Source organism: Phocoena sinus, chromosome 3, assembly GCF_008692025.1.
Source record: "Phocoena sinus isolate mPhoSin1 chromosome 3, mPhoSin1.pri, whole genome shotgun sequence".
Classification (NCBI taxonomy): Eukaryota; Metazoa; Chordata; class Mammalia; order Artiodactyla; family Phocoenidae; genus Phocoena; species Phocoena sinus.
In genome coordinates this window covers 998,792-1,059,739 of record NC_045765.1, presented here as the reverse complement: position 1 = coordinate 1,059,739, position 60,948 = coordinate 998,792, and the positions used below count along the sequence as shown (strand labels likewise).

General features: G+C 59.6%; 3 protein-coding genes across 7 annotated transcripts; all 3 read right to left on the bottom strand.

Annotated features, from left to right (window-relative positions):
• Positions 1-806: 806 nt before the first annotated feature.
• On the bottom strand, positions 807-29,141 carry APC2 (APC regulator of WNT signaling pathway 2). The gene is given in 16 exon segments (XM_032626185.1): positions 807-6,614; positions 12,449-12,663; positions 13,200-13,316; positions 13,459-13,536; positions 13,917-14,056; positions 18,304-18,402; positions 18,918-19,308; positions 19,843-19,941; positions 20,147-20,224; positions 20,885-20,959; positions 20,961-21,002; positions 21,149-21,257; positions 22,132-22,312; positions 22,442-22,532; positions 22,678-22,836; positions 29,066-29,141. Coding segments are annotated over 16 exon segments (6,831 nt in total). The 5' UTR covers positions 29,120-29,141; the 3' UTR covers positions 807-1,711.
• Positions 29,142-33,752: 4,611 nt separating this feature from the next.
• Positions 33,753-35,561, bottom strand: RPS15 (ribosomal protein S15). 2 transcript variants are annotated; one of them, XM_032625388.1, is made up of 4 exons: positions 35,493-35,561; positions 35,021-35,106; positions 33,995-34,229; positions 33,753-33,911 (listed from the first exon to the last, which is right to left on the bottom strand). In XM_032625388.1, exons 1-4 carry the CDS (start codon positions 35,493-35,495, stop codon positions 33,798-33,800), a joined length of 438 nt encoding a protein of 145 aa, XP_032481279.1. In that variant the 5' UTR covers positions 35,496-35,561; the 3' UTR covers positions 33,753-33,797. The 2 variants fall into 2 exon arrangements, with proteins under 2 accessions (XP_032481279.1, XP_032481278.1); XM_032625387.1 differs by having other exon boundaries at positions 35,021-35,497.
• A 3,011-nt stretch (positions 35,562-38,572) lies between these two features.
• Positions 38,573-59,337, bottom strand: DAZAP1 (DAZ associated protein 1). Of its 4 annotated transcripts, none has more exons than XM_032625383.1 (12): positions 59,061-59,323; positions 51,990-52,030; positions 51,340-51,506; positions 51,001-51,066; positions 49,429-49,536; positions 48,555-48,603; positions 45,479-45,561; positions 43,000-43,153; positions 42,039-42,068; positions 41,799-41,939; positions 40,848-41,024; positions 38,573-39,470 (listed from the first exon to the last, which is right to left on the bottom strand). In XM_032625383.1, exons 1-12 carry the CDS (start codon positions 59,087-59,089, stop codon positions 39,298-39,300), a joined length of 1,218 nt encoding a protein of 405 aa, XP_032481274.1. In that variant the 5' UTR covers positions 59,090-59,323; the 3' UTR covers positions 38,573-39,297. The 4 variants fall into 4 exon arrangements, with proteins under 4 accessions (XP_032481274.1, XP_032481276.1, XP_032481273.1 ...); XM_032625385.1 differs by lacking the exon at positions 59,061-59,323 and adding an exon at positions 52,406-55,965 and having other exon boundaries at positions 49,429-49,539; XM_032625382.1 differs by having other exon boundaries at positions 38,577-39,470; positions 49,429-49,539; positions 59,061-59,322.
• Between the last annotated feature and the right edge of the window lie 1,611 nt (positions 59,338-60,948).

Genomic DNA, 60,948 nt, shown 5'->3' with positions numbered 1-60,948 from the left:
ACGGCCCACGTGGGGAGACAGGCACACAGCGGCCAGAGCGCCGCCCGGGTCTCCCAGTGCGGGGGGCTCCCACCCCGGCCCTCACGGCTAGGCGAGCTGGGGTGGGTCCCCCTTTTCCAGGGGAGGCTGGCCCATGGTGGTGGTGGGCAGCATCCTTCAGCCCCCATATCTGAGAAGGCGCTCGGAAGACCCCCCAGTCCCGCCCTTCTGGCTACTGACGGGGACTGGGGGCGGCTGGTATCTGAGACGCATCTGATCGTGATCCTCCTGGGGGCCGGGTCCCTGGCACCCTGCTCAGCCCCCAGCCTCCTTCGCTGCTGCCGGCTGGCCCTCCACAGGAGGGGCACGTGGTGCAGCCCTTCTCGCGTGCTGCATTCAGGCCCTCAGGCAGAGTCCTGGCGCCTGTCCTGCAGGATGGTGTGTCGGGTGTGAGGGAGAGGTTGCAGTCTGTGTGTCTCAGCAGCGGCACGGTGTCCAAGGGAGGGGAGGGACAGTCGGTGGTGTCCGGGGTGGAGATGGGGCCCCTCCAGCACCTCCTCTTGACTCAGCCCTGCTCCCCCTCCTCCCAGAGAAGGGATGGATGCCGGCACAGGGTCCCCGGCCCCAGGAGCAGCTCTGCAGGGCGACTGTGACTTTAGATCCGCGGGGCGACTGAGAGCAGCCCCGCCCAGAGCTGGGTTCTGCAGGGAGGCGGTGGGCGGCTCTTCGTGCAGGTATGCCAGGGCTCCCCCCTCTGCCTCCTCTGGGACCAGCTCCCTCCAGCACCTGTGGGCTCCAGGGCCCCCGCTCCGAGTCCCACAGCTGTGCTGGACCTCAGGGAGGAGGCCGTGCCCGCACGGAGCCCACAGATCCAGGGCTTCCCGCGTCGCAAAGGAGGTTGAGATCGAAAAGGGCAAGGCCGGGGGCCGGTTGGGCGCCTCCCGGGACATCCTCAGAATGCAGTCCAGGCCCGGCGGCTGGGCGGTCAGCCGGGCCCCGGCCTCCCCTCGGTGCCCCGCCCGCCTCGGCCAGAGCCCTCGCTGCACGCCTGCCTCTCCATGTTCCTTACGAGGATTGCGGGGGTGCTGCGTCCAGACCACCCCCGGCCAGTCCCGGGGTGCTCCAGGCTCCCTACACTCGCCGTCTCGGGTGGGGCTGCCTTTCTGTGGGGCTCAACCACGCCCCTCCCCCGTGCCCCGCGCTGAGGCTGAACAGGCAGGCCAACCGGCTAAACCCTCGTGAACAAATTACTCAGCCTTGCCCGTAATTACAGGCTTCCTGCTCTGCCACGGTTGCCTGCCAATGCCCCCAGCTGGCAGGCTCCGGTCCCCCACGTCGGCGGGCGGGCACTGTCACCTCCCTGCGGCTCCCCGGAGGGGAGGGGAGGGGGTGTGGTGCTGATGCTGGGCCCGGTGGGGTCAGGAGCCCAGGAGGGCACTGCTGAGGACAGCCCCTGCCAGGAGGGTGGTCTCCGCGTGGGGTCTAGGCTGGCACGGCGCCCTCGTAGGCGCCCCCTGGCGGGGACGCAAGGTCCACCCTGCAGCTCACTTTCCTTGCAGAGCCCCCTGGGCACGGAAGCAAGCGCCTACGCAGTGAGGGTGGGGCCCGTACAGGCAGGGCTTAGGCTCAGAGGGCGGGGGCCCGGGTGGGCAGGCGGGTGCTGGGACCACCCTTGGGGCAGCCAGACGGCCCTGGGCCGGGAGAGGACGTTCTGGAAGGCCAGCCCCGGCCCCTATCCCAGGAGGCCGGTAGGGGCGGGGGCGGGGGCTTTCTCCACGGCAGAGTCAGTGGTGGCTACCACCATGGGGCTGGGCACGTAGTTGAAGGGGGGGACGCGGGCGGAGCGGCTGGGGGAACCGTGTCGGCTGGCGGGGACGAAGGGGCCGGGGGCGGGCGCCTTGGCGGGACCCGGCCCGTCCACGTCGCTGCCGAGGAGGAGGGAGGGGGCGCCGCCAGTCGTGGCCTGTGGGGTCACCCAGCTCTCCAGGCTCGGGGACGTGCTCGAGTTGGTCTTGGTAGCCGCGAAGTCCTCGGTCTGGACCACGGCGTCGCTGGTCTTGCGCTGCGGAGGGCCTGTGGGGCCGTCCTCCGGTGAGGAGCCCAGCAGGGGCAGGGCGCGGGGGGGCAGCGTGCTCCGCAGGATGTGCGGAACGTCCTCGTCCCGGATGCGACGCCACGTGGTGCCCGGCGCGGCCTCCCCGGTGCTGCTGCGGGGCGCGTTGTCTGCCACAGGCACGGGGGCGTCGGGCCCGCGGGCCACACTGATGTGAGGCAGGGAGGCGTAGCGCTTGACCGTATCGGGCCGGGCGGCTGGCGTGCGGACGGGCAGGCGAGACGGGCTCTCAGAGCTGGTGCGCCGGGGCGGCCGCTCGCCCAGGCCGGGCCGGGCCGTGGGGGGCCGCTGGGGGGCGGGAGCCTGCCGGGGGGCCGCCCGCAGCTCATCACAGCGCGAGGAGCATAGGAAGACGGCGGGTAGCGCGGGCCGGCCGCGGCGGGGCAGGCCTGCCTGGGCAGCCGGGGTGGCGGCCTCGGCGGCGGACAGTTCGGTGCGTCGGCGGCGCAGCAGGCCCGGCGACTCCTTGATGAAGGTCAGCTGCCTCCGGAAACCGGAGCGGTCGGAGGCCTCGCTGCCGCTGGAGCGGGCGGAGGCCACGCTGCCGCTGGAGCGGGCGGAGGCCACACGCACGAGCCCTGGGCGGCCCCCTCGGGCCCTTGGACCTGGTTCCGGGGCTGCCTTGGCCAGGGGTGGCGGCCCCCGCCTGGTGGGTCTCTGCATGAAGGGGATCCGCACGGGCGACTTCTGTGTCTTGTGCTGCTTGGCCAGCAGGGCCCGGGCGGGAGTCTTGGTTGCGGGGGAGGCCCCGGGGCCGGGCAGGGTTCCTGCGGCCTGGGTGGCCGGGGGTGACCGCCTCGGCAGAGGCTGTGAGGCCGGGGAGGTCTGGGAGGAGCTCGACGAGGGGGTCTTGGCGAGGCGGGCAGGCGGCGTGGCACTCCTCTGAGGGGGGCTCAGCGCCGCCAGCTCCGAGATCTTGCCGGGTCGGTGCAGGCTTCGAGACCGCTGCTGCCCGGGGCCAGGGATTTTGGCGGGGGCTGCTGGCTGCACTGGATTTGGGACTCCCGTCTTTCTCGGCACATTGCGGGGCCCAGGGGCACCTTTGGACTGGGCCCGGGTGGCTGGGCTGGGCATGTAGATCACCGTACGTCCCCGGAGCACGGCTGGCACCCCGGACGCGGCCTTCTGAGTGCCACGTGGCTTCTCCAGGCCGCTGCTGCGCTGGGCCAGAGCCCTGTCCCGTTTCTCTGGCCGCATGGCACTGCCCGCCTGACCCTCTGCCCTTGGCCTTCGACCCTTCCTGTGCAGGGGAAGCTGCAGGGTGGAGCCCACCGACCGCCCTGAGGCAAAGGACAGAACGGAGTCGGACTCAGAGGAGGCCTCGTGGGTGGCTGCCGCCGCTGCCTGGTGTAGCCACGTGACGATGGAGTTGGCCCCCTCCTGGATGGCGCGCCACTCGACGCTGTCCAGGTCTGAGGCATGGTCCGAGCCCGCTGCCTCCTCACTGTGCTCCCGGGGTCCCTCTGCTGGCCTCTTCTCCTGCTGCACCGCTCTGGACTGGCGGCACCCTGGGCCAGACACCTGGGGCCGGCGCCTGGGCACGGCTGAGCCAGTGCAGCGCCGGAGCAGCTCTGCCTCGGCCCGCGGGCGGGGGGCGCTGTCCCGCCTGCCCCCGGGGCCTGGGTCCTTGGTGACCCCTGGCTCACGGGCTCGGGGCCGGCTGGCCACGTGCTCAAAGGGCTCAGGCTCGCTCAGGGAGCTGGCGGAGGAGCTCAGGGAGTAGCATGGTGGCGTCTCATCAGCGATGAGGCTGGGCTGAGCCCGGGCGAGCGGCGCGACCTTGGGCGCAGCAGCCTTGGGCGGCGCGACCTTGGGCACGGCCTGCACCTCCTTCCTGCCACCAGCCGGGTACTCCCTCTTTACCGCGCGGGGGATCGCAGATGCCCGCCGTGGGGGTGCCACCGCTGCTGCCGCGGACGGCTCTTCGTCTGAGTCGTTGCCGTAGAAGCAGTACACGGCCTCCTCGGTGGGCGTCGTGAGGCACAGAGACTGCAGGGCCCCGTCCCCACGTGCCTGGCCTGGGCGGGAGCTGTCCCTGTCCCTGCAGGCGCTAGGGGGCCGGCAGAGGGGCAGCTCCAGCCCTGCGCGGCTCCTGCCAGCCCCCCGGGGCTGCTCTGTGCTCCGGCCCGTGCCCCCCGCCCTGTGCCGGTGCCCAGTGGGCTGCCTGGTGGGGGCAGCACGGCCCGCAGCCTTCTGCCCCTGCGCAGGCCCGCCATCCCCGGGGGGTCCCTGCAGTGTCTCCTCGCTGAGGGAGGTGGCGCTGGAGAAGGTGACCGGCGTGCCCTCGGCCGAGTCGGTGCAGGACTCATCCTCCCGTGCCGGGGCGGGCACCAGCATGTAGACGGGCACGGGCAGGGTGCGGTGGCCAGGCACCAGCGCCGAGGCCACTTTGCGGAGCCGGGCGGGCACGGCCCCACCCAGGCACTCGCGCAGTAGCTCCAGGTCCCGGTCGGTGGATGTTGGCCCTTCGAGGCGGCCGCTGGCCTCGTCCCGCCGGCGGTGCCCGGGGCCCACGCCTCCCGCACTGCTGCGCTCAGGGCAGGCCGGGGGCAGCAGCCGCAGCTCCACGTCCTTCTGCACATAGAGCTCATGCAGGGCCAGCGCGCTCAGGCTGGAAGCACACGAGAAGTTCTCGTCGGGCTTCTCCACGGTGAAGCGCACGCTGCCCGCGTCCAGCTCAGACGGCAGCCGGCAGCGCTCCCGGCAGTCGGCGATGTCCAGGAAGCGCTTCACGTAGCTCTCCCACTGCAGGCTAAACTGGGTGACCTCACGCTCGCCCGGCGGCACGGGAGCCGGCGGGGGCGTCTTGCTGCGGCTCGGTGGCATGGTCTGCCCGGGGCTGTCGGGCAGCTCGCTGGGGCTGACTGTGCCGCTGCCCAGCCCGCTGCACGGATCGCTGGCGACGGAGCTGGCGATGGATGGGCTCTCGAAGCTGCCCAGCGAGCTGACCGAGCTGCAGCGGCTCAGCACCAGCGGCGTCTCCTGTACGCAGTTCTCAGACGAGCTGGATGGCGTGGCGTCCTCCACCCCCAGGCCCCGGCCCCGCTGAGGCACCGGGATGGCCATGGGCAGGGAGGCGGCGCCCGGCCCCTGCCAGGCCCCGTCCAGCCCGGTCTCGCTGGGGCCGGCCTCCTCCAGCCCCTCCAGGGACGAGTCGCTGTCGTCCAGGTCCCCGGCCTCACTGGGCCCTGGGCGGCCGGCCGAGGACAGTGAGGACAGGGAGCTGCAGCGGGATAGGCAGAGGGGCGCCTTCTCCACCTCCAGCTTCTCGGGCACCTTGCTCAGGTCCTCTGCGGGCAGCCAGGCCTGTTTCCGGGCCCTGGGGGCCAGGGACCCCGTGCCCGCTCTGGCGGTGCCCTCAAGCAGCGGCACATGCTGGTAGGTGGGTGACAGCTTGATGGTGCACACGCGGGCATCTGTGGCCGTGGTGTCCCGGGCCTTGGGCTCAACCTGGCCGCTGGGCAGGTTGAGGTCAAGCCAGCTGGGCCGCGCCTGGCCACACAGGGGTCCCTCGCAATGCTCAGCCAGCGCGGCCAGCGAGCAGGGCTGCGAGTGCTCGCGGGGACAGTGCCCGTCGCTGGTGCTGCCGCTGTTAAGACTGTCGTTGGAGAGGCTGGCATGGGCCGCCTTGAGCCGCAACAGCGGGTGAGCCCGGCTGCCGGCCTCTCGCCGCCCCGCCTCGGGCCCCCGGCAAGGGGAGCAGGAGTGCGCGCGGCCCTCCCGTGGGGCCTCCTGCCCGGGATCCCCAGAGCTGAGGCTGAAGCTGTCGTCAGACGAGGTGTGCAGGGCCGAGATGTCCTCCACGAGCCGGTCGATGCGCGCCACTGCCAGTGCCAGCTTGGCCTTGGCCCTGGCTGCCACAGCTGCCTCCCCGCCGGCCTCCTTCTCGGACTCCAGGCCGCCCCGGCGGGCGGGCGGGGCGCGGGCCAGCGCCTGGCCCTGCAGGAAGGGGCTGCCCAGGAAGAGGGGCAGCACGGCGGGGCTGGCGGGCTCGGCAGTGGCGGCAGTGGCTGTGGCCAGGGAGGGTGCGTCGTCATCATCGAAGCAGCCCGAGTCGGAAGCGTAGTCCTGGGCTAGGCCGTCCAGGTGGCGCAGGGGCGGCAGCGGCTTCTTGGAGGCGGCCTCGGCCTCGGGCAGGCCCTGCTTCTCCAGGTGGTCGAGCGCCTGCGCCAGGTGCCGCGCGTCCAGCGCAGCCTCCAGCGCCCGCTGCTTGCGCACGTACAGGCTGGGCGCACAGGCGCTGGGGGAGACGGCGGTGGCCGCCGCCTGGTACTTGGCGGGCCGGTGGGCCAGCAGGTTGCGCAGGGCGGCGGCGCTGCCCATGGCGATCATCTTGTGCTTGGAGTGCACCAGGTTGCGCAGCATGCCCACAGCACCCAGGTCCCACAGCAGCTCCTGGTCCCCGGCGCTGCGGGCCGACAGGTTCCAGAGCGTGCCACATGCGTTGCTCACGATGGTCAGGCTGTGCGACGTCAGGTGCTGCAGCAACGTCTGCAGGCAGTTGTGGTCCCGCAGCACCTGCCTGCGGGGGCCGGAGGGGTGAGGAGGGGCGGGAGGGGTGCGTCAGACCCCCGCCCAGCCCGGACCCCAGCCCACCGGACACCCGCCCGCCGGCAGGACCGTGGCCACGTGGGGCAAGTCAAAACGGAAGGTGCCCAGGTAACATTGCATTTCAAAGGAAGGGATACATTTTTAGTAAAAGCATATCCCAAACATTGAATGCGCTGTACTTGTGTGAAAGCTTTCATTTATTAATCTCAACAAACTATTTATGAAACAATACTAATGTGTTAACAATACTTATTATTTACTTTTTCTTTTTTTTTTTTTTTTCTGCTACGCGGCCTTCTCATTGCTGTGGCCTCTCCCGTTGCGGAGCACAGGCTCTGGACACGCAGGCTTAGCAGCCATGGCTCACGGCCGGACCGGGGCACGAACCTGTGTCCCCTGCATCGGCAGGCGGACTCTCAACCAGTGCGACACCTGGGAAGCGCCTATTACTTATTATTTAAAATGAAATTTCATTAAAACCATCTCATTTTATTTCTTTAATTTTTATTTTACATTGGAGTACAGCTGATTTACAGTGTTGTGTTACTTTCAGGTGTACAGCTGAGTGATTCAGTTATACATGTACATATATCCGTTCTTTTTCAGATTTTTTTCCCATTTAGGTAATTACAGACTATTGATTGGAGTCCCCTGTGCTACACAGTAGGTCCTGTTGATTTCCTATTTTATGTATAGTAGTGTATAGTATAACTCGTTTTAGGGCACCTAAATCTTGTGATATTTGGGATATACTAAAGACAGACTTCTGTTTGCTTTTAAAAATACTAAGCATTGTTTCTTAATTATTGTCATTACTAGTAAATAAATGTTTTAATTTACATGGTAAGATCTTTAGCACAAGTATCTCCCATGCAACATTCGGGAATATACTAAAGATGGTGTTTTTAAAAGAAAACAAAAATCTAAGTATTGTTTGTTAATTATTAGCATAATTAGTAAATTAATGTTTTAATTGACAAAGTCTTTAGCACAAGCATATCCCATGCAGTATTTAGGATATGCTTTTTCAAAGTTACGTGTTTTCATTCATCTGACGCATTATTTATAAGTAGTATTAACAAATAATTTTATTTATTTTCATAAAGAACACATTTTTACTATTATTTAGAAAATAACGGGGTTTCTGTTTTTTTTGTTTTGCAGTACGCGGGCCTCTCACTGTTGTGGCCTCTCCTGTTGCGGAGCACAGGCTCCGGACACACAGGTTCAGCGGCCATGGCTCATGGGCCCAGCCACTCCGCGGCATGTGGGATCTTCCCGGACCGCGGCACAAACCCGTGTCCCCTGCATCGGCAGGCGGACTCTCAACCAGTGCGCCACCAGGGAAGCCCCTATTACTTATTATTTAAAATGAAATTTCATTTAAACCATCTCATTTTATTTCTTTACTTTTTATTTTACATTGGAGTACAGCTGATTTACAGTGTTGTGTTACTTTCAGGTGTACAGCTGAGTGATTCAGTTATACATGTACATGTATCTGTTCTTTTCAGATTCTTTTCCCATTTAGGATATTACAGACTTGATTGGAGTTCCCTGTGCTACACAGTAGGTCCTGTTGATTTCCTATTTTATGTACAGTAGTGTATAGTATAACTTTTAGGGCATCTAAATCTTGTGATATTTGGAATATACTAAAGACAGATCTGTTTGCTTTTAAAAATACTAAGTATTGTTTCTTAATTATTGGCATTACTAGTAAATAAATGTTTTATTTCACTTGGTAAGATCTTTAGCACAAGTATCTCCCATGCAACATTCGGGAATATACTAAAGATAGTGTTTTTAAAAGAAAGCAAAAATCTAAGTATTGTTTGTTAATTATTAGCATAATTAGTAAATTAATGTTTTATTTAATTGATAAACTCTTTAGCACAAGCATACCCCATGCAGTGTTTAGGATATGCTTTTTCAAAGTTATATGTGTTTTCATACATCTGAAGCATTATTTATTAGTAGTATTAACAAATTATTTATTTTAATAAAGAACACATTTTTACTATTATTTAGAAAATAATGCTTTTTTCTTTGTTTGTTTTTGTTTTTGCAGTACCCGGGCCTCTCACTGTTGTGCCCTCTCCTGTTACGGAGCACAGGCTCCGGACACACAAGTTCAGCAGCCATGGCTCACGGGTCCAGCCGCTCCGTGGCATGTGGGATCTTCCCGGACCGCGGCACGAACCCGTGTCCCCTGCATCGGCAGGCGGACTCTCAACCAGTGCGCCACCAGGGAAGCCCCTATTACTTATTATTTAAAATGAAATTTCATTTAAACCATCTCATTTTATTTCTTTACTTTTTATTTTACATTGGAGTACAGCTGATTTACAGTGTTGTGTTACTTTCAGGTGTACAGCTGAGTGATTCAGTTATACATGTACATATATCTGTTCTTTTCAGATTCTTTTCCCATTTAGGATATTACAGACTTGATTGGAGTTCCCTGTGCTACACAGTAGGTCCTGTTGATTTCCTATTTTATGTATAGTAGTGTATAGTATAACTCATTTTAGGGCATCTAAATCTTGTGATATTTGGGATATACTAAAGACAGGTTTCTGTTTGCTTTTAAAAATGCTAAGTATTGTTTCTTAATTATTGGCATCACTAGTAAATAAATGTTTTATTTACTTGGTAAGATCTTTAGCACAAGTATCTCCCATGCAACATTCCGGAATGTACTAAAGATAGTGTTTTTAAAAGAAAACAAAAATCTAAGTATTGTATTTTAATTATTACCATAATTAGTAAATCTGTTTTATTTTAATTGATGAAGTCTTTAGCACGGGCACATCCCATGCAGTGTTTAGGATATGCTTTTTCAAAGTTATGTGTGTTTTCATACCTGAAGCATTACTTATTAGTAGTATTAACAAATTATTTATTTAAACAAAGAACACATTTTTACGATTACTTAGAAAATAACGGGTTTTTTTGTTTTTTGTGGTACGTGGGCCTCTCACTGTTGCGGCCTCTCCCGTTGCGGAGCACAGGCTCCAGACGCGCAGGCTCAGCGGCCATGGCTCACGGGCCCAGCCACTCCGCGGCATGTGGGAATCTTCCCGGACCGGGACACAAACCCGTCTCCCCTGCATCGTCAGGCGGACTCTCAACCACTGCGCCAACAGGGAAGCTCCTATTACTTATTATTTAAAATGAAATTTCATTAAAACCATCTCATTTTATTTCTTTAATATTTATTTCACATTGGAGTACAGCTGATTTACAGAGTTGTGTTACTTTCAGGTGTACAGCTAAGTGATTCAGTTATACATGTACATATATCCTTTCTTTTTCAGATTCTTTTCCCATTTAGGTTATAACAGACTATTGATTGGAGTTCCCTGTGCTACAGAGTAGGTCCTGTTGATTTCCTATTTTATGTATAGTAGTGTATAGCATAACTCATTTTAGGGCATCTAAATCTTGTGATATTTGGGATATACTAAAGACAGATATCTGTTTGCTTTTAAAAATACTAAGTATTTTTCCTAATTATTGGCATTACTAGTAAATACATGTTTTATTTTACATGGTAAGATCTTTAGCACAGGTATCTCCCATGCAACATTTGGGAATATACTAAAGATGGTGTTTTTAAAAGACACAATATTGTTTGTTAATTATTAGCATAATTAGTAAATTAATGTTTTATTTAATTGATAAACTCTTTAGCACAAGCATACCCCATGCAGTGTTTAGGATATGCTTTTTCAAAGTTATATGTGTTTTCATACATCTGAAGCATTATTTATTAGTAGTATTAACAAATTATTTATTTTAATAAAGAACATTTTACTATTATTTAGAAAATAATGCTTTTTTTTTTTTTTTTTTTGTGGTGGGGTGGTACACGGGCCTCTCACTGTTGTGGCCTCTCCCATTGCGGAGCACAGGCTCCAGACACACAGGTTCAGTGGCCATGGATCACGGGCTCAGCCGCTCAGCGGCATGTGGGATCTTCCTGGACCGGGACACGAACCTGTGTCCCCTGCATCGGCAGGCGGACTCTCAACCACTGTGCCACCAGGGAAGCCCCTATTACTTATTATTTAAAATGAAATTTCATTTAAACCATCTCATTTTATTTCTTTACTTTTTATTTTACATTGGAGTACAGCTGATTTACAGTGTTGTGTTACTTTCAGGTGTACAGGTAAGTGATTCAGTTATACATGTACATATATCTGTTCTTTTTCAGATTCTTTTTATTACAGACTATTGATTGGAGTTCCCTGTGCTACACAGTAGGTCCTGTTGATTACCTACTATGTATAGTAGTGTATAGTATAACTCATTTTAGGGCACCTAAATCTTGTGATACTTGGGATATACTAAAGACATATTTCTGTTTGCTTTTACAAATACTAAGTATTGTTTCTTAATTATTGGCATTACTAGTAAATAAATGTTTTATTTTACTTGGTAAGATCTTTAGCACAAGTATCTCCCATGCAACATTCGGGAATATACTAAAGATAGTGTATTTAAAAGAAAACATAAATCTAAGTATTGTTTCTTAATTATTAGCATAATTAGTAAATTGTTTTATTTTAATTTATAAAGTCTTTAGCACAAGCAGTATTTAGGATATGCTTTTTAAACGTTATGTGTTTTCCTACATGTGAAGCATTATTTATTAGTAGTATTTACAAATAATTTTATTTATTTTAATAAAGAACACATTTTTACTATTATTTAGAAAATAATGCTTCTTTTTTTTTTTTTTTTTTTTTTTTTTCAGTTTGCCGGCCTCTCACTGTTGTGGCCTCTCCCGTTGCAGCGCACAGACTCCGAACACACAGGCTCAGCGGCCATGGCTCACGGGCCCAACCACTCCGTGGCAGGTGGGATCTTCCCGGAACGGGGGACGAACCCGCATCCCCCTGCATCGGCAGGCAGACTCTCAATCAATCACTGCACCACCAGGGAAGCCCTGCATTTTTATTTTTAATAATTTAATTTAAAATTCAGTATATCCCACGCAATATTTGCGATATTCTTATACTTTTTAATAGCTATGTATTTTCATACATTAGAAGTATTACTTATTATTAATGTTACCTAGTATAGGTAATAAATAGTTATGCTAATGAAGAATAAGCATTGTTTTATTTATTAATGTTGCTTAGTGAATAACATTTTAGTAAAGAACAAGTAATTATTATTATTTAGAAAATTATGTATATGTTAATGTTAATTTACAATTAGTACAAGTATATCCCGTGCAGTGTTTGGGATGTATTTATACTAAAGATAGTACTTTTAAAGTAAACTGAAATCTAAATATTGTTTGTTATTAGCATTATTAATAAATAAGGTTTTATTTTAATTGGTAAAATCTTTAGCAAAAGTATATCCCAGGCGTTATTCGGGAGGTATTTATACTTTTTAATGGTTACGTATTTTCATACGTTAGAAGTATTACTTACTGTTAACGTTACCTAGTAAGAAGTTAATATGTATGTTAATGAAGAAGAATCTTTGTTTACTACTTAGCGCATAACAGTTTGAAAAAGAACAAGCATTATTAATATGACTTAGAATGCTACGTATATTTTTACTAAGTTAATTTAAAATGTGGTATGAGTATATCCCAGGCAGTATTGGGGACGTATTTATACTAAACAACAGTCAGCGACCGGGGATGCATCGTGCCGACCCATTCGCAGGTGGACGGGGTGAGGCTCCCCGTGGTTCAGCGCCAAGGGGGAGCCGCCATCCCCACGCCAGCTGCTCCTGGGCTCCACCTGCCCAGCACCCTCCCCCGTGCCCCCTGCTGACCTGTAGTCCTCACGGGTGGCGATGAGGCTGGACACGTTGCGCAGGATGCCGCCTCCACTCTCGATGATGGCCAGCGAATTGCTTTGGCACTTGTAGGTCAGTGTGCTGACCAGGAAGCCCAGGGCGCCGTCCACCTGGCAGATGGCGGCCTTGTTCTCCGTGCTGTGCGCTGAGAGGTTCCACAGGGCGCTGAGCACGCTCTTCAGGGTGGACTCCTGGGCACAGGGCAGGAGCAGGAGGGGGTCAGCGGCGGGTCCCCAGCCCCACCCACCCCCGCGCCCCTCTCCCTCGAGGCGCCGGCACAAGGCCCCCAAATGCCTCTTCGAGTAGAAGTCAAAAGTAACACAACCAGGGGCTTCCCTGGTGGCGCAGTGGTTGAGAATCCGCCTGCCGGTGCAGGGGACGCGCGTTCGTGCCCCGGTCCGGGAAGATCCCACATGCCGTGGAGCGGCTGGGCCCGTGAGCCATGGCTGCTGAGCCTGCGCGTCCGGAGCCCGTGCTCCGCAACGGGAGAGGCCACAACAGTGAGAGGCCCGCGTACCGCAAAAAAAAAAGAAAAGTAACACAACCGGCCACAGGCAAGATCTTTTGGGTTGGAAGCCCCCGGCCTGGACCCGCTGCCAGGCGGCGGGCTGTCCATCGGGCTTGACTTCCCCCCAAGGTGGCGAACTCACCACCTGCTGCCGGTGCCTCCCAGCCACGTGGCTGGCAGCCTGCAGCCGTGGCCCCCGCCACCCCGCCCAGTGCCCACCTTGGAGGCTCGCAGGACGCACTGCATCAGGGCCGTCATGCTGCCCACCTCCCTCAGCACCTTCTTGCTGTTGATGTCCGCCCTCCAGGACAGGTTGCGCAGAATGCTGGACACCACCTGGGCGAGTGCAGGGCAGGCTGTCTGGGCCCGGGCCAGGCTTCAGGGTGGCTCACAGGGCCCACCCGCAAGCCCCACGGCGGCAGGTGGCAGAGCCCAGGGTTGCCCCCAGCCCCCGGCAGCACCGCAGCCCCCCGGGTACCTGGTGCAGCTCCTCGCTCTCAGACGCCAGCTGGGCCACGATGGCCTCCATGCAGCCCCGGCGGGCGCACAGTGCGGCCTGTGGGGTGACACGGGAGTCATGCCATGGCGGGGGGTGGGGCGGGGGCACCTGCCGCGTTGACTGAGCACCTACTATGTGCTGGAGCTCGAACCCCACCCCCCACCCCATCTTCACCACCACAGCGGAGGGAGAGCACTCGCCCTGTTGCTCTGATGAGAAGACTGAGGCTCCGGCAGGTGCAGACACCCTGCCCAGGCCCAGAGGCCCCCACTCCACAGGGGCGGCAGCAAAGGGGCCGAGAAGATGGTGGCCTGGACCCCAGGCCTCAGTCTCCCCGCCTGTCCCCGCCTCTCAGTGCTGCTTCGAGGCAGGGAGGAGGCCAGCAGGGCTTGGCCTGGGGGATGCTGGCCCGCCCACCGGCCCGCCCACCCAGGCACCTTGTTGGCGACGTCCCCGAAGGTTAGGTTGGTGAGGGTCATGCCGGCGTATCGGCGCAGGGCCAGGTTGAGAGGGTCCCGGGTCATCTTGTGCATCTCATAGTCGACCTGCAGTAACTCCGCCACGGCCTGCAGCCCACCTGTGCGGACACGGCAGGGCTGGGGGCGGGGGGCGCCCCTCACCACCCCGCCTGCCCACCTCCCAGCCTCTGCCCGCGCAGCTCACTCTACCCATACGCCCTCCCCTCCTTCCGATCTGCTCTCCTCAAGCCCACCTTTGAAGCCCAACTCTGAGGACACCTCCTCCAGGCAGCCTGGCTGGCCCAGCCCCCTGCGTGCCCTGCGCCTTCACGCCCGCCTCTTTTCTGCCCTCAGCCCCCAGTCACACTTCGTCCGGCTGCCGGGCCTTTGCACATGCTGTTCCCTCTGCCCAGGATGCTCTTCCCCACTGTTCGCCCAGTTTCCTGAGTCCCCTTCTGCTCAAGAGTGACTTCCTCAGGGAAGCCCCCAACTCCCCAGATGAGAAGTTCCCAAAGCATTAGCCAGCAAGCCGCTGAGGGCAGGGCTGGTGGCTGCCCCGCTGCGTCCCCAGGACGGACCAGACGGCGTGTGCTCAGGAGCCACTGCTGATGGCCCACACACGCGACTTTTTTTTCCTTTTTTTTTCTTTTTTAATTTTTTGGCCATGCCACACAGCATATGGGATCTTAGTTCCCCGACCCGGGATCAGACCCGCGGCCCCTGCAGTGGAAGCACGGAGTCTTAACCACTGGACCTCCAGGGAGGTTCCTGCACACACAGTTCTTTACTCACTAGGACAACTGGGTTCTCACTTTACAAAGAGTAAATGGTCGGTACTTCCCCTGGTGGTCCAGCGGTTAAGACTCCATGCTTCCAAAGCAAGGGGTGCCCGGGGTTCGATTCCTGGTCAGGGAACTAGATCCCACATGCTGCAACTAAAAGCCTGCATGCCCCAACTAAAAGATTCTGCATGGGGACTTACCTGGTGGCGCAGTGGTTAAGAATCCACCTGCCAATGCAGGGGACACGGGTTCGAGCCCTGGTCCGGGAAGATCCCACATGCCGCGGAGGAACTAAGCCCATGTGCTACAACTACTGAGCCTGCGCTCTAGAGCCCGAGAGCCACAACCACTGAGCCTGCGTGCCACAACTACTGAAGCCCGTGCGCCTAGAGCCCGTGCTCCGCAACAAGAGAAGCCACCGCAATGAGAAGCAGCCCGTGCACCACAACGAACAGCAGCCCCTGCTTGCCGCACTAGAGAAAGCCCACGCGCAGCAACGAAGACCCCAACGCAGCCAAAAAAATTTTTTAGTTAAAAAAAAAAGATTTTGCATGCTGCAACTAAGACCTGGTGCAGCCAAATAAATAATTTTTTTTAAAGAGTAAATGGTCAGCGGGAGCAGAAGGGAAAAAACCTTCAGGAACCCAAACACACGCAGCCCTTCCCCCTCCTCCAGCAACAGGATCGTCCTCAGGACCCAGGACCCGTGAGGCGGTTTTGCTGAAGAGCACGCCAGTGGGGACCACCCTGGGGAAGGGGCTTAGCAACACAAACCTACCAACTTCCAAAGCGAACCTGTACGTGTGTGTACACAGCAGCACGAGTCACAACAGCCAGAAGGTGGAAACAGCCTGAGTGTCCATCACCAGATGATGGAGGAACACACCGTGTCCCTCCACACACGGGGACGTCCCTCAGCCACGAAAAGGGGTGAAGCCCCGACCCTCGCTACCACATGGAACGGACCCGGAGGAACACGATGCTCAGAGAGAGAAGCCAGACACAGAGGGTTGTGATTCCATTGATGGGAAACGTCCAGAACAGGCAGGACCACAGACACACAGCATGGTTCGTGGTTGCCAGGGGGCTGGGGAGGGGGATGGGGGGCTGAGTGGTTAATGGGGACAGGGTTTCAGTTTGGGAAGATAAGATTAAAAATGGTTAAGACAAAAAAAAAAAAAAAAAAAAAAAAAAAGAACTAGAAAAATGGTTAAGACAGTAAATTTTATGTTACATATAATTTACCACAGTTTAAAAAAATGTTTAGGGAACTCCCTGGCGGTCCAGTGGTTAGGACTCGGTGCTTTCACTGCTGAGGGCCCAGGTTCAATCCCTGACTTGGGGAACTAAGATCCCATAAGCTCTGCAGCGTGGCCAAAAAAAATTAAACATTTAAAAATGTTTTAAATACGTAATTATAAGTCGGAGTGGGGAGCTTCCAAAGCCTTTTTTGCTTCTTAATCTGGAAACTCCACTCCCGGGAACCCACACAAAGGAAAAAAAATAACAATAGGGAAAAAGAGGTTGAACTGAACTGTGCGTGGGGCACGTTCACTGGATGAGCCACTCAGTCATCACGCCATCCCTTGCCTGACTGACAGACACCAGTGACATGCCAGCATTTCCGTCTCGGGACCCCTGTACACGCTGAACATTTTTTTGAGGACCCCAAAGAGTTCACTTGGGTTACAGCTCAATATTTATCATACTGCCACCAACAACAAAACAAACATCCCAATCGAAAAATGGGCAGAAGACCTAAATAGACATTTCTCCAAGGAAGACATACAGATGGCCAAGAGGCACGTGCAAAGATGCTCGACGTCACTAATTCTTAGAGAAAGGCAAATCAAAACTACCATGAGGGCTTCCCTGGTGGCGCAGTGGTTGGGAGTCCACCTGCCGATGCAGGGCACACGGGTTCGTGCCCCGGTCCGGGAAGATCCCACATGTCACGGAGCGGCTGGGCCCGTGAGCCATGGCCGCTGAGCCTGCGCGTCCGGAGCCTGTGCTCCGCGACGGGAGAGGCTACGACAGTGAGAGGCCCGCTTACCACACACACACAAAAAACTACCATGAGCTACCACCTCACACCCGTCAGAATGGCCATCGTTAAAACGTTCTACAAATAACAAATGCTGGAGAGGGTGTGGAGAAAAGGGAACCCTCCTACACTGTTGGTGGGGATGTAAGTTGGTGCAGCCACTATGGAGAACAGTATGGAGGATCCTTAAACAACTAAAAATAGAGTTACTGTATGATCCAGCAATCCCACTCCTGAGCATATACCCGGACAAAAACTATAAATTTGAAAGATACATGCGCCCCTGTGTTCATAGCAGCACCATTTACAATAGCCAAGACATGGAAGCAACCTAAATGTCCATTGACTGATGAGCGGATAAAGAAAATGTGGTATATATAGATACAATGGAATATTACTCGGCCTTAAAAAAAAAGAATGAAATAATGCCATTTGCAGCAACACGGATGAGCCCAGAGATTATCACACTAAGTAAAGTATGTCAGACAAATACCATATGATACCACTTTTATGTGGCATCTAAAATATGACACAAATGAACTGATCTACAAAACAGAAACAGACTCATGGGCACAGAGAAGAGACTTATGGTTGCCAGGGGGGAGGGGGTTGGGTGGGAGGGATGGAGTGGGAGGTTGGGGGTTAGCAATGTAAACTATTATATATAGGATAGATACACAACAAGGTCCTACTGTAGAGCACAGGGAACCATATTCAATATCCTGTGATAAACCACAACGAAAAAGAATATGAAAAAAGAATGTACATGTAACTGCATCCCTTTACACCTGAAACTAACACAACATTGTAAATCAAACTATACTTCAATAAACAAAAAATATTTACCACGCTAGAAATGAAAACGGAGAAATCTTTTAACCCCAGAACGCACAGCCCAGCGGTCCTCAGAGTAGGAGTGCCTGGGAAAAACCCCCTCTGAACACACATGCGCACGAGAGTGAAAAAGGCAGATCGCATCTTCGTGGAATTATCAACATAGCACTGAGTGTGCAGGCCTCTCGGAAGGAGCTTGGGTAACCTCCAGCCGTCCCTGGACCGGCTGGGCGGAGGAAAGACTCCAGACCTGTGCCCTCTTGTGAAATGTCTGCCACTCTAGATGCCCGTCCCGGAAAGGTTGCGCCTGGGCGCTCCCCCCCACACCCACATTGGGTTTCGAGCGCCCGAGGTCTATGTGGCCGGACCACGTGAGACCTTACAGAACCTTTGAGTGGTTTAACCATCTGCTGGGTGAGAAGTAGTGCCTCGTTTGGCCCTCGATGTTTCCTTTCCCCATGTTTTTGATTACTTTTATGCGGAAAAGATGCGCAGTACTCCCAAACCTAAAACTTCACGGGGGTCGCTCCGCCTTGACCACCCAGTAGCTCCGATTCACCTTTTCTCCTGCCTTCCCGGCCTCTCCCCTGTTCTCTGAGGCCCCAGGACCACTTAGTGCCGAGAATCTGCCCTGCACTGGGTGAGGCCCGGAGGCCGTCCAGATCGGGGGTAGCTCCAGCTCGCAGGGGCGGCGAGGGGCACTCACCCAGCTCGTTCATGGCACGCCGGCGTATTCCTCGTCGAAGGGACAGCTTCATCACGGCGCAGGTGGCCTGGCAGATCTGTGGCTCGATGGGGACCTGGGCTGTGGGCAAGGGGACCGGGTTCAGAGCCCTTCCCCTGCAGGAAATGTCGCCTGGTGGGTCCCCGCCCCTCCCTGCAGTCTCCACCCTGCAGACCTGCCAAGACCTGGAGCTTTACAAAGTGCTGCCCGCCGGCGCGAGGGGTCACCCCCAGAGCATCGGCCCCTCTGAAGTGAACAAGGAGGGCCCGCCTCACCCCGCCTGGTGCTTAGCATCTGATACTAACTTTGCAGGCGGCCCCAACAGCTAGGAATCTCAAACTCTGCCCCCGCCTTTCGAGGGTTTAACACAATCTATCCATTCAATCAACGGACCGTTTCTTGAGCGTCCACCTTGTGGCTATCCCTTTGCCAGTCTGTCCTTCACAGGTTTCCCAGGAGGCCTCAGCCGGCGCGTGGCACAGAGCAGGTGCCCGGCAAAAGCCAAGAGGCCCGCTGTTACTGCCAGCGGTTGCTGCCCTGGCACCCGGGGAGCCCAGGCTGCCGCCCTGCGCACAGAAGCTGCTCCACTCACTCACCGCCGCCGGCGACGCTGCCCTCGGGCCCACCGTCCCGGGCCTGCAGCCAGTCCCAGCAAGTCTCACAGTAGGCACGGATCTGCTCGAGCACGTGCAGGACGCGCATTTCCTTGCGTGCCAGACCCTGGTCCGGCTGGGAGAAGACGATGTTGTGCAGCGCTGCGTTGGCGCGCATGCGCGCATCCTTGGCTCCCGGCGCCCCTGGGGTCCCGTTGCGACCCCCAGCCCCTGCCTCGGTGCCGTGCAGGATCTGCAGCAGCAGCGGCAGGCAGCCCGAGCGGCGCATGGCCACGCAGCTCTCAGGTGAGCTGGACATGGCGAGCAGCGTCCGTGCCGTGTCCTCCTGGTCACGCGTCGCCAGCATGGACAGCAGCCAGAAGACCACCTCCACCTGCGAGGGGCAGGAGATGTCAGGGTGGGGAAGCCCGCCTGGCTCACCTGGCCCCTAGACGGGCCCACCTGCACTCCCCTCTAAACGGATGAGAGTCCTATGACTTCAGCCCAGGAGAATCTCTTGCTCACCCCACTATCCTCACCCTGCATCCTCCCGGGGAGCAACACACACACACACACCACTGCAGAGATGCCCCCAGCCCATGAGAGCCAAATGTCCACCCCATCAGCCTCACCAGTACTCCTAGGGTGGCCCCTGCATCTAAGTGCAGAGTGCCCCTCAAATTATACAGAAACAGGTATCCACACCCACGCCCAGGCTCCGCACCACAACCCAACCTCCCGAGTCACATCCCAACTCAGGATGACCCTCCCACATACCCACACCTGGGGATGCTTTAGGGAGGCCTGGAGAGGGAGGGGCCTTCAAATGCAGCAGGGATGCAGGACCCACTTCACTGTGTATCCCAACCCAGCCGGCCGCCACTGCCCCCACCCCGCCTCTCAGCATCCCCCCCCAGACTCCCCTCACCTTGCTGTTGCCCGGCTGAGGAGCACCATCCTCAGGGTGCGTGGGGACCTCGGCCTCTGGGTCCTCATCCATCGGCATCGACTTCACTGCCAGCAAGGCCTGTGGGGGAGAACGCCAGGCCTGCGGGTTCCGCCCAGGGGCACCCCACAAAGCGCCCAGGCTGCTGATGCCTGCCCTACCCCCACGACGATGTGGCGGGGGCCGCAGACGGATTCCTGAACCCTGGGCAGGGCCTGGGGGTCTCCCTGCTGCCTGGGGCTGTCACCACACGCACTAGGGCTCTGAACTTCGCCCCTCCTGGTACCTGGGGCTCGGTCTGTTGCACCCGGTCCTGTGCCGACAGCAATTCCTTGTCTATCTGCTCCAGGCGGGAAGCACGGATCTGCGTGGGAGAAAGGGCACACTGAGGAAATCCCACCAGGCTCCGACTCCGCCCACACTCCCAATATGGCCCCGTCCCCAGTCCAAATCCTGCCCCATGCTGACTCCACCCAGTCCCTGGTTTGGCCCCATCCATTGCCAAAACCCCACCCTGGGCTCTGACCCCGCCTCCTCCTTGATATGGCCCACCCACTCTCAACACCCCCCCCCCCCCCCCCCCCCAGTTATCTGACTCCACTTCCTGATCCCACCCAAGGTCCAACCCTCAAGCCCAGGCTCTGGCCCCGCCCACAACTTAAACCCCAGGCCATCCCTCCGGACCCCACCTATTTTCTGACTTGGTCCCGCCATTTGACTGTCAACGCCCAAGTCTTGGTCAGACACGGTTCCTCGCACTGGTGGCCCCGTCCCTATCGTTTCTGGGACTCTGTTCTCTGAGCCGGGGTCTGCGCTAAGCCCCCTATGGCTCCGCTCACACTCAGCTCTTCACTCTAGCTCCGCTTCCTGCGTCAGGCCCCACCGCAGGAGTCTCTGTCCTCTGATTCGCCCGCAGGCATATAACCCCGCCCATTAACAATATCTGCGCTCCTCCCACAACAATATCTGCGCTCTGATCCTCCCGCTGGTGTATGGCTCCGCCGAGGCTCCGCCCCAGCCGCACCTGCGCCCGCTGCACCATCTCGTCCGAGGTGCCGAAGCGCTCCTCCATCAACGAGCGGATGTGCTGGGCTTCGAACATCCAGCTGCTGCCGGATCAGATCCATCTGCATCGAGAACTGCTGGGAGGGGCGGGTGGCCTCGGTGAGTTGAGTGGGGGCGATACGCGGGCGAGGGCTGGGCCTCCGCTTCCACTCCGCCCCCCCGCCGTGGGCGGGGCGGGGCGGGGCGGGGCACTGCAAAATCCCGGGCAGTTCCGCGCGCTCACCGTCTCCACGTGCGGGAGTTCGTCCAGGCGCTTGGATAGGCCCTGCAGCTGCGAGTAATACCAGAGCTTCTCCTTCTCCTCCTTCTCGATCTCATTCAATAGGAAACACCTGGCGGAGGGCCGGTCGGTGGACGCGGGCTCACGGAGCGGGAGACGTTGCCATGTGTTTGTTTACCCTGACTTTCGTAATCATTTCTGGGGTGCTTACTGGGTGCCAAGTTTAATAGGTAGTGTGGCAAAGTCTCGCCCGTGGTGCCCCTGGCACTGGGGTGGGGGATGGAGTGCAGAAAGTATTTGAAAGTAAAAAAGGTGACTCCTTTGTGAATTTTGGTCCTCGGAGAAAGGCTCTGAGGAGGCTGTTCTAACACCTCTCGAACACCGGCTAATCTCCCTCTAGCCTACACAGGGCAAACTTCAGGCTCGGATTGCTCCAGGTGCAGTAGAGTCTCCCTCTTCACACCCTGTGAGGAGACACTGCTATTCCCATTTTACAGAGCAGAAGTCTGAGGCTGGCAGGGGCTAGAGTTCTTGCTTGAGGTCAGACGGCAAAGCATGGACTTAACTCCAGGCTGCTCCAGAACGTCCCTGTCTGACCGCACGCAACGCAGCTGAGCTGAGCTAGGCACCCAGACCCTGCCTCCTCCTTCTGGCCTCAAGCCCAGACTTCTTGGGCCGCAGCCCTTTCTCCACAAAGGCTGCCTTGAGTCTCTCTGGCTCCAGGCCTGACTGTGAGCCCTGGCACTGGACACAGCCCTGTCCCTGGTGACGCCTGTGTGTCCAGGACCCCTGGGGATGTCTCCCAGGAGCCTTCCCCTCTGCCAGGAACACCCTCCCCCCGCCCTTGTCCTCCAGCTGAGGTCAGTTGGGCCAGGAAAGGGGGCTGAGGCACCACATGGGGATGGGGCAGGGAGTGGGCAAGGGGTCTCATGATGTGGGTGGAGCCTTGTGACCACTGCCTGTGGCAAGGTTCCCCGCCATCTCACCGTTCCCGGTCCAGTTCCTCCAGCAGCTGGATGGTGGCCCGGCTCAGCTCCCCAAAGCTGTCCTTGGAGGGCCCAGAGCTGTGCACCGGGCTTCCCTCGGGGGTCCGGGCAGTGGGCTCAGGGACCAGAGCCGGGGGCTGGAACTTGAGGTTGTACAGGCTGGTGATGTCCATCTGCAGGGCTGGATGGGCGCAGAGGGAGAGGCTGACGTCAGCACGCCCCCTGCGCCCCCTCCTCCCAGCTCCCTCAGGAAGCGGACCAGGGTTGGCCCCAACGTGCGGGGGGGGGGGTCCCCAGGCCAGCCCCTCACCTTTCAGCTGCTCCAGCACCTCGGTCTGCCCCGAGGACACCAGCACACGGGCCTCCTGCTCCAGCTTGCCCTGCAAGTGCTTCAGGACCTCCTGAACATGGAGGCCGGAAAGAGAGCGGTCAGTGGTCCAGCCCCCTGTGAGGTGCCCCTGTCCTGCCTGCCCATCCCTGGGCCCAGCGCCCTGGTGTTTGTCCCTGTGACCCGGGTCCACTCCTCCGCCCAGCCTCCCCTCGCACCTTCATGCCCGACGTTTCTGTCTCCAGCTTGGACAAGTGGCTTGAGTTATCCCGAAGCTCCTGCCTCAGGTGACTGTTCTCGGCCTTCAAGGCCTCCACCTGCCGCACCAGCTGCTCGTAGGGCGCCACGGAGCTCGTCATCTTCAGCTCCTGCAGCGCCTGGGCCCACGGGAGAGAGGGATGATCTGAGGGTCTGGGTAGGGGGCAGCCCTCGACCTAAGTTCCAGCCCTGGGTTGGGTCTCAGGCAGGGGTGGCTGGCGTGGACTGCTGCAGGCGGGATGGTGCTGGCCCAGGGCATCTGGGGGACAGACGGCCTGGCAGGCGGAGTGACGAACATAGGCAGGGACAACGGGAGACAGAGGGACAGAACTGTCGGAGAGGTGTTCAGACAGACAGCTGAACTGACCAACAGACAAGACACAGACAGACGCTGGCCCTCACTGTGGGGCTTTTAGACACACAGACGGACAGCCAGACAGTTGAAACTGGCAGGGGGACTCACCAGTCCAATGCCACCAGGCTCAGAGACACACAGCCAGAGAGAGAGAGACAAACAGACAGATGGACGGACAGCCAAGACCCTCTCCTGAATGAGCACAGCCGCCCAGAGGCTGGGTGGACAGACTACCAGCTGGCCCAGATGCTAGCCAATAAGAACGCCGTGAAGGTTCTAAGAAAGCGATGGACGGGCTGATGGTGGCCCCAGCAGCTGGACAGCCAGCCAGCCAGACACAAACCCACCGTAGTCATCCTGGGGGTCTGCAGCCTGGACACCCCCTCCAGCAGCAGCTGGATCCGGAGTAGCTACCTGCTCGGCCCTGACGCCCCTCCGGTCAGCCCTCTGTCCCTAGAGCCCCCGGAGGCCCCTGCCCCCGCCCCTGGAGCCGCCACTGCCACTTGCTCTTTGTGTGTCTGGCTGCCCTTCTTGCTACAGCCCAGCCTCCTCCCTCTGTCCAGCTAGCCGGTATCTCCTCCCTGGCTTGGCCCTCTTGACCGAGCCGTCCCACCACCGGCCCCCCTTTCCTCTTTGTTCCCTTCCCATCAGCCCTCACCCCCTCCCTCCGCCTTTGTCTGAGATGCACCAATGGCAGCCCATCCCCTCCGCCACCTCCTCCCTGGGAGCCCCCTCCCCCTGCCCGCCTGAGCCCCCTCCCCAAATCAGTCAGCCGCCCCTGCCCACAGGGGGGCACCTGCCCCTTCCCTCTCCCTCCACCACCGGGGCACACCCATTCCTTCACTCGCTCACTCATTCTCCCTCTCCTTCCCCCCAGGAGCCCCCCCACCCACTGTGGGCACAGCTGGGCCTGGAGTAGGGGTAGGGGGGGCTCGGCCCCAAGGAGGAGTCAGTCCGTTCTAACCACTCAGAGGACCTACTGCGTGCCTGGCCTTGGCATCTGACACCTTGTCACAGTCCTGAGCCTTGAGCCTCAAGGATCAGCATTTGACTGTTCCCAGAGAGAGAAGCCGAGCCTGGGGGGACGCAGCAGGCACGACTGGGACCCAGACACAGTCCCGGAAGCGGTCACAAGTCCAGGCAGTGCTGGAAGCACACAAGCCCCTCCCCCGCTGCAGGCCTCGGTTTGCACATCTGAGGAATGGGGAGAACTCGGTCTACCAGGCTTATCTTACGGGCCGACTAGAGGGCCAGGTGGGATGGTGGTCATGGAGCAGACAGGACAGTCCTATGGGTGACAGTGTGTCAGGTGGGGGAGGCTGGCGCCTGAGGACCACAGTCCCCTTTCTTACCCTGATACTGATCCTGCCCGAGGTTCAGTCGGGGGTCCCAGCTGGGGATCAGGACCCACTGGCGCTGTGGCAAGATCCCTGGGGTCCGGCTGGGGCCCTGTGTCCTGGCTGAGGCCACCATGCCATGCCCAGCCAGGGGGAAGCACTAGTCCCGCGCATGCCCCTCCCACTCGGCAAACCCAGACCCCTCCTGGGGCCCTCTCCCCAGGCTGCCCCCAAGGGGCTCTTCTGGAATGGCCCAGACAGAGCTTCAGACCTTTCACTCCCCCCACAGGAGTGACCCAGTGGTCACTCCTGCGTCCCCATCAGACTGAACTTGGTAGCAGGGCCACGCATCAGGCTCCCTCCCATTCCAACCTGGGTCTCCAACACCACACTCCCACCAGCTCCTCAAGCTCTACCCAGCTGGCCCCTCCCAGGGCAGCCTCGCCAGCCTCTTTCCGGCCTCCCACGATCCCCTTTTCATGCACAGACAGAGGGAAAGTTGCGAGTTGGATTCCATTTCTCCCCTGCGCAAATGCCTCCACGGCTCCCCACTGCCCTCAGCATAAGCTGTGAGCCCTCTGCATACAGCCCGCATCACTGCCACCGGCAGCTCTCTTTCCCCCAGGCCATTTCACATGCAGTTCTCCTGCCCGGAGCACCTCTCCTAACTCCTGCCATCGTCACAAGGCCACCTCCTCCCTCCTGCCTGCCCCTCACCCCCAGGCTGCCTCGGGGGACCGCATCCGAGATGTGTGCACCGATAGGAAAGCACCAATAGCTAGGGGTTTTGTCTGAATGACAGTGAGGGGCCGCACGTCCTCTAGTTAAGCTGCCACCCAGAGAGGTGCAGCACCATTCCCCAAGACACACAGTGTCTTGTCCGAAGACTCTGGGAGGTCTGGGTATTGACACCTGTGAGTGGGTGTTTGCATGGGATCAACTGCAGCGACACAGACGCCCACCTCCCTGGGACACAGTTTCTCCTCTGGCTCCGCCCTGAAGAAACGGAGGCTCCAGCCTGTGTGCTTACAGGCGCGGCAGAGAGAAAAGGACAGAGACTCCGGCAAGGCGGAGGCCGCACCCGCGCTGCCCTCCACCCAGGGAAGGCGCCCGCTTACTTTAATCTCACTGGGGTTGGGCTGGCTGCGGTGCCGAGGGCCTGGGGGTTCCTCCCTCCGCGCAGCTACGCCGGCCCCGCCCAAGTTCCCAGTCCTCCGGGGCTGGGGCGGCCGCGGGGCGCGGGCTCCAGGGCTCCGGGGTTTCGGCGGGGCGGACGAGGACTCCGCGTTAGACAAAGCCCAGTCCGGGCCTCGCCAGGCGGCGCCGCCACTCCGGGCGCTGGGCGAGACCACCGCGAGCGGGGGAGGATGCGGGATGCAGGCGCGGCGGCCAATGGCGGCACGGGAAGATGGGCTGGTGCCATGGCAACAGCCAATGGCGGCCTGGGGCTGGGACCGCCGGCGGGTGCGGGGCTTCGGGCCTCCGAGCGGGTTCGGCGGAGTGTGTGTGTGTGTGTGTGTGTGTGTGTGTGTGTGTGTGTGTGTGTGTGTGTGTGTGTGTGTGTGTGTGTGTGAGAGTGCGTGTGTGTATGGGTGAATACCCCTTAGGGAAGGGAGCCTCCCAGTGACCATGACCTTGTGTCCTCCACTCCATTCGGGGTGAAATGGCGTCTCAGAACCTGCAGTGGCTGGATCTGCAGAATTTGAGTGTAAGCCATCCAGTTTTGGGTGTTACATCAGAACCTTAGGGTGGAGGGAGGGAAGCTCCAGGGGCGGGGCAGGAAGCCCCTCCCCACGGATACGGCCTGGCCTGGATCCGATGGGTCAGGGCAGGCCAGGGTTGGGGATCTAGCTGGACCACCCCGTCGAGCGTCCTGGCTGACATGGGGGGTGAGCGTGGGGGATGGGCAGGCACGCTGGGACCCTACATCTCTCCCTGTCCCCCTGCCTAGCAGAGTGTCAGCGCCTCCATGACTCCATGGCCCTTCCTACATTCTCTGAATCTCTGACTCTGTGTCTGTCCCCTGTGGGACCCATAATTCACCCTCGCACAAGGGAAGCCATTGGAGGCAGGGGGCTGGGCTCCCAGGAGTACCCGTCCCCAGCTGTCTCAGATCGTCAGTAGGTCCCCGGAGGCCACTTGAGGGTTTAACACCCAGAGGCCGAATCTGCAGCTGCCCAAAGGACGAAGGAGACATGGCTTTGGGGCTTGCCTCTCTCTTCTCTTGGCTGGGGGGGCCAGAGCAAGTCGTTCACCTGGAGACCCTCAGTTTCTCCCTCTGTAAAATGGGGAGGTGGCTGCAGCCTTTGTAAGGGCTGGTGCAGGGAAGGACAGGACAGGAGGGGCAGCCAAGGACACAAGGACCACGGCCACCATGGTGTCTCCTGTTGGGCCGGCTGCAGAAGGCCCCTTGTGTCCCACCCTGGGACAAAAACACTGGAGGCGCCGAAAGAACTTGGACCTTGGGTGTTCCAGAGCCTCCGGAGCCAAACACAGCCGCCCCCAGCCTGGGGGACCCGGGAGCGAGTGCAATGGGCAGAAGGGCTCTTTCCAGAGGCTGGGAAGGCTGCACTGAGAAGGGGACACCGGTGCTGGGCCTCTTCAGCATGAATCAGAGCTGGGCATGGGATCAAGGAGGGGAAAAGCATTCCAGGCTGAGGGAACAGCACATACAATGCCTGGAGCCAGGAGAGATCAGAGCCCACTCAAGGCATATGGACTTCGGTGGTGGGGCTGGACCAGGGAACTGATGCGGCGTTTAGAGAAGGAGGAGTCCTGGGGCTGAGCTGACCACGGGAAAGCAGGGCAGACTGGGCAAAACCGGAATGGGGGCGGGGAGAGCACAGAGCCCAGAGCCGACTTCAGCTCCACCTTGACTCCCCTGCATGACCTGGGGCATGGCCTCAGTTTCCCATTTTGTTCACTGGGAGGTGGTTAGAGAATCCCTGCCCCAACCCCCATGGGACGAAGTCTCAGCTCCCCCATCCAGTCTTAGATGCCACTGCTCTCCAGGCCCCTCTCAGCCAGAACGTTAGAGCTGGCAGGGGGCTTGGAGGGTACAATGGCCAGTCTTGTCCTCATTCACAGGGGAAAACTGACGCTCAGGGCAGGGAGCACGTTGCTTGAGTTCATGCGCAAGCCCAACCAGGCCCTCCCTGGGCGTTCCTCACCACTCTGGGTGGGGCTGGGGCCTGGAAGGTTGAGAGCACATGAGGGCTGAGACCCCAAGGCAAAATGCCCTTGTCCGCAAGCCTCTGGAACATCGCATCCCTGACACCACCCCAAATCCTTGACCCTGTAAATCTTTGAGCCACAGCCAGAATCGGGCATCACTGTAAATTCTAGAAAGACAAGAGCCTTCTGAACCCTCAGAGCCTCCCAGGACCCCAGGCCCAATCTCGGGGTGCCAAGGCCTAGTGGGGGGCCTCTTCCCAGTCTCCCTCCCTGGTATCGTCTGCTCCCTCTACCGCACAGGGCTCGATTCTCCCCATCGTCACCATAAAACAACGCCCCCCGAGCCTGGCACACAGCCAGGTTCATTCTTGGACCTTCTGAGCCTGACCCCGGGCATCTCTGCCCCCTTGATTCGCCCCCCCATTCCCCACTGAGCCTCCGCCGTGTCAGGGGCCGGGGGCGGAACCAGGAGCGTCCCCCGACTCGGAGCTGGATTGGGGTGGGGGACAGGGGAGCAGGAAGGCAGCAGGTGGTCATGAGATCACAGAGACGGGCTCAGGCTGGGTGACTGGGCAGGGCCCTGACAGGTGAGGAGAGAATGCCACTGGAGGTGGGGGAGGGGTGGGGCCGGCTGGTCCAGGCCGCGTCCCCGAATCCCGACCCGGGATGGGTCGCCTGACCACGGTTCTGGGCCTCAGTTTCCCGTGCGTGCAGCGGACGGGCTCGAGGCCCCTTCAGCACCGCGGACAGCTCCCGCCGGCCTCTGGGCTGTGCCCTCTGCGGGCGTCTCCGCCCCGCGCTCAGGCTCCAGCCCAGCTCGAGGCGTGACCTTGGGCTCCCCGCAGCACCCTCCCAGCCTCAGTTTCTCTTAAAGAGGGGATGTTATAGCCCCAGAATTCAGATTTCGGAGGCCAGCAAAGCGCTCGGGCCCGGTGGGATGGATATTACTATGGACATCCGCGAGGGCGAACATCTAAGTCAGCCCTACGCTCTGCGGCCAGAAGGGGAAACTGAGGCCTGGAGAGCTGTAGGGCGTGGCACGGTCCCCCACCCGCCTGCGCACGGCGGAGCCTCGGCAGAGCGAGTCCTCGCCGCAGCGCCCCCGCCGCAGCCCTCCCGCCGTAGCCAGTCTTCTGGTCTGCGCAATGAGGAGGGGTCCGGGGGTCTGTCTCGGAGGCAGAAGGCTGGGCCCGGCGTGGCCGCGCCTGCGCAAACCCGGAGTGGGGGGGGGATTGTGGCTGCGGCGCGGGGGAGGGGCTGCCAGCCCTGCGAACAACCTGAGGCGGTTTCCCTGGCAACGGTCTCCACAGCGACTGCGCGAGACCCCAGACCCTTGGCGATTCCCTGCGCGTGCCCTTGCGCCTCCCGCTGCCGCGACCACCGTTCCCGCGGTCCTCACCCCATTCCGGGCTGCGGCTCTCCCGCCCCAGCCGCGCCCACGGCCAGACCCCACGCGCCGCGGCCGGGACCCCCGCGCCCTACCTGGTCCCCGAAGAAGGCCGAGTGCAGCAGGCTCAGCAGCCCCAGGAGCCCCATGGAGCCGCGGCCGCCTCAATCAGTCTGCGCCCCGCCCCTCGGCCGCCGAGGGTGGGGGTGGGAGGGACGGGCCGGGAAGCCTGCGCCTGCGCGGAGCAAGGGACTGAGAGGGGGTCACACGGCGGGGCAGGCGGGGACTCTAACGCGAAGGGGGCGAAAGAGGGGAGAACTGGGGGGCCCTCCCAGGCGGGGGAAGGGAGTCTCGAGGGACTGAGGACTTGGGAGGGGCGGCGTGAGGAGATACCGAGTGAGGGAGATGGGGGCGGGGACCAGCGTGAGCGGAGAAGGAGGGGGGAGGGGCGGGGGTCCAACGGGGTTGGGGAGCCCTAGAGAGGCGCGGGAGGGGTCCCTGGGGGCGGGGGAAGAGCAGGGAGCGGCTCTCACGGGAGCTGGAGAGGCGGTCCGGTGTTGGGAAGTGGGCCCGGGGAAGGAGGGGTCCCCTGGAGGACAGAGATCTCGAAGGGACGTAGGGGGGCGCCGCCCTTCGGCCTCAGTCGGCTGCCCGCTTGGACAGTGTCCCTGCAGTGGCCGGGGCCGCGCGTTCCGTTCATTAGTCATTCAGCAAACGTTGACTGCGCGCCTGCTGCTTGCCGGGCTCTGAACTGGGCGCTGGGCACGCGGGGGACTGGTGGGCGACACCACACGTAAACCAACTTTCAGTCATTTACCAAACACTTAAACACCTACTGCGTGCTGGGCCCTATGCAGTGAACAAAATAGTCAAAGCCCCTGCCCGTGGGAAGCTGACACTGGGGGTAGAGGGACCGATAGTCAACAGGAGAACATGTTGGCTAGAAGTGGGCGCTGAGGAGGAAACAGCAGGGGAGGTGGGGGGGGTGGGGGGCTACTAGGAAGGGCACTTGAGTGGAGACCTGAGGGGTGACCCAAGAGAGAAGAGCATCCCGGCAGAATCAACCGCTAGCGCAAAGGGAGGGTCAGGAGGTGAGGACGAGGAGGGGACTGGGCGGGTCAGGCCGTGCAGCGCCGGGGTCGGGGGACGAGGGAGCCAGCCCCCAGGGCGGCGGGCAGAGCAGGGAGGCGCCCCGCTCGCTGCTCACACGCGCCCTCTGGCGGCTTCGGGGAGAACAGGCCGTCGGAGGTGCCGGGAGACGAGGCGGGATCCGGGGCGACTGAGGGCGTCCGGGAGGGGTGGGGTGTGGGAGATGGGGAGGATGGTGTGGGGTGGGGAGGGATAGTAGGGGGGGGATGGAAAAGGACGGTGGGAGTGGCGGAGGGGGCGTTATCACGAGCTCTGCTAAGTCCTGGGGAGTAGAGAACAAGCGGCGAGAGAAAGGGGCGCTACTGTAGCCGGGATGGTGAGGACCGGCCTCCGCAAGCAGGTGCCGAGAATCAGCGGGAAGGGCGTCCGGCGGAGAGCGGAGCCCGTGGGAAGGCTGGGAGGTGGGAACTGGTTGGGAGAGGACGAGGAACAGCGGGGGGCGGGGCTTCCTGGGCCACGGCGGACCCTGGGCGTTCTTCTGGAGCCTGGGGAGATCCCAGGAGGATGACACGCATTAAATTGACGTCCAGGTGGGAGATGGTGGAGGGCTGGCCAGGGTGGTAGCAGTGGGGCGGTGGGAAGCGGCAGACGCAAGTTAGGTTCTGAAGCTAGCTGACCGACGGGGGTGGGAGAGGGGTGTAGTGCCCCGAGCCCCAGCGAGGGAGTTGCCTCTGAGATGGTGGAGATGGCGCGCAGGCTTCAGGGGCCCAGGACAGATTCAGGAGGGACGGGACAAAGAAGCAGGAACGTAGCGCGGCCTGAAGGCGGAGCCCGGGCCGCCACCAGACAGAAGGGCTGGGCGGGGACGTCCGGGTCTACAAGGACTCCTGCCTCGCCCCCTGTACCGCCCCGATAGTAGTCCAAGATTCAGGCGCCACCTGGCGGCTACAGTGCGCGCCGCAGTCTGGATAAGACAGTGTTCGAATCAATACTAATACGCAGTCTCCTACTCTGACGTAACTATTATACAAACTGCAGAAAATTAAAGTGATGATCATTGCCACTCCTGCCCTAAGCCCACCCCGGTGACCTGTGGTGGCCAGGCTGGAAGCTTCCCGTGAACGCTCAAAAGGTGACCCTGGTTATGGGGGGCCTGATGAGGGGTTACACCGATGCTGCTGTCCCAGGGAGGGTCCTGCTCATTTTTACAAAACAAGAAACTGTGCTAAAGGTTCAGCCAGTAACTTGACTCCGCAGGCCAGGAAAGCACCGGAATGCATATGAATGGGTAGGTCTGTGTGCCAATAACACTTTATTTACAAACAAATGGCAATGTTTGCACACCCCTGGCAGCACCCATCCCCACTTCCACCAGCACAGTTCCACTGCGCAAGATGGAGGGGCTCACACCCCTGGCACATGCATTTTGCTCCTGCAGGAGGGCCTAGCAGCTCCAAAGTTACGCACGTCTGTACAGCTTTTCGTGCTCAGGGTCAAAAACCACCTCCCTGCGAAGGGTCGGATTTGCCCAGGGCATTCCTCTCTACTCTTCCAATCCAATGTAAAAAACGTGTTTACTTCAGCAATTGCTTTCTCTTTCCTTTTTAAAATATTTATTGATTTACTTATGGGTGTGTTGGTCTTTGCTGCTGCACGCGGGCTTTCTCTAGTTGCGGCACATGGGCTTCTCGTTGCAGTGGTTTCTCTCGTTGCAGAGCACAGGCTCTAGGACTCCCCGACTTCAGTAGTTGTGGCACACAGGCTTCAGTAGTTGTGGCTCATGGACTTAGTTGCTCGACAGCATGTGGGATCTTCCTGGACCAGGGCTAGGACCCGTGTCCCCTGCATTAGCAGGCAGGTTCTTAAACACTGCACCACCAGGGAAGTCCTTTGTTTTTTTTGGCTGCGCTGGGTCTTTGTTACTGCGCAGGCTTTCTCCAGTTGTGGCGAGCAGGGGCTACTCTTCGTTGCAGTGCACGGGCTTCTCATTGTGGTGGCTTCTCTCGTTGTGGAGCACGGGCTCTAGGCGCGCGGGCTCAGTAGTTGTGGCGCAGGGCTTAGTTGCTCCGCGGTATGTGGGATCTTTCCCCACCAGGGCTGTAACTGGTGTCCCCTGCGTTGGCAGGCGGATTCTTAACCACTATTCCACCAGGTAAAGCCCAATTGCTCTTTTAAATTATGGAATTTCCAAAAAGCAACTGAGGCTACAGTGGAGGGAGGCTACCTACTTCCTTTCCAGTTGTGGGGCCGGGCAGGCAAGGTCCTGTTCTGACTGAAGTGAATCTGGTCCATGTTGCCCAGAGACTTTCCATGGCAGCCCTCACAAAGGCCTTTAAACTCACTGCGAGGCAGACAGCTAATCTCACCCAAGCCTCACGTGATGTATTCAAGTTTCTAGCTGGTTCTTCTGAAGCCCGATCAGGTTCAGGGGGCCATCCACAAGCGTGTCAGTGTTCTATCCATTGAATGGGCTGCCAGCCCCTCACTTCTCACCTTTGCCATCACCCAGGTGTCCCATCTAGTGCGCTGGACCCACGGGCTGCCTTCCCCACTCATCCTTCCCTCCTGCCAGGTGTAGGTCAGGCCCACCTGTCCTTTTTCAGCCCACAGAAGCTCATGGTTTCTGCAGGGCTCTGGCTCCTGGCATGTGCGCGTGTTAGGAACTAGAGGTCCAGCAGCATTTTGACGTCTGTCTGTTTATACATCAGCCCTGTTCCTAACGGGTTGCTCTCTTCTCCTTAAGGGTTTTAAAGGAGCCCTCCATGAATCAGGGACATGAGACAGACTGCAGAGAATCTAGTCTCGTCACTTGGGTCCTTCTGCCAAACTGGGCCAACCCGAGTGCTTAATCCTGTCACGCAATCTGTGTCCTGCCTTCTCCACTCGAGGTTACAAACGATGAGCTGTGCTTTCTGTTCAATTTAACTCCAGACCAAGATATAACAGCACAAGCAAATTACGTTAAAACTGAAATTCCGGGAAAGGAACCCAGAGCAGCAGTCACAGGGGGAGAAGCTCCTTTCAATCATCTCCTCCCCATCTCCATGGCTGGACTGTGGCCGCCCCTCACATTCTAAACTGAGGCGCAGACTTGGGTGCCTAAAGGCCACCTGCAGAACACCCCCCTGCTCCCCACCTTGGCTGATGGCAACTCCAGCCTTCCAGTAGCTCAGGCCAGAACCTGGGAGTCCCATCCACTTTCTTCCACATCCCATCAGCAAGTCGTAGGGACCCCTTAGGGCCTCACTGCTGCTTGGACAGTCACGGTGCCTGTCCATCCACTGGGGCATCTGCCATCTTTCCCATCGTGAAGGAAACAAGATCTGACCAGGAAGACTTAGGGAACACGGTGGAGACCCCACCCACAGGACACCCCAGGAAGGCTCAATCCAAGGCTCCGGGCCCCGGGGTTACTGTGGTTTTCGGAAGCTGATCAGGAGCACAGGGAGAGCCAAGAGGAGGCACCGATGCAGGCAGCGCAGGCCCCTGGACATCCCGGGACTTAGCACAGAGCCCAACCCACCCGTTCCCTAGCCTCAGCCTACCCGAGGGGCTGTGTCTACAGCAGGAAACCCAGGGCCACACGCTGTCCAACGATGGCCCGTGACCCACCTGAGCCTCCAGGTTTTGTGACCAGGCCCAGCCCCCTTCCCTGGGGGGTGGACCAGAAGCACCACACGTGGGAAGGACTGGTCGCACTCAGGACTAGACAAGTCTCTACCTTTATTGGCCAGCAGCCTACTTAAGGGGGATGAAGCGGGAGGAGTGGGTGGCCCCAATGCCGGGCCGGCCATGCTTCACAGGCTTGTAGGTGATGGAGAACTCGCCTAGGTAGTGGCCGATCATCTCGGGCTGAGGAAGAAGGGAGCAGGGTGGTCAGGCGGGCGTGGGTGGCCACGCCCCGCCCACCCCGGCCCAGCACAGCCCACACGCACCTTGATTTCCACCTGGTTGAAAGTCTTGCCATTGTAGACGCCCACCATGCTGCCCACCATCTCGGGCAGGATGATCATGTCGCGCAGGTGCGTCTTCACCACCTCCGGCTTCTCCATGGGCGGCGCCTCCTTCTTGGCCTTGCGCAGCCGCTTCAGCAGCGAGTGCTGCTTCCTCCGGAGGCCGCGGTTCAGCCGCCGCCGCTGCCGCGCGCTGTACAGCTGCATCAGCTGCTCACTGCAGGCACAGCGCACAGAGCGGGAGGCCTGAGACCCGGCTCACCCTCACCGCCCGCCCACTGACATTCCCGCTTCCCGTAGGGCCCTCAAAGCAACACTCGCAGCCCGGCCAGGGCCCACGGCACCCGCGCCGAATGTTCGGGATAAAGCCCTCCGGTTCAAGAACCGCCCCCCCCCGCCCCCGCTGTCTACAAACAAGGAAGCCGAGCCAGGAAAAGAGGTAGCTCAGGTGAGGCGGCGAAGCCACCGAACTTCACGGGCAAACTGCTCTGCCCCGAAGGCCTCAAGAACCCAGGAGCGGGGCCACCCTGAGAAACCCACAGCCAACGAGGACCCTGTGCTGTGCCCCCAGGAAGCCGGTCCCTCCGAGCCAGACCCGCGTACACCTCCAGGAAAAAAGGCGTCCCTGGCTGTCCGCAAGCCTCCCTCCCCATCTGGGGGCCAGGTCGTCGCACCCACCCTGCCTAAAAGCTTCCATCTCCTCCAGCCAAACCTTAGACCAGGGATCGGCAAACTCCCGCCCACGTACCAAATCCCAGCCTGCAGCTGCCCGATCTCAAGAGGCTCGCGAGCTAGAACAGCGTTTACATTTCCGAGTGAACGAAAACACGTCCAAAGAGGACGCACAGAAATCCTTTTAAATTCGATCCTCAACGTCTCCACGCGGAGTTTTATCCGCACGCAGCCCCGCCCTCTCCTTTACACACGGTCTACGACCGCGGCCGCAGCCCCCAGCCCTCGGTCACCCCCGCCGCCGCCATCCCCCTCCCCTGCCCGGCCGCCACTTACTAGGACATGTCCAGCAGCTGGTCGAGGTCCACGCCGCGGTAGGTGAACTTGCGGAAGGTCCGCTTCTTCTTCTGCTCCACTTCCGCCTGCGCGGGCCGGGATACTGGTGAGCGGGACCCCGAGACCCATCTCCCAGCCTGCGGCGGCATAACCGGGCCCGCGGCTCCCGCCGAGAAACGTGCGGCCCTCCCGGGCACGGAAGCCCACGGGGACGCACCACCTCGGGCCCGTCCTGGGGCGGCCCGGGGCTACGGGGGCTCGGCTGGGACAAGCGGGCCGACACAGGCCTTCCCTGCCCCGGGTCGTTCCGACACCCAGCAGGCCCGCCCCGCGCCCCCATGTCCGGCGGCGGTTCCAGAAGCCTGCAGGAGGCTGCCGCAGCCGCGCGGCCTGACCCCGGCCTCCACTGCGCGGCCAGAGCTCGGATGGCGCCGGATGGGCCCCGAACGGACACATTAACCGCGATACTCACCATCTGGTCGGCTCTTCAGAAAGGATCGTCCTTTCCGCGCCTGCGCAGTTATCGCGCGGCCTCTCACGTGCCCCGCCCCCGGGCTGCGCGCGCTTCCGCTTCCGCTTTCCCAACGGAGGACGCGCGCCCTCTGCTGTCCGGAGGCCAGAGCTCTGGCTGCGAGGAATAAAGGAGCCTCTGCCAACCTTGGGTGCTCGGACCCCCCAGGCTGGAGCCGGCCGCCTAGTATTTGGGAGCCCCTTCCTCAACTGGGGGACGTGGGACGCGTCGCCGCCCGTTTTGGAAACTCATATTCGTGCTCCTTAATCTCCATAATGAAATCCACGTAAAAAAGTGTTTATGGAGTGCCTGTTTGCAGTAAGCGTGCTGTCTGGGTTCGGGACTGGCCCTCCCCTAGGGAGCTCGCGTCCCAGTGGGCGAGACAGACCCGTAAGAAACAAGGTCATACAGATATCAGAGCCAAAAGGAAACTCGGGGGGTTGGGACACTGGCTTTGCACAGATGGTCAGAAACGGCTTCCCTGATAGGGACCAGCCAGCCTTTAACAGACGAACTTATATCGATATAAAGTAACAACTGCAACATTGCAGTGCTAGGTTTGCAACACATAAGCATGTAATATGTCTAACAAGAAGAGCAAGGACGGGCCGAGGGATGAGAGCTATGTAGGAGTACGCTTTCAATAGTCACTGGAACAAGTGTCCATCTGAAGGCAATTCTGGTACATTAAGATGTATGTGGTACCATGTGGCCCAGCAATCCCACTCCTGCGTGCATACCCCAAAGAACTGAAAGCAGGGACTCCAACAGATTTGCACACCCATGTTCACAGCAGCATGATTCACAGTAGCCAAAAGGTGGAAACAACCCAAGTGTCCATCCATGAATGAGGGATAAACACAATGAGGTCCACCCACACAGTGAAATATAATTGAGCCTTAAAAAGGAAGGAAATTTTGACACATGCTACAATGTGGATGGAACTTGAGGACATCAGTGAGAGAATCCAGACATAGAAGGACAAAATACTGTATAATCCCACCCATGTGAGGTCCCCAGAGGACCCAAATCCATAGAGGCAGGAAGTAGATGGTGGGGGTCAGGGGCTAGGAGAGGAGGATGGGGAGTTAAGAGTTTCAGTTTGGGAAGAGAAAGTTCTGGAGATGGATGCGGGGGTGGGGGGGGGGCGGGGATGGTTGCACAACAATGTGCACGTACTTAATGCCACTGAGCTGTGCACTTACAAAGCAGTTAAAAATGGCCAATCTTGTATTTTTTTAATTTTTTTTGGCTGCGTGGCCTGTGGATCTTAGTTCCCTGACCAGGAATCAAACCTGTGTCCCCTGCAGTGAAAGTGTGGAGTCTTAGCCATTGGACCACCAGGGAAGTCCCCTACCAATCATATTTTGTCACAGTAAAAAGCAACCCAACAGATGTGTGTGGTAAACTATAGAACAACCCCCTAAAAAACTCAAAAAGCACAATGAAAAAAATTAAAAGAATTAATTTTCTAGCTACACTAGAAAATAGTCACTGAATGCAAAAGAAAGCCGTTAACAGAGGCATACAAGAACAAAAAGACGTGATACATAGAAAACAGTTAAACATTTGGCAGGAGTAAGCCCCATGAATAGATAGAGGATGCAACCAGCCCTGCAGGGAGGCTGAGGTCCTGGAAGAGGGAGTGAATGTGCAAAGGCCCTGAGGTAGGAATGAGAAGATAAAACAAGAGAAAAGGCCAATGCCCCCCCCCCCCCCCCACCCCCCCGCCACATGACTCCACCGCGCCTCACTCAGTTTGCGTGTGGGGCACGAGGTGACTGTCTCCAGCCCCCTACCGACCAAGTGGCTTTGGGGGGAGCTGGGGCTGGCCTGGAGGGGACGGGAAGTCTGAGCCCTCCTCAGTCCATTCCCACAATGGGGCGGGGGGGGGGGGGGCGGTAACCAATTAGGCTTCACGCGAAGGAGGGGACGTCCCTCCGTGCCCCAGTGGGTACAATCACTGTGTTTGGACTGCAGGAAGTGTCTATCAGGGTGTGAAGGTGCGAAGCGGGCTTGCCCAAGTTTATGGAGGCAAACGTGGTCCTGGGAGCTCCTGGCTGGCTGGAAGGCCCTTAAATGATTGCACGGCACCCTTTGGCCAAGAGACTGTAATTTTGCAGAGAATTCATCTTGCTGATGTAAGGAGCTAACTTTTAACAATACGACGACACGCGGTGGGGACCGGAGGGTGCGGGCACGAGGCCCCCCACTCTGCCTGACCCTGCTGCTTCTGTGAACCGGAGGGATGGGAGGAGGAGGGGTGCAGTCTTGGAGGGTCGTCTTGGGTCTGGGGGAGAAGATACCCGTTTCACTGGCTTTCTAGGCTGAGCCAAGCTTCCCTTCCCCCTCAAAGTGCACTGGGCTGGGGCTCTCCGGCTGTCTAGTTCACCGCATTCTCAAGCCTGGCACACTGGAGCCATCCAGGATTTATGTTCTGAAATCTTGATTGTTGTTTTTACGACGACAGAACGGCCCCGTCACTTCACGTGGCAGTGGAGACTCTGCAGGTGGGAACTCGTCCCACCCCACCTCCCTGGCCCCCAGGTTCCCTCTGCACCTCTGGGATCCCCCTTGGCTAGGACTCGAGCTGCTCCACTGCCCAGGCCTGGCCCTGCCTCTCGGGCCCTGTGAACAACAGCTGGGCCCCATCAAGTGCCCACCATGACGACCTTCAGCTCCCTGAGCTGCACCCCACCGGCCCTGAACTGGGGGTGCCGACAGCCCCAACCCATGTCCACGGCCCACTTCATGGAAAGATGAGCGGCCCGCCCGAGGCCACAGTCCAGGTGTCACTCCCGCAGGGGCGGGGGTGGCCTGGCCAGCCCCACCCACATGTGTGCAGACGTCTCTTCCTCGGAGCCCGGCAAGTGGCCTCTGAACCCTGGGACCCAGGGTCCCTCACAGTGCGTCTGCAGCTCTGACCAGGCCCCCCACCACCACCAGACCAGATCCCCCAAAGCCCCAGACCTGCCGAAGAGGGCCCGGGCTCCCCACACGGAAAGGGGCTCCTCTAAGCAGAGGGAATAACAGACACAGCGTGGGTTTCTAATCCAAACGCACTTTCTTTATTCAAATCGGTCAGCGGGGACGCCCTAAAGCCCCAAGCGCAGGAGATGGGCTGGCCCGGCCTCCTCCTGGTCCTTGACGCCAGAGCGGACGCAGGCGAGCGTGGCCCCACGGCGCACCTGCAGACATGGCCAGGCAGGCCAGTCGACAAAAGCAAAGAATAAACAAAAAACAAAACACACTCAGTAGATTTCTTCTTTAAGCTCCCAGAGTTTCTGGACCAACGAGTCCCAACCCTCAAAGCCAGGAGTGAGGGACTAAAAACGCCCCTCACCTCCACCAGTGCCGACAGAAACCCTGTTTTAAATTAAAAAATAAGCGAGTATACATTGTAGAAAATTTCTCTTAAAAATCTCACAATTTGTAAATGTATATTTTTTTCTTTAACATAAAAGTTTACAATATACGGTAAAATAAAGGCTCAGGAAAATAATTGCAAAAAAAAGGAAGAAAAAGAAACCTGAAGTTTTGAATTAAAGCTGAAGACTTTTTTTAACCCTGTTGTTGAACCAGTGACTTTTTTATTGAGCTGATGGGTTAGAGAAATAATACGTTTAAAAACTTCGGTCCAGATGCCCACAGCCACCGCCAGAAGCCCCCCACGCTCCAGTTGGTATTTTCCCCAAGTTTGTGATTGTCACGAGTTCACAAGTTTGAATCCTGGCCTCAGCCGCCCGACATCCTCAAGGTGCTGCGGCTAGCGTCGGTAGGGGTGGAATCCTTGTACGTTGTGGTTCTGACCGCGTCCAAAGCCACTTCCGCCGGCGGGGGGACCCCCCGAGCCGGGCACCGAGGGGCCCCCGTAGGAGGGGGGCTGCTGGCTGGGGTCTGAGAAGCCCTGTCCGAAGCCCGCCAAGTCCTGTCCGTAACCTGCGGGGAAGGGCTCAGTGAGTTGGGACCACTTCCGCTCCCACTGGCACCCATGGCCAGGGCCCTGCGCGGGGCAAGGCATGGACCCGGAGGGTGGAGGGCCCACCTGGGAGCCTCGGCAGGACTCTGGGCAGCTGTCTTGCACAGAAAGAAAAGCAGCTCTGAGACCCCTCGGACCCCTCGTCTGTCCCATCTGCTCTCAGCCCTTTTCCCCACTCACTGCCCTGCCCTCATGGCTAGAGAGGCCCTTGAGCCTGGAGACACAGATGATCTGGCCTGCCTTGGTGGACCACAGGCTTCTAGAAAGTTTGTCCTCGGGTGGACCACAGGGTGGACTCAGCACAGATTTCAGGATGGGAGGAAACGTGACAGGCCAGCCTGAGGTACAGGTACAGAGCTTGGCCCTGACGGTGCTGCCTGCACAGCCCCTCCAGGTTGGGCAGCCCCTCCTCCAAGCAGGAGCAGACCCACACCATGCACGGTGGAGGGGGCCGTCCCGGGGGCCCAAACGCCCACCGTGCTGCCCCATGGAAGGAGAGCTCGGGGCTAGCGGGGCGGTGGCCGGCCGAGATCCTTGCCCTGGCAAGGGCCCGTCCCCGAGGGCACCGCCGAGTCCACCCCCGCCCAGGATGGCAGAGGAGGCGACATCGTGGCCCGGGCGCAGGCAGTGGGGACCGTGGAGGAGGAGGCGCCACCTACCTAGGCCACATCACTGCTCAGCCTGACCATAAGAGTGTAAACAAAGTGAGGGCCGAAGCCTGGCGGCTCTGGAGAAGAGGTACCCAGGCCTGGCAAGAGACGAGACCAGGCTGACTGCCCCAGGCGGCCTCGGCAGAGGAGCAGGGGCGGGGAGGGGCACACGCGCTGTCGCTCGCACACCCCCACCGGGGGCCGGCGACCCCACACCCGCCACCACCGCCACATCCTACTCCGGGTGAGGCGAGAACCCACATGCTCAGGGACCGCGGCCGGGCAAGGCCCCCAGGGGAACAAGAGCGTGCGGTGTAGGGGTGCTGGGGGCGTCTGTTCAGCGCCAGCAGAGCCCCAGGCCCACCCTGTCCCCACAGGAGCTCCTCTGATGGGTGCGGACCCCGGGCTCCAGCATCCACCTGGCAAGCACCCTTGGGGACGCACAATGCTGACGTCGCACGGCCCTCACACCCGCCCTGCGCCCTACAAAACCAGACACCCAAGGCGGCAGGGCCCACCGGGGCGCCCCCAGGCACAAGGCCCCGGACGTCTGCCAGCCGCGGACGCTCCTCCGCACCAGCGCCCTGGCCGAGACCCCAGAAACCAAGCGCCTGCTTCAGGCCCGCTCGAGCCTGGGTCTCTCGAGCTCTCCCCGCGGTGCGTGGATGCGGGGAGCGAGGCACTCACCGTACTGGCTGTACGGGAAGTCGGGCTGCGCCGACGGCGGTTTGCTCATGTCCGGGGCGGCCTGAGACGGAGGCGGCGGGAAGGCCAGAGGTGCAGCCCCCGGAGTGGCCGGTGGTGGGGGGACCCCCGGGGGGGCGAACTGATCCGGTGGGGGAGGTGGAGGCCCGTAGCCAAAACCTGCAGGCAGACAGGAAAGACAGACACAGACGCGGTGCTCGCCCTCAGGGAGCCGCCCAGACCACCTCCACCCAGCAGCCAGGCCTCAAGGACGCCCACAGGCCGGGCCCACAGCCGAGGAAACGACCCCCACCAGCGGCCAGCCTGGCAGCACACGCCTAGCGGGGCGGGGCCGCAGGCCCGGTAGCCTTGGGAAGGCGGAAAGTTGTGAGCCGTCCATGAAGGGCGCCCCGCTCTTCCTCATCAGAAATGAAACTGGCCGGGGGCTGGGCCGGGAGCAGGCGCCCCTCCTGTAAGGACACGCGGTCATCAGGTGGCCCGCAGGCCCTGGTCCGGGCTACAGGGCTGCACTGCCCAGTCCCGGGTCCCTGGCCACAGGGGGCCGCTGAGCACGCCGCCCCAAGGAACACGAGGGAAGGAAGGCAGAAAACACTTCCTGCCGGCCGAACGACACACTCAAGTGGCTGCTTGTTGGCCCTACAGGATCAGGTGAGGCACTTCTCTTTCCTGATGGACACACGGTCACCAAGTGTGGCCACACCCCCTCTACCCACGGTGCTGGGGGACGGAAGGCCCGCCCCAGCCCTCCAGAGGCGCCTCTTCAATTACAGCTGGGCACAAAGCAAGTGCATCAAGCCCCCTCAAGTGAAGCACGGAGAGCAGGTCCCGAGGGATTAAGGTGAGCAAGAGGGTGGGGGAGGGGGAGGGTCTCCGTGCCCGACAACTCCCAGCCCCCTCCCCCGCCACCCCCCAACAGGGCCCGCGGCCACTTACTGAACTGCGGGGGCGCGCCGTAGCCCTGGGGGAAGCCCTGGGGAGGGGGGAACCCTCCAGGAGGGGTAGACACGATGTAAGAGGTGAAGGGCGGAGGCGGCGGGGGGGCTCCTCTTCCTGCGGGGGGCGGTCCGTAGCCACCTGGAACACAGAGAGCAGGATGAGGGCGGGCAGAAGCCCCCAGCCCCATCCACCAGTTTCACACCCTGTTCTCTCCATCTCCTCCCAACAGGGACTCACCGATCGCCTGTCCTGCTGGCACCCACATCCCTGCAGGGAAAACAGAGAGGGGTGGGTGCTGCGTCAGCGCCATGGCGTGGACGGGGGACCCCCGCCCCCCGCGGGACCTGGTGTCCTGATGCATCACGGGTGCAGGGGAGACGTCAGAGGGGAGCCTTCCTTGGGTCGCATGGCCCCAGCCCTTCCAAGCAGCCCCTCGGTCGGGAGGGCGGGGACGCCCACAGAGCAGGGACTCAGTCGCATGTGTGGGACTCAGGCTGGGAGGCAGGAAGCCAGGGCGGCCTCCGGCCAAGCGCTGGTTCTTCCCCTGCTTGTGGGTGTGAGGGCACCTGGTCTCACTAGACGGTCCCCTACAGCCATGGCTTGTTTCGCAATAAAAACCATTCTAAAAGCCAGCCCTGGAGAGACCAGGAATAAAGCCTGGAGCCATGCAGAAACGGGTCTATGAGCTTGGGGGAGCCCGGTGCCCTTCCCTGGACAGTGTCCTTCTCTAGGTTTCTAAAGGGAATGGAGGCTCCTGGATCCTGGCTCGGGGCCCCTGGCCACCCCAAGCCTCCCCGCAAAGCTGTCCGTAAAAGCTCTGCCAGCCCCACACGGAGGGCCCACAGCCCAGGGAGCTGGAATAGACCCAAAGGGCTCAAGAGGCAGGACTCCATGCTTCCTCCCTGCTGGGTGGAAACCCCGCTCTCCCCAGAGCCTCCGACCAGAGCCTGCGAGACAGTCAGCCACGTCCATCTCCCACTCCGGCCTTGTGGCACCTGCCCTTGGAGACACATCTCCGACCTCTGCCGGAGGCACCAGCCCAGCACTCCCAGCGCCCATGGGCGGCAGACGGGACAGACCCACCCAGCCCTGGACAGGGAGGGGCCCTGGCGCAGGTTGCGGCCCCCACAGCCCGCGCGCGTGCCAGTGGGCGCGTCCCAGCTGTGGATGGGCCCGTCGGGAGGGACGCCAGCCTTACCTTGCGGGCCATACCCCTGCTGCCACGTGGGCGGGGGCTGACCTGCCCAGCCGTTGGCGGCACTGGGCACGACCCGGCTGCCCCACTGGCTGGCCCCCGGCTGGCCTGGCGCTTGGCTTTTGCTGTCCCGTGGCTCGGCCCGTTTAACTTCCACCTAGACAAATCGAGCTCTGGTTTAGGGAGATGCTGAGGGTCTCAGACCCCCTTCCCTTCAGACACACCCTCAGATAACTTACAACTACACTTAGCATCTTATTATGACTTAAAACTAAATACTTAACTATAAACCTTATTTAGGCCAGTAACTTTTTTTCTTAAAAAAGTTTTTATAATTCTTTTGTCTAAAAAATGTTTCTCAGGTACAACAGATCCAGCTGTAAGTCACATGAAGCCCCACCCACTGCAGAGCAGGGCTGAGGGCCAAGAGTCCGCAGAGAGTTCTGTGCGTGACAGGGGCCTTTCAGTCAAGTTAAGGGTCAGTGTCAACCCAGGGTCACGCAGGTCAGGCTCAGCCAACCATCGTGGCCCTCCTCTCGGCCCCCCCCCCCCCCCCCCCCCCCCCGCCAGCCTTGCAGGCCCTCTCCAAAGCCCCCGCCCTGCCTTCGCCCTTCAGCTCATACCTGAGAAACACAGTTGGTTTACTTAGGTTTTTTATTTAAAATGTCTAATGGAAGATAAAGACTTACCTTCCCCAGGCTAACGCTTAAAGAATCTCAATTAACTCAAAATAATGTCAGAGGGAATGGATGTGATAAGAGAATCTTACATTACATCTAACAAAAAAAGTAAACAAACATGCAATAAAATGGACATTTGAATCAGTAAGCAATCTTCATACTGTGTTAGGTCAGCAGCCCAGGACCCTTCCGCTTTTGGACGTGCCAGGAGCCACAGCATGTGGAGGGTGGGACAAGGGGACGGAGGTACCCATCCCACCAGGCCTAGCCCCGCCTACACAGCCTTTCCAATGTGGGCCGACTGACAGCAAAGACCCCCGATTCCAGGGCTGCGTTAGCCTTCTAGAATCCCCAGTTACTCTTGTTTGTAGGATAAATTTTAGCAAGGAGAAAGAGACAATGAATTCACTTGGAGTCGTCCTTGGGGTCTCACAGCCTGGTGCGCCAAGCATCCTGTATTCAGAGTCCCATCAATTCTGCCTAAAGGCGTTCCTGGGAGAGGACAGACAGGCAGGGGACAGAGGCACAAAGACCCCACCTTCCGATGCCCCGAGGATGCTCCATGGACAGGAACAAAATCCCCAGTAGCTCAGGGCGGTGCGAAAGCAGGACCAGAGGACCCATTTCAAAGAACTCAAATTAATGAGTCTTCACACTTTCCTTAAGGGAATTTAGTTCCTGCTTACAAAGCAAAGCAGCCCTGTGATTTAAGAAGTATATATATTCTTTTAGTCTTCCTATTCTGCCCTTAGCTTTTAATTACACGTGGGCCCCAGCCCTTCGAGACGGGGCTGGAGCTGGACTCTGCCCCTGGGAGCAGATCCGTGCACTGAGCGGGCCTCTCTGTCCCTGAAGGAGGACCTCACTCCTCCCCAGTTGTAAACGCCACAGGACGTTAAAACATGGGACACGGGCTCTTCTGAACGTGTGTTCGTAACAGCGCACACCCTTGGAATCTGCAAGCTAACCTTAAACTAGGAGCGTCAGTGAACGTCTCAAACTGAGAGCGTGACTGTGTCTCCTGCACAGTCAGGTTCGCGTGGAACTGAGTCAGCCGCCCATCTGTAAAGCGAAGGGGCGGGGGGGCGGGGGTTGCCCCTGGGGCCAGACTCCCTCCACGTCTCAGCCGACGCAGGGCTCCGGCAGAAGGGCTGGGCTTGCCGAGGGGACGAGGACAAGCCGAGGGCCTGGGAGGGGCGGCAGCCTGGCCGACTGCACAGCCCCCCACCAGTTACTCAGGTGAGAGCCGAGTTCTCAGCAAGCTCAGGGCCGGAAAATGAGGGGTCGGGCCACCTCCCGAGAGGCTCCCTCCGTGGCAGCAACACAGTATGAAGATGAAACACCAGAGGTCACTTGACTGCATGGAGTTAAGAACTATCAGGAGCATGTGGCCGGTACCGAGTTCACAGTAAGTGACCCAATTTGAAAACCAATCCTTCAGGATGTTTACGTTGCCTTCAGTTTTACACGGAACCTGTTCTCAAAGGTTCACGGCCGGCACTTTACGGGGCCGGCGTGGGACGGGAGGGGAGGGGAGGGGACACACATCTGAAGGAGTGGTCACTGAAACCAAGCCTGAGGCAACCCGTGACTTCACTGGACGCCAGCCTGCCCGCCCCGCCGGCCGCCCCCCAGGGGCTCTAGAGCCAGGGGCTCCCAGAACCGGGTCCGACCCCCAGCTGGGGGTCCCGGGATGACTAGCCCGGCCCTCCTCCTGTCCAGGGATTTCCTCTCCAGTGAAATCCCTAGGTTGCCTAAGACTTAGTTTGGTCTTAAGGTAAAATAAAACTACAACTACACACTTTTTTGCCCATGATGTCGTGAAAATGCATGTTGACAGCCTGGTCCACTGATTGTTCGTCCTCGAAAGTAATAAATCCAAAACCTAGCCAACGACGAAGAGTGAATCAAGGTAGCAGGGTGTTGTGACACAAAACAGGGTGATGAACAGTATTAGGGACGGGCCGAGGGATCGACCGAGGGTCTCAGCGAAGCAAGTGTGCGAGGCTGTGGGGCGCGAGCACGCCTCAGCCCAGAGGCCGCTTCCTCCACAGAGATGACCTTGGAGCCACAGGGGCGCATGTTAGCAGCCGCCCGGACAGCAGGGCGCTGAGGGCCCGGCTGGCGGGCAGCCCCAAGTGTGTCGTGGGTGCGCTTCTGCTTTTCTGAAACCCAGGGTCCTCCCCCTCGGCTGGCAGTCGCTTTGCAGCTAGTGCTGACAGCAGCCGTACACTGTTCTAGCGCCTTAACAGAGGTACGTCTCTACCAGTTAGAGCCTCGCCAAGCTTGCCCAACGCTGTTGGGTAAGCCCGAGGAGTCCTGCCAAGGTAACGTACGTATGTATACAGGTGTCTATCTATACGTAGCTGCATAAATACACAGAGATACAGGCCACAGTGGGTTCCAGCAGGTCAAACACTGCTGTCGGCAGCAAGAGCAAGAGGCACCATGTCATCAAAAGGACAATTTCAAAGGGAAAAACAATTTAGCGTTTCCCAAACACAAGAGAGTGCAGTATAAACGAAGTTTGCTGGTCTGGTGAGCGCGGCTGCCTGGCTAGCGTGGAGTGTCCAGCCCTCAGGCTGCTGCTCTGGCTCCCCAGGGCCCATCTGTGCTGAGCACTACAGGCCCCCCACGGCAGCTGCCGGAAGACCCCGAACAACAAAGGACAGGCCAGGGGAAGGGCCAGGGCCCAGAAGGGGCGGAAGATGGGTGTGGGGGGAGGGGCACGGAGCACCGCGGGAGGTGGACGCAGGGGGCGGGGGCAGCCCCTGGAGGCAGGGGAGGGAGGGCCCAGGAAGGAGCAGCTGCCTCCAGGCCTCTCAAGCTGAGCAAAGAAGGATGCGGGAGCACAGTTGTGTGGACCGTGTGGAAAGACTCCTGGCAGAACTGTGGTGGGAGAAGGATGGAGGAGGGAAGGCAGCTCAGAACGGTAGGCGGCAGCCTCTCAGGGAGGCGCGCCCTCTCCGCACACGCGCATGCCTGAGCGTGATACACGCACACAGGACCTGCACACGCCCGTGGGGAGGAAATGTGAACAGACCAGAGGAGACAGGCCGCAGTGGCAGGCACGCAGGAGGGCATGAGGGAGCAAAGGCAGCGGCTGAGGTGTGTGGGGACTGAGCCCGGGGCGGGGACGAGGAGCCTCAGATGGACCGAGGGACAGGGAGGGAGGGAGAGAGGGAAGGAGGGAGGGAGGGAGGGAGGGAGGCTTCGGAGAAGACTCAGGAAGGAGAGAAAGTAGGGACGAGCTCTCAGGGAGCCCGCTGACCAACTGCTGGCTCTGGCGCGGCTCCCACCCTCCACCCGCCTAGCACTGGGGGCCGCGCGGGGACTCGCCAAGCCCCACGGCGGAGGATGATGGCAGGAGCTACATGGGAACAGGGCCGAGGGGTGAGCCCCGAGCGCTCTCCCGCAGCCCCTCCTGCCCAGACCCCGCCCCGGCCACCTGGCGCCCCCGGGCCCGGGCTGAGGACCACAGGCGGCCCACGGGGTGACTAAGAGCAGCCTCGGGACCCCCGCATCCCAAGGCGTCCCAAGATCAGAGGCAAATGGTGGAACACAACATGGGTGATGAACGGCATGTGAAAAAGTGAACGTTTTCTCCAAGTGCAGGAGTGTCTGAAGCCACAGGGCTCGCGGTCCTTAGAGTGCAAGAGGCGGTGAGTCGTGGGGAAGGAGCCCCGGGGCGGGGCTTCTAGGGATGCGTCTGTCTGTCAAGAGGCGACATCACCGCTGAGGAAGCGGAACAGAAACACACTGAAACTTCGTTTACACCCCACTGGAGCAAAGCCCGCTCCCTCCTCTGACTGCGGGACTGGCCTGTACCTGTGTGATATAATTTAGCACCTGGAGAAAAGAAATCTAAAGAGATATCGTTAATCACAAACAATTCACAGAGAGAAAAGGAAAAACAACTTACTTAACATTACTGTACTTTACTATGAAACACTTAAGTATGTCACTAAGCATGTACGTCTACATTAAAATTAAGACTAAGACTTAACAGCTTAATCGACATGAAGTGAGGATACGTTACTTAATCACGGAGGAAGGAGGATGAGGTTCAAATGGCAAACTATTCTCCAGCATGGCGGGCGCATGCTGTGGGCGGCGCCGGCCACGCTTGGATGCCTCGAGGGGCTGGGCAGGGGCCGCAGGGTCTGGCGCACCTAGCTCACAAGGCCGGCCCAAAAGCGGTTCAGGAACCAAAACAGGGACAAAGGCAGGGACAAATAGCAGCAGCCAGGGGGGGAAAAAAAAAAAAGAAAGAAAGAAAAACAAAGGGCATGGAAATTGGGCGCCCAGTGTCCCAGCCCCGCAAACCACAGTGGACGTGCAGGTGGCGGCTGGGGGAGGCTGGTGCGGGCGCGCTGGGGCGGCTCCTTGCCCTCCTCCCACCCGCCCCGCCGACTTAGGGGACTTACGGAAAAAAGAACAAGAAAAGAAGAAAAAAGCATGGGATGGATCAAGGGAACTCCACGTTCAAGCCGAGCTGGGGCAGACCTAGCCTGACGACATGAAATGAGACTCCTGACTTCGCTGGAGTGAACTCAAAACAGGAGACAGTCGTAATTGAGGAAGTTCACAATTTAAAAGAAAGACTAATCTTTCGGGACACCCTTAAAAACATAAACCATGTTGAAATTCATGCCAAGTTGTAAAAACTTCAAAAGAACGAGCTTAAAAAAAAAAAAAAAAAAAAAAAAAGGTTGTACCGCCTGCCCTTGGGAAGCAGACAGGCTGGGGCTGCGTGGGAACGGACTTCAGTCTCCAAACCACCCTCTCCTGAGGCAAGGCTCGCTACAACCACCACCTAATTGTGAGATAGTTTGCCATCTGAGGGGAAGGCCAGGGACAAACTCCCATCTCTTTTACCTCGAGGCCTCTGCTTTTCCGCGTCGTAGATCATGACCACTTCCGTGACCTGGAAGGGAGATGGGCGTCTGAGGGCCCAGGTCTGCAGGTGGCACAGGCACATCTGCCTACAACACTCCCGGCCCCCGCTGCCTGGGACTGCCTGCCGAGTGCAGGAAGTTCCGAGGCAAAAGGCCAGCTTCCTGGGCTCTGAGACACACGGGGCCGAGAGCAGGCCGAGGGGTGCTCACGGGGCAGGGTAGGTGGCGGGTCACCAGGGGCCCAGGCCCCATGCTCCAGTAGGGAGACGAGAACCAGGACCTCCCACCCGGGATCAGAGTCCCCGGCCTGGCTGGGCCACCACGTTCCCTTCCTCGTCCGCTCCGCACAAGTTCCTGCCAGGCCCTGGGTACAAACAGGTACCACCAGGCAAGCACGCTGCAGCCGGGGCACACGTGGCCGGTGGAAGCCTGGGGGGACTTCGTGTCTCTGCTTCGGATGAGGGGACAGCCTCCCAGCCCACTGGCCCCCTAAGCCCTGCCTGTGTCCTGTCTGCCCCGCTAGAACTCAGCTCCCCAAAGTTTTTTAGCCTCTTCCAGAAAACAAACCCACCCGCCCCCCATCCTAGGGGAGCGGGCGGAAGCCTCACCCAAGCCCAGCCCCTTCTTCCTGACACCATCTAGCGCTTCCCACCACAATGGCTACAACCGACCCGAGGGCCTTCCAGGAGGTCAGTCTGCCCCATTTACAGTAAGTCCTCTCCTGGGATGGTAACTGGCCACGCAGGGAATGGATGGGGCTTTGGTCTGCTTTGTGCCAGGCTCAGCCTCCCCAGGACACAGGGCTGCGCCACTCCCGCCCTGACCGACCTGCTGCTGGCGCGGGGAGAACTCACCACTCCGAATTTCTTGAAGTATTCCCTGAGCTCTGTCTCACCACAATTGTGAGGAATTCCACCGACAAATATCTTATTTGATTTACTGTTATCACTCCTGGGTCCTTTCTGCTGTTTCAAGGAGGAGAAGATGGTTAGTTCACGTGGGGAAACTTCCTGACACTCCCCGCTGCTGTGCACGGTATGGCCTCTGAAGGTCGGACCAGACACCCCAGGAGCCCAGTGAGTCCAGAAAACCGCAACGGCCGCTGTACGAATGAACGCGTCCACCCGCCGACAGAGGATGGGGCGCCCCAAGCACGCCCACCCATGGCGCCTGCCAGCTCTGCGGTGTGGAACCCAGGGCTTTAGGAGAGGAGAACGAGTACCAGGGTGGCCTGCACAAACCAAACTGGCAGACCAGGCTCGCTTCCAGGGGCAGTGTGTAAGCTGGTGACGCACAGACGGTGGAAAGCTGGAAAGCTCTGGTAACTGAGGCTCAGTTGCCACCTCTTCCGCCTTCTGGCCCGGACCCCGCTCTCTGTGGACACCCCGCGCTGCCACCTCCTCCCACCCCCCCAGACACCAGCAGCTGGGGACGCAGAGGCTGCACTTTTGGGCGTGGGGGCAGGGTGCCAGCGGCAGGAGCAGGCGCGGAGGTGGGTACACACACGGCCGGCCTCCGCAGCCACGGGTTCTGCGTCCTTGGATTCCACCAACCGTGGATCAAAAATATTCAGAAAAAAAAACTCCACAAAGTTCCACAAAGCAAAACTTGAATTTGCCGCACACCAGCCAACTATTTACACTGTATCAGGTATCGTGAGTCATCCAGAGATGGTTTAAAAGTGTACAGGAGGACGTGCGTAGGTTACAGGCCATTTTACATAGGGACTTAAGCGTCTGTGGATTCTGGTCACCTCGGGGGTCCTGGAAGCAGTCCCCGCAGATCCCACCGAGGGACGGCTGTGTAGATCACTGATGCTGACCACTGACGAATCTGGGCAGTGTTTTATTTAGGTGTTCACTGTACCACTCTTTTTCTGTATTTGATATTTCCTAACAGAAAGCGGGAAAAATACGCCCTTGGTCTGAGGCCCCTGATGGAAATGCAGGTGCCCAGGCCCCAGCCCTGCACAGCCCCCAGGCCAGCCCGTCCAGCAGGGCTTTCCTCGAGGACAGGGCACTCCGGGTGACGGCCGGCCTGGCGCCGGGGGGCACACGTGGCTCAGATTCCCAAGGTGGGTTCTGAACTCAGCAGGCCTCCTCCCTGGAGGGGAGCAGTCCGCAGAGTGCTGAGCGGTGGGGGGTGGGGGGTGGGGGGCCAGGAGCAGTCGGCGCGGATACGACGGAAGGTTCCTAACGACAGATGGCTGTGAGCCGTCGTTTGCAAGGTAGACTAATAAGACACTTCTCGGTTACAAGATAAAAAACTTCCAACACCGAATCGACCCGAGCCGTTCTCAGCTGCTCAACCTCATGCCGGAAGCCCTCCTGTTGCTCAGTCTGAGTGAGCAAGGACCCAGGTCGGAGACACAGCTCCCCTCGCATCAGCGGCTGCGGGACACCCAGCAGGAACCCCCAGCCCCTTACCCAGCCTTCCTTCGGCCGCGTCCTCTCCGGCTGCATCCCCCGAGGCGTGCAGGGCTTTGGGTCGATCTGTTGGAAGTTTCAAAGGAGCAGTGGTGAACAGGAGGCTTGCTTCCCCCAGAGAGAAGGTGTGAGCAGCAGGGCCAGGGGCACAGGGCCCATCAGGTGGCCCGGGCCGCATCCTGGCCCAGCGCCCAGTCTAAGCTCAGAGCCTTAACCCCTTCAAACCAAGCCCACGGGAAAGCAGTCCTCGACACACACACCGCACAGCTCGGGCACAGAGGCACGCCCAGGAGCCACACACAACAAGACAGAGAGCTTTCCTCGGGGACCGGCACTCACGTTTCGGCCATCGAGGGTGTGTGGTCTGCTGGCCAGCACTGTGCCCACGCAGTTTGGGTCTTTGAATTTGACGAACCCAAAGCCTCGAGACTGGTTGGTTGTCTTGTCTTTCATGATCACGCAGTCCACGACCTCTCCATACTGGGAAAAGTAGCTGCGCAGCGTCTCTGCTCAAAGATCGAGACACACGCACATGCACAGCGGGGCATTAGGCAGGTCACACACTCCCAGCCCATCAGCCTGACCTGTAAAGTGTGCAACTAGGAACCTTTAAACTGGCTGATCCACTGACATGGGGGCAGCAGAGAGGGTGAAGGACGGGGTGCCAGGGAAGGGAAGGTGCACCCCATCTCCGCGGGAAGAAAAAAGGCCACAGCTAAGTAGGCAGAGCCAGCGGATCCCTAGCCCTCCTGGCTCCACCTCCACACGCCAACAGCCTCTGCCTTCAGAGCTGGCCACCCTCCCCGACTGTGACCATGACCATGGCCATGAAGCATCAGGACGAGATCAAGTTCCAAAGCCCACGATCATTCATCTCTGCCCCCATCAACTCCTGATCAAGTGCCCCTTCCCAGAAACCAAGACAATAAATAAGTCAGGAATTAAAGACAATTCACACAATCCAAAGACAGAGGTCCATTCGCACCTACCTTGGGTGGTGCTCCAGTCAAGACCGCCCACGAAGAGCTTCCTGCAATGCAACGAGAAAACATTCAGGGTCAAGAGGGTTCTGCCCTGGGAACTCCCCGGTGATCCAGTGGTTAGGACTCGGCGCTCACTGTCGTGGCCTGGGTTCAAGCCCTGGACGGGGAACTAAGATCCCGCAGGCTGCATGGCACAGCGCCCCCCGCAAAAAAAGAGGGTTCTGCCCAAGGTGCCGACCATCTGGCCTACCCTAAGGTGGTAACCCGGGGCACGACCATGGCCCAGCCTCATCAGTCAAAGGCATGAAAGAGGCCTCCAAGATCTGCCCACGGGGCGGGAGTGAGAGTTAGAACATCCCAAGTCGCATGTACACGCTGACCTCAACCACAGTAAGAAAAGAGAGACCGACGGCACCCCCTACCGTGCCAGTTTGGGAGCAGGATCACGGGGCAGCTTCCCAACTGCTCAGCAAACACCAAAGCTTTCCAAGTCCAGAGCTGAGATCCCACGCAACAAACTCGGACGACAGCGGGGATGAGGGCTTTAGGACAAAGCTGGGATATGCAGCACGTGATCACAAGTAAGGACCCACAAATCACTGGGGAGGTCCCTGGAGCTCAGACGTGGCAGGGTGGCCCGGGCTGTCCTTTTGGACAGGTGCCCTAGAATGTTTGAGAGGAAAACTTCCGGTGGCCTCCCTGCCTAGTGTCCACATAGTCCCAGGGCGGGTCCAGAACCCAGGAGCCTTCCACTGCCCGCCACTTTCAGGCTGGCTGGGCCTAAGTGAACGGAGAGGTGCCCTGTGCTGCAGGCTCCCAACCCGATCCGGGGCAGGTGTGATAGGGCAGGCAGGGGACGGGGCTCTCCATCCCACCTGCTGCCATGGGGAAAGGAATGACACCGTCACCCTCGGAACAGCACCCAGGCACTGTCCCCATCCACAGCCAACCCCACCTTGCTTGGCGTGAAGACAAAACAGCCCCCCGAGGCTGAGCGCGCTGAGCCCCCTGAGCGCCCGAAAACCGGCAGCCGGGATGCAAGGACAGACCCTTGCAGGGCAGTGGCCCTAGCCGCACTCAGGGGTCCCTCCCACTGCGGCTTTCTGCCTGGGGGAGAGAAACTCAGTGTGGAAGAAACAATTTCCCCACCCCAGACAGGTGGCCCCTGCCATCCTCAACATGCCCCCGTCCCCCGACACAGAGCGCGTTTCTGGATCGGGAGGCCAGCTCACACCTGGGCCTCGTGACCTTCCTGTCCTGTCCCCTACGCACCCCTGCGAGGTCAGACCAGGCTCCTCCTGCCTCCCAGAGACCCTGGGGAGTACAGCCCGCAGCTGTGCCCCACTGCCCCAGGGCCTGGCACCCAGGCAGGCAATGACCGAAGGGCCCTGAGGCTGGCAATGGACCGCCTCTGTGCCCAGGCCTTGGGCACAAGCACAAACGGGTTTGCTGTGGAAAAGCAGCTTGAAGAAACAAAGGAGCTGGAGCATTCTCAAAAAACCTGAGACAAACGCCAACTCACTTAGAGGAATACCCACCTCTGTTTAGCCTGCATGTGATCAGGACAGGAAGGTTGTCAGCCAGTCCCTCCAAGCAACCCAACCCCCGTGCCGCCGAGGAGGAAGGAACTGGTCTGACCAGTCCAGGTTCCAGCCCTCGTTTAAATTTCAAAATCAGACGTTAAGGGGAAAAGAGAGAGAAAGGCCATCACCTGTGCAAATTGACAAAACCGGAATCTGCCCTGTGTATTAGATGATGATGTGGTGTTGATATGTGCTTCCTGATTTTATCACTGTGCTGTATTTAGAAAATGTTTCTGTTCTTGGAAAACAGGACACACAGGAGCGTCCAGAGGCGCACAGGGCTGGAACGTGGCATGGAAAGCATGCAGCGGGGCTGGCGTGAGGAGATCGTGGCGACTGTGCCCCCGCTCCTGTCACTGCTCTGCGAGTCCCAAGTTATATAAACTAGGAGGCGAAAGCGGCTCACCCCTGAGAAGATGCCAGGAGCACAGCTGGCACAGGAGAGAGCTCTATGTGACCGGAGACCCCATGCCAGCGCTGTGCTGGGTGCTTTATATATTTCCTTTCCTCCTGCTCCCTGTCTGCAGATGGAAGGTTCCGGAAGGCCCAGGGAGACCTCGCTGACACGCGGTGGCAGGGACTTCGGGGCTCTAGGCAGACTTGGCGCCATCGCTGGTATCACAGCCAAACACACCTGCACAGGGCGCCGGGCTCTGCCACCCTGCTGCCCGTCGGGGGGTGGCCCAGACAGACTTGCTTGGCACAGATGACCTCAGGCCTTTCTGGGCGTTTACACACAACTCAGCAGTGAAGGGTCAGCTGACCCTGCGTGGCAGCCTCTCTCCAGCCCTTCCCTGCTATGAAGGGTGCCAGAGTCATCACTCAGCTGAAGCTGGAAACTGGGGGGCCCTCCCACAGACCCCGCCCCCGCCCCCAGGGGACCTCCTGGCTCTGTCACACCCCTTCCATCCCTGGAGACCCGAGAGGAGGTCTGCAGTCAGCGCTGGCTGCCGGGGTATGCACCCCAACTGCCGGATGGGATCGCTGCCTTCCTCCAGGAAGGGGTTGTGGCACAAGTGACCGGTGCTGGGTCTGGGAAACACTCACCCTCTTCCGGCTGCTGAATGGGAACCTGCTCTGGATGACTCCCCTGTCCTTGCTCTGGGTACTTTAGGGCAACTGTGTGGTATGTACACCAGAAAGTCAGGCTCCGGTGGCTTTCCCGGCCCAGGCTGCCCACGGCAGGCACCACATGCCGCGCCCAGGAGGACAGGGGGCCAAGGCCAGGACCCCTCACACGGTCCGGCAGGCGGCCCTCTCCTCGACAGCCTGTGTTCACGCCTTTCTGCAGCCAGGGAACCACCCCACTTCCAGCCCTTCTGCTGTGACAGACTGGACACCCCAAAGACAGTGGTCGGGGCAGGGATCTCACTCCGCAGGCCGGGCTTCCCTCCACCGGCCGGTGAGATCACCTCTCACAAACTATGGGGCCGCACAACACATGGAAAGCCTGGGCTGACCTTCGCTGAGCACGTGGGAGGCGCACCAGCTCCCAAAAGACACCACAGCCCACCAACCCCCGCCAGCCGGAGCCCCCCCAGACAGCGACCTCCGCCGAAACACAGCCGCGCTCCCCTGCAGGGGTGCCCCCAGTTCTAGCCTGGCCACCCTGGGAGTGACCTTGGCCGAGTCCCCTGACCCTTCTAAGCCTCGGTGTGCCCTGCCAAGGGAGGGGTCAGAGCTGAAGCTACAGAGGTCCAGCGCAACCCAGGGCAGGGGTTCTGAGGAGGAGCCCCGCACAGAGGGCAGCACGCCACCAGGTCCAGGTGCTGGGCCCACTGCAACGGCCAGAACCAGAAGGGAGTCAAGCAGAGCAGCCCCCAGCTTCACAGCCAACTGTACAGGCGTCCAAACAGTCCTGGGACACACGTCCTAACCCACGGAAGTGAGCGGCATGGACACACTGGGAACCAGGCCTCAAAGAGCAAATGCTCCCAAACAGGGGTCTCACCTGGACAATCCTGCCCCCAGGGGACACTGGACCACGTCTGGGGACATCTGTGGCTTCTGGCACCGAGGGGGTGGGGGCCAGGGATGCTGTTCCACACCCTGCAGAGCCCAAGACAGCTCCAAAATGCAAGAGAGAAGCTCCAGAGAAAAGGCCCCCCACCCCCACCCCTACAGGGCAGGAGACACCTCTTGCCCCACCACACAGCGGCCCCCCTAAAGGGTGCTCACGCCCACAGGCCTCAGGAAGCTCGGCCCTGCGTGCTCCCGGTCTACACCCACGGGGCCAGCCAGAGCTCAACGGAAGGCTCTCTGCGTTCAAAGCCTCTGCAAGTAACCATTCCAGAAAGAGCCACGCCCATGAGGGACCCACAGGCTCCACCCCAGGACCCTTCCAGTGCTAAGTCACCTGAGCCCTCATGTGCCCCCCCATCACCCACCTCCCGCGTTTCTGTCCTGAGCAGCCGTGCCCACACCTCTCTCCAGAGACCCAGTGCTGCTTTCCCTCCCCTCCCCCAGGTCCCTCCTCGCCCTGGGACCCTCCCCTCCCCTCAGTCACATCCAAGGGTCCCTGTCTCACCAGCCCAGGGGAACGCCAGCAGAACCACATCTGCCAGATAAACCCCCCCTCAAACTCCTCTCCGGCTCCATGACACGTCAGCTCCCAGAACCTCAGGCCGGGGACCCCTCTTTAAGCTGACTCTCCAAGGCCACGGAGGAGACCGGGACACAACCCTGACCGCTCCCTGGCCCTCAGCAAGGTGAGCACCTGTCCCGCCGGGCGGCCCAGGAGGGAGGACATCTGCCCGCCGGTGGCACCTGGCTCCACGAGGCCACACGTGACACCTGCTGCTCCTATTGGACCTCTGCCCTCAAGACCCGCCCCGGCTCTGCTCGGGCCACTGTGACAACCAAGATGACGAAAACATGAACTAAAAGCAGTGGCCTCACCAGCCCCTGTACAGTCCAGACGCAGGGAAGCTTTGCCTTCAAAGGCTCAAACTCAAAAGGCAGATCCCTGATGGGGCGGCACCCCAGGCATCCACCCACTTCCTGAGGACGCAGGTACCTTCGACAGTGGAGCCGCCCCTCTGGCCTGGGAGCCGCTCGGGAGGGGCTGACCAGACACCAAAGCGAAGGAGGTCTGAGGGGAGGGTGGGTGTCGTCAGCGATCAGTGAGACTGTCACATCCCCATAACACAGCTACCACTTCGTCTGAGCATGATGCACGCTCCCACACGGTGACCACCCCAAGTGGGCAACGGTGGTCCCCCCCCCACGGGAAACTCCAAGAGGGCCCATCACCAGGGAGCCGGATGAGGTCACGAGCACTGAACTAGAACAGCCACACAGAGTAAGGAAGTCAAGGTGGACCCGGACTTCCAACAGCAAACAGAAACAAGCCTCCCACAGAAAACAGAAACTGACCAATGTTTTGGGGCAAAGCAATAAAGTTTCTGGGACACCTGCCATCTACAACTTTAGAACCCAGGTAACCTGGGTGCATTCACCAGGGTGGCAAGGGGAACGCGGCCAGGCAGGTCCCTGATCCTGATCCTGGTTCTGCTACTTGCTCTGCGGCCTCCCCAAGCTGCCTATGGGTCTGGGGTGGGTCTGCGGTGCCAAGCTGGTGGGACCCTATCAGACCCAGCCTTGGATCCTTGCTCCACCATCTCCCAGGGGGTTGGGTACAAGCTGTAGGGTGAACCGCCAGGGACCCTGTCTGGCCGTCTCCTCGAGGGCACACCGAGGGGCAGGCCTCTTGGATCTGGAGGCACCCTCCTTCCCAGGCGAGAGAAACGGCAGCCCAGGCCTAAAGAAGTCAGCCTCTTGCCGCAGAAGGCTTGGCTGTCAGGAAAAGAGGCCCATGTGGCTGTGGAAGACCTGCTGCCAGCTCCCTCAGGGTCCTGCCCCTTTCGCCGCAACTTTCTTTCTGCCCACATCCTAGTTTCCAGCGGAAGCGCTGCAACTTTTCACTTACCCGACACACAGCTCAGACTTCCAGTGGCCTGTACGTCTTTCCTAAACAAAGGCAGGCTAGGAGCTACACGCCTTCTTTCTGGTTCTCTAAATGCTGGTGGGGTTCTGGAGGTGGGGAGCTCACAAAACACACTTTATGCTCCTATGGTGTAACGTGCTGCTGGAACCTGGCAGGGGCTCAGTGAGGCCAGCCACCCACCAGCCAACAATGACTTACTCACCAAATCAAGCGTTTTGTAAACACCACATCTGTTCAACGCTAAGTGCTCGGAGAAATGTACACAAGGCCTCGGAAAGCCAGCCCAGGCTGTTTTGCCATCTCCGCAAAAAGAATTTAACTGTAAAATTACGCTGATGCTGTAGAAACCAGTCTCTGCAAAGAAAACTAGACCAAACCCCTAGACTAGGGCAGAATGGGATATCCTAGCTCCTGTGGGATCACTCTCCTCTCCAGCTCGTTTAGCATTAAGCAAGACTATAATTAAAAGGGAAACTTAGCTATAACAAACCTTCTCTCACTAACAGTTGCACCAAGGAGAAAGACCTCAGGAGCAAGCCTGTCTGTCCACCTCCCAAGTTTCTCTTTCTCTTTATCTTAAACCCGCCCATGGGGGTTAGGTGGGGGCTGAGCAGGAAGGGGCTCCAGCAACATACAAAACAACAGTTGCAGGACACCCCATCAGGTGGCGCAGAGGCGCTGGGATGGTGGACACTGCGGGGTGCGCTGCTTGCAGACCGGGGACGGCCCCCCATGACCTTGGCCCTCGGGCCTTCGGTTTGCGAAACTACACTTGGGAGGAGAGTAGATGTTGGGAGTGGGCACTCGCCGAGTCCCGAGTGGGAATAAGCTGGGCGGCGGCAGAACTGGAACCCCCCCAACACCGACCGGGCCGCCACGTGCGCTGACCCGCAGGTTCGTGCACGGGCTGGGGGGTCCCTGGACCCACAGGTTCCTGTTCGAGGTCCCCGAGGAAAAGCACAGAGCACGGGGGACGGTTCCGCCCCCCCCCCCCCCCCGCAGCCCGCGAGAAATCCAGGCGCGGGGGCAGACAAGGTGCCTCGGACCCCCCCCACACCCCGGGTTCCCGATCGAGGGTCTCCCATGCGGTAAACTCCGGCTCGGCGGCGGGTTCTCCCCCAGTCAGGAAACAGCAGGGACCCCCAGGTGAGGCTCGGGGTTCCTGGCCAGGAAGCGACGGGGCGTCCGGACCTCCAGGACTCCCCGGATCCCCCGGTAGAGGTTCGGCGTCCCCGACCACGAGGCGGTGGGACACCCGGACCCCCAGGACTCCCCGGATCCCCCCGTTGAGGCTCGGGGTCCCCGGCCACGAGACGGCGGGGCGCCCGGACCCACAGAACTCCCCGGACCCCCGGTTCCCGCTCGGGGTCCCCGGCCACGAGGCGGCGGAGCGTCCGGACCCCCAGATCCCCCCAGGGGCCCCCGACCCATCGCGCCCCCGGGCTCCCGGCCGCCGGCTCGGCACGGCCCCGCGGCGTGACCTTGACGGGCCGGGCGGGTCTGGGCGGGGGCCGGCCGAGGCGGCGGCGCGGGCCGGCGCGTCCTCACCCGATCTCGTCGGCGCCCGAGTTGTTCATGGCGGCGGCGGCGGCGAAGGCGCTCGGCGTCCGGGCCCCCTGGCTCGCTCCCGCCTCCGGAAGGTCACTGGCCCCGGCGCCCTCCCCACAGCCGCGGCCCGGATCTGCGCAACGGCGGCGGCCGCGCTGCCTCCTCCCCTCAGCGCCAACGGTCACCGCGCGTCCCCGCGCCCGCGCCGCCGCCCTGCGCTCGCCCGGGCGCGCTCCCGCACGGGGCCTCCGGGGGCGGAGCCAGGGGTGCGCCCCGTGTGCGTGCGTGCGTGCGTGCGGTGGGGCCCGCGCCGCCGCCGCTTGGCCGCCGCGCGACGGCCTTCCCCCTCGGCGACTGCAAGCGTCGCCGCGGGGCGCGTTGGGAAGTGGAGTCCCGTGCGCCGGCGCCGGCCCCGCCCCGAGGAGGAGAGCGCGCGGATCGAGGCGCGTGCGTGCGCGTGCTGCGAGCGTGCGTGCGTGCGCGGCGGCGCGGGGCGCGTGCGCGGCCGGGCGCTCGGGGCTAGGCACCGCGGGGCGCAGGCGCGGCTGCGGCTTCCTTGTTCAGTCTCGAGTGCGGGGCGGGGCCACGCATGGGGTCAGCCGTGGGAAGAGGCCACGCCCACACCCCGCCGGGCCGCGGGAGGCTTCGGCGCCACGTTCGGTTCCTGCGCCTAGACTGCTCCCGCTGCCCCCAGAAGACGATACCGACGGTCAGAGAGGCTCATTCACCTGCCCAAGGTCACTTAAGGAAAGAACTGGAATCAAATCCAACAGTTGGCTGTAGATGCAATGATTATGAAAACACATTGAGTCCCTGCCATGTGCCAAGGATTGTCCTGCCCTCATTTGTCCACACCGGTGGTTTTCACCCAGGGTGATTCAGCCTCCTTCTCCCCTCTGGGGACAATGAGCCATGTCTGGAGATACGGTTTTGGTTGTCACCACTGAAGGTGGGTGCTACTGGCATCTAGTAGGTGGAGGCTGGGGATGCTGCTAAATATCCTACAATGGGCAGGACAGTCCCTCCAGCAAAGAATAATCTGCCCAACACGTCAACACGGAAGGTGGAGAAACCCAGGGCTACACGGACCATAATAAAAGCTGACCTGAATGGTGTTGTCAGATGGTGGTTTGTGCTGCGTGGTGACTTTCCACTCACTTTCTCAGCCTCTTGGTGGCCTGACAATATAACTGATTCACCATAAAATGAAACAAATGTGAGGAATCAAGGAACCAGGTCACAGGCAAACAGTATAACATAAAACATTTAAAATACACCTCACTTTGGCCACTTTACAGTTTGCAAAGCACATTGGCATCATCAGATCCACCAGAGGAGAGTAACTTATTAGTCCCCATTCACAGGTGAGAAGCAGAGGCTCAGCAGAGGGGAAAGGAGTGGCCTCAGGTGGCATTGGGCAGGTGTTCTGTCTTCCCCCTGGGGGCTCTGTGAAGTTTTTCTGGTCAGAAGAAACCAGTAACACTTGCGGGGGGTGGGGGGGCTGGCTCCCCACTGGGGGGGGGGCGGGGGAGCACGGCCCAAGTGCTCAGTCAGACAGACACGCCCTAGGTTGCTCACACTTCACTATTAGAAGAGCAGAAAATTGGAAGCAACCTCCATGTCCATCCACTGGTGACAGGATAAATAAACCACGAAGGGCGTGAATGACATGCACAGGATGTGGTCAAATGAAGGAAGGCAGACACAAACTGTTAAAAAGAAAATACTTTTAGGGCTTCCTGGTGGTGCAGTGGTTGTGAGTCCGCCTGCCGATGCAGGGTACACGGGTTCGTGCCCCAGTCCGGTAAGATCCCACATGCCGCGGAGCGGCTGGGCCCGTGAGCCATGGCCGCTGAGCCTGCGCGTCCGGAGCCTGTGCTCCGCAACG

Excerpts from the sequence above, each read along its gene's own strand:
- RPS15 (XM_032625387.1), bottom strand. The coding sequence starts at position 35,169 with ATGCCGCCGCAGGCTGGGAGATGGGTCTCGGGGTCCCGCTCACCAGTA. Across the intron at positions 34,230-35,020 it reads CAGCTGCTGGACATGTCCTA|TGAGCAGCTGATGCAGCTGT; the intron begins GTAAGTGGCGGC and ends CTGTGCCTGCAG. Across the intron at positions 33,912-33,994 it reads TCAACCAGGTGGAAATCAAG|CCCGAGATGATCGGCCACTA; the intron begins GTGCGTGTGGGC and ends CTTCTTCCTCAG.
- DAZAP1 (XM_032625382.1), bottom strand. The coding sequence starts at position 59,089 with ATGAACAACTCGGGCGCCGACGAGATCGG. Across the intron at positions 48,604-49,428 it reads ACTTCAAGAAATTCGGAGTG|GTCACGGAAGTGGTCATGAT; the intron begins GTGAGTTCTCCC and ends TCTCCCTTCCAG. Across the intron at positions 45,562-48,554 it reads GGAAAAGCAGAGGCCTCGAG|GTTTTGGATTTATTACTTTC; the intron begins GTAAAAGAGATG and ends GTCGTTGGCTAG.